The sequence below is a fragment of the Bidens hawaiensis genome, unplaced genomic scaffold (assembly GCF_021521415.1).
Source record: "Bidens hawaiensis isolate Kalapana, Puna unplaced genomic scaffold, B.hawaiensis_p1.1 tig00017853_1, whole genome shotgun sequence".
Taxonomy (NCBI): Eukaryota; Viridiplantae; Streptophyta; class Magnoliopsida; order Asterales; family Asteraceae; genus Bidens; species Bidens hawaiensis.
Window position 1 is genome coordinate 120366 of NW_027492690.1, and position 58660 is coordinate 179025.

Below are 58660 nucleotides of genomic sequence, written 5' to 3' on the forward strand. Positions count from 1 at the left end.
AAACCTAATTAGACTATAATACAAACTCTTTATCATACTCAAACACTAATTAGTAAAAACATATTTAAACAATAATTAATAAATAAATTCTTTGTTGTCCAAGTCATTGACTCGACCTGTTCACCAAGTAATTATTCTGTGTAAACCAAGTTATGTTCTCAACTTGATCAACAAAACACCAATCCATCATAGGCACTCGGCCCAACCGCCTCATTGACTCGAGGACAGAAATTAAGTCCAACAATCACCCCCTTGATTTCCGACTCGAAAACAGGTGGATCATCAACTCCGAGCATGTCTCTTTTGTCTCGATTCTCCCATTCTTTTACTCCTGATGTCTCGACATAACTCGCCGGTTCATCATCTTGAGTTAAAAGTAATTTCGGGTAGAGGTGCACAAAATAACCGGTTTCGGACCCGACCCGGAACCGGTTCCTAACCGCGGGTAGGACCAGGTATAGGATTTCTCCTCGGACGGAACCGGAACCGACCCGGAACCGGTGGAAAAAACCTGAAGGAACCGGTCAAAAACCCGGAAAAAACCTGACCCGGAACCGGTCAAAACCCGGTAAAATACCCGACTATACCCGGAACCGGTTCCGGATTTTTTAAATACCCGATTTGCACGTCTAATTTCTGGTCATCGAAATCGTTTTTTGTTCCTCGCTCGAAACTCTTGATCTAACCGACATAAAACTTGAAATATTTTAAGTTTCGTCAAATTGTATAAACTCAACTTCCTCTAGGCATTACATTAAAAGGTGTAATATTATATAAATAAAATAAACCAAACCACACTCGTGGTGGCACACGCGTACAAATGCAGTAAAAATCTAGGAATGTTACATTAAACTTTCAAATAAATTGATAAATGAGTCCCATTGTTATAACCAAAACTCTTAACTGTTTCCAGAAACCCTAAAACTGAATTTTCAGTGTTTGGTCCGAGCCCAAAACCAACCAGTGCATTTAACGCATAAAACCCCTTACTTTCCTCAAGGATTAAAGATTATTATAGTAATAATATTGCTTCTTAATCATAAATACAACATTATTATTTATAAATCAATAAAGATGGACAAGAAGTATTTTGTGGTCCAACCAAACACAAGTACACAACCCAATCAAATACGAACCCTTTAACCAGAACTCGTTTTGGCAAGTTAGTCAACCCACCCAAACCGTTAACATTTAATGTGAAAAAGTCTTCTAGAAAGCCAACCTCTGGCCTCTGCAGAAAGTTTGCCAAACTATAGCAGATTTCCTCAAAGCAAGAAAATGTTTTCTAGCAATGTGAGCTCTTGTCTTTTGTTGAATATGTTTGGTTGCACGCAAAGTTGTTGTGCTTCCGTGCATCCAATTCAGCCGTCTGACCCGCTCTAAGATAAACTTTGGTTTTTCCAATTGTCAAACTAAATAAATACTTTATTTAGTGCATTGACATGTAAGCAGCAGAAAGAATAAAGATATAAGATATATGTATATCTATACATATACATTACACAAAGTATATATATAAAACGAAAATTTTAATACCTGAGACCTTGCCTTGTCCAGGATCTTTTTACATGGATCCGGTTAATAAAACCAGCAAAACTCTTGCGAGTAGGATAGCTAGCACAGCTGACCGAAGTGCTTCGAGGAAAAGCATAATCTTTGTTTTTGTCTAGAAATTGCTCAGATTGGTATTGAAGTTGGAAGATAAATAAACACACAAATTTGTAACATCTGTAGACATAAGAGGCTTTCTAATATAAAATAAGCTGAATGTTAATACTAATTATTAAAATAACCTCTCCTGCATAATGAGCAAAATAAACATGCCATTTCTATGATCCATCACTACCCAAAACGAAAAATAAAGTCTACAGGTTAAATGAAGCTTCATAACTTACTATTGCAAATTGATTTCCGCCATCAAGTTGAGGAACAGAAAGTGCAAAAATAGGATCAGTGGAGGTACCAACTGGACTCCATTGCCAAGAAAAACCTGTCACGAAAGATTCAAAACATTCGAGTCAAAACAAATTGAAGCCAATATGGAAGACATCAACTTGAAGAGATTACCTCTAGGACTTGTTAGAAGTCATCACTCAAGACATCTGTTTCTGAGCATGAATAATGGTTAAATTTCTAAAATATAACTATATTATGTTGAAAAGGAAAAAGGGAGTATTTTAGCACACCTCAAAGCTTCCATGATTACATTAAAGCAAGTGTTGTCTTGCATGACGCCCCGTGCCCATAAATTTTAACAAGTGTTCCCTACAACACAAACTTAAGAGTGTAACTTACAAAACAAAGAGATTAAATAATACAATTTTTTCATTATACCTTTGGTAGTCCTCTAATTTCAAGGCAAGATGAAGCTTTAACGAACCAGTGGATATTACCGGTTTGACTTCGTGCACTGAGAAACCGAGTGATGTCTATTTTTCCGTTCCTCACGTTCAGTTCACATGGTTAAGCGCTCCCTTAGACCCGGGTGGTAAAAGTCAAGAGTCAAAGCGAAACGACTCATGAAGTTGAATTGTTTGAGCGGGTTATGATGGTAGCAAATATGGACCGGGTTGATGTCCCTTTCGATATAGGTGGCTTTGTGTGACACTCGTCAATTTCAGGTTAACTCCGTTAACCCGAACTTCGTTAATTCAAACTAAAGATCACACGAACTATGGCATTCCAGTTAACGCATTCCTCATTGCATTTAATTAGAGTTTAAATGATACGTGACAATCATTACACAAGTAGTCTTTCGGAATTTCACCGAACCACACACGAGTCGACTCAAACCGTTGGTGAACAAACACAAATATATAAACAAGTACTTGGTATAAATACGTGATATGTGACTATGTGCTTGCATGTATAACATCATATTATGGATGAAATGGACTAGTTGTGCTAGAATTAAACTAACTAGAAGTTTAGGGTGCAATGTGTAACATGTAATATAATTAATTAATATATTAACAAACTATAAACCAAACCCTAATCCCCTTCTCTCCCACTCCCCTTGCGACGGCAACCCCCCCCCCTCTTGTTCGGCCGAAACCACACACACACACATACATACAAGATTAATTACAAGTTGTTTGAAGATCCAAGGTGCTAGCTAGGTAAATTAAACACCCTATCTAATATATTCTATCAATTATTTGCATCATTAAGCATATTAATCATAAACACTATATATTAAAGTTATTGATTGTTGATGAGTTATGGTTTATTGTTGTATTTGTTGATGAACACTAGTGAATTGATGACTAGTTGTATTATTATTGATTGTTAATCACATGTTTCTTTGAAATTGAATCTTTGAGTAAACCCTAAATGTGCATGAACAGTGTAATTGAGATGCATGGTTGATAGATTATGAGTCTAGAGGGTTGCATGCATGGTTAATTGTTCATAGATTAGTAGTTTGTTGAAGTTTGGTGAAAACTGATGCTGGACAGAATCATAAATGCATGTTAAAACAGCTATAACTTGATGTTAATGATATGTTTTGAAGTTATTATCGATTCTATGATGTAGTGGGTATAGTCTAGTTTCTAAAGAATCCAAGTTTGTAATTTTTGGACGTGTGGAAGTTAGTTTTTATTAATTTACAAATTAGTTGTGCAGTTCTGATTCGGGAAGCCTTCTTATAGGCTGTTTTGCTAATAGTATATCTCACAAACGACAAGACCAATTGATTTAATTCCACTTCTGGAAGTTAAGAAATTGAGTTTGAAATTTAACCCAATTGTTCTTGCGTTAATTGGATTAACCATGTAACGGGACTAGTCAAGAACTTTTTGTTGCGCATGATAATGAATGCTATGTACATACTGTGTTGTTTTGACTCTTGTGATATAACCGTGTATGCTAAAAATATAATAAAAATATTTTTAGAAACCTAACTCACGTGTGTTTCTGTGGTAAATTTTGGTGATTTTATCAAATGTTATGGATAGTGAAATAGAGTAATCTTGATGTGTTAAATTATGACTTGGTAACTTAGCTGCTGAATGCTTGATTTAAATGTGAAAAATGATTGTTTGATCGATGTTTGACCTAATTGCCCTTGTGTTAGATGTTTTACTGATAATGTATCGTAGTAACATTTAAATACCATACTTAATCACACCCGTAATTTATCAGCAACGTGTTGTCAAGTCGCACTTGTTTCACAAACGTAACATCTCATGCATAAAAATTATGTGTCGAGTCTAGAGACACACTCGTGGTTCAAAACACTTAGAAATCTCGTTTTTGTTTTAGAGCACTAGTGAGGATTTCTTTAACGCACGCTTTTGTCGGATTTCGATAACTTCGCAAACAGTGAGTTTCACGGCCCCTTTTACTCTTTAACGCTTTTATTATGGGGAGATAACATACTCTAACGCTTTAGATTTTGTTTATTCTATATATATTAGTTGTAAGGCTAAGTAGCAACAAACCAACTAAGTCCTTTTGAACAATCAACCGGTTAATATTGGATAATAGCGAGTCAGTGTTGAGTAGTACTACTGGGTTTGACAAACCCCACCCAACTCTAAACTCGACTATAGGTCGAGTGGGAGTAATTTTGGCTAACACATTACCATGGTCGTGGTTGACATGGTGGCAAGGCAACGTATAAACAGTCAGCTTCAGTTTCGAACACTTAGTAATACATGCTTGATAGGTTAGCTTCCTATTGATATATATTGACATAACTCTATCTATTTATTTCTAATATATATCTAATCTATTCAACTATTCATTTCCTCATACACGCGTAAACCATATACGACCTATTCTGTGGGGATGTCAACACCATCATCATCATCCGACCCGGTACCCACGCCCCAGAAAAGGAATCGCAGCTTCCCAACCCATCACCACCTCGAACAGGCCAGCACTAGTAGCCCCCGCACCGAAGAGGCACTGTCCATCTGGAGCCGCGTACGATGCTCATGGGTTGCTAGGGGTTGCTAGGTGTCCAACTAGTCCATTTCATCCATAATATGATGTTATACATGTAAACACATAGTCACATATCACGTATTTATACCAATTACTTGTTTATATTAATTTGATTTTGTTCACCAACGGTTTGAGTCGACTCGTGTGTGGTTCAATGAAATTCCGAAAGACTACTTGTGTAATGATTGTCACGTATCATTTAAACTCTAATTAAATGCAATGAGGAATGCGTTAACCGGAATGACATAGTTCGTGTGATCTTGAGTTTGAATTAACGAAGTTCGAGTTAACGAAGTTAACCTGAAATTGACGAGTGTCACATCATTCCCTTGTTGAAAGAATTTTCATCCCGAAAATTGGGTTATGTCGTGATGGCTATCTGAAAAAGGCAAAAAAAATTTCAATTTGTTACACTTTGGGTAGAAGGCAAAACTCGAGGACGGGTTTCTCTTGAAGACAGGGAAGAACGAGATAGTTGAAGGACCGTCTAAGATATTGCTAAAGTGCCCCATAAAATATCCTTGTTAAAGGGCATACATGTAAACTTCTTCCGTGTTTTGATCTCAACAATTACGTGGGAATAAACTCAAGAACACTACTGTGACGTTGTCCCCATTATAGTCAATCAGTCTGCGTCGCTGACATTAGGATTGATCAAAGCATGGTCAAGATCTTGAAAGAGGTTGGAGAAGACGTTTCTTTTGTGGAAATATCAGGCGATAGTTCGTGGGAAGCCGTCACTAAAAACGTTAACAATGAGCATACAAAAAAATCAAATGATGCATTGCCTTAGGGATATTTTTAGTGACGGCTTGCCATGAATCATCGTCTAATATTTCCACAAAAGAAACGCCTTCTCCAACCTCTTTTAAGATCTTGACCATGCTTTGATCAATCCTAATGTCAGCGAAGCAGACTGATCAGCTACAATGGAGAAAACGCCTCAGTGGTGTTCTTGAGTTCATTCCCAAGTAATTGTTGAAATCAAAGCACAAAAAAAGTTTACATATGTACCCCTTAACAAGGATATTTTATGGGGCACTTTAGCAATATCTTAGATGGTCCTTCAACTATCTCATTATTCCTTGTCTTCAAGAGAAACTCGTCATCGAGTTTTGCCTTCTACCCAAAGCCACCTATATTGAAAGGGACATCAACCCGTTACATATTTGCTACCATTATAACCCGCTCAAACAGTTCAACTTCATGGGTCATTTCGCTTGACTATTGAATTGTACCACCCGGGTCAAAAGGAAGCAAAAGTAAACAACTTGGCTTGTCTTCAACAATTATGGGAACCTGCGGTCTATTTAAGGATAGAATAAATTTTATGAACTTAACTTTATTTATGTGATCCGCAAAGTTGTTACATATTCCGGCGACAAAGGCTTTAGGATTCGAAGCTGGTGACTTACATTACATATAGTTATTAGAGATGAATTTGAACTTTCATGTAAACAATTTAATAATGTTAAAATAAAAGTAAAAAACTAGTTGGTATAAATGAATTGATTACAGTTTAAAGCTCTTGGTCGCCGGAAACGAATCAGACTCAAGAAGCATCCATATTAAACCAGATAGATATATATTTAAACAACAAAGACGGCTGGGTGTTACCTCACTATCCGAACAAGACTGAACGTATCAGAAAATAATGGCGACGTGGTGTGCGGCTGTCGAGGTCTGGAAACAGGGATTTTGAGACTGATTTTTTATAAGGGTTTAAATAGTGTGGTAAGTTAATGTGGGCCCAAGTGTAGAAGACCGGGCAATGATGTTTCTGAAGGCCCAAGATCGTGTTTCAGAAGTGATGCACGAAAATGGGTATAACTTGGGCTACGCGCCTCCGTTTCAAGCGTGCTACCAGTCAAAACGACCGCTGGAACGTGGGCCACTTTGTGTTATCCGTATTATTTTTCCGAAATAAGCCTTCCGGATACAATTTTGGGTCACTTTTGAGTTTTTTGTCTAATTTTTTGGTTTTTTTTGGGCTGTTGTTGGGCCTGTGGTTATTTGTGTTGGCCAAACCTATTTTTGATTCCTATTAATATGTTAAGTTGTGACTAATTATTGATCAGAATATAATAAAAAACGACTTGCCTTTTCGAATTCTAGCATTTTGGGTCGAATTTGAGGGTTTGGGGAATGATCATCACGAATATTCATAGAATCAACGTGATTAGCCTTCATTCTCTATTAGTACGCTGCATCAGTTAACCATCAGAGATATAGTTCGTTAAGGGATTTCAAAGCGTGAGAATGAATTGTAATGTGCTTCGATTTCCAAACAAAATATTATTTTTTTCAATTTACAAATTCTTGTTAAATCCATAACTAATATACTTATCATTATTCTTATACTTATTATTATTGTTATTATTATTATAATTTTTTCTTAAAATTCAATTATTATAATTATTATCTGAATAATTCGGGTTATTACAGGTTTGGTTAGACCACGTTGCCAATCAGTTTAGAGTCGAGTGAAACGACACGTGAAATTGAACTATTTGGACGGGTTATAGTGGTATCACATATAGATCGAGTTGATGTTCCTTTTAATCCAGATAAGGTTGTTCTAAACGCAAAACTTGAGTCGAGTTTTGCTAAAACGGGGAGTATGGTGTAAGAGGATCCAACATTATCTACAACATAAACTTCAATCTTTTATCTTTATTTGGCATATTAGTTTTTGAACTCTTTATATACTCGGTTTTTAAGGGCTGGATTTGGCTTTCACATTTATGAATCTCATCAATCATCAGTATAATATAAAATTGAATAATCAAAATGTTGATATTTAATATATCTCCGTATATACAAAGACAGACCTGGATTTGCCTTAAATTAAAATAAACACAAGTTAACTTGCCTCTAGCCTCACTATGTAAAACATACCACAAGAGAGACAACGCCAACTTTGGAATCTACAACAGTCTAACCAGCATCGCAACATGCTCAGATGGGTTTCTGTTGACGGTTTTAACATTCGCAAACAAGACCAGATCACTCTACCGATTCATATAAAAAAACAAATTCATAAAGCATAAACTCAAACTTAGAATAAACAAGACAGTGGGGATCAAATATAATTAATAAGAATCATTCAACATTCTGAATTTAAACCATAAACAGACTTAAAAATTCAACAATTACAACCTACCTTATCAAACCATCACATCGTCTTCATCCCCAGTCGCAGCCTCATTAAACATGTACTGGCTCTGATACTCGATCAAATACTGAGTCGATCTCTTCACATCCCAAAACAACTCATAAACCCGACTCACATCCTCCATCTCAACTACCTTTCCTTTCCTCTTTTGACAAGCCAATGCAGCCGATGTAATAAGATTTATAGCATACCTTAACGACGTGTCAACTCCAATTTTGGTCAACAAAACCTTTGCATCTTCTGATACATCCACATCTTCCTCTTGACACCTAATATCTAGAATCTTGCGGATGTCATCTTCCGTGTAGGGTTGGGTGGAAATAATGAGCAAACGGTCCAAGAAATCGATTGGAATCCCGTGTGGCGATTTGTAATTTGTGCCTCGGATGGTTGTGATTCCTCGGTTAGTGGCAACTACTAGTATGGGTGCCATGTCATTTTCTAAGGCGCGATTTAGAAATGAAAAGCACTCGATGTCAAGCATGTGGACTTCGTCTATGAAGAGAACACCTGGCACGATCTCGGCCTTTCCTTCCTCCCGCCACTCTGCTACCTTTGTGTCTATTTGTTCTCGCACCTCAGCTCGTATTTCACCAGTGTCACCAGTGAAAAGTGCAAGGAAACCCTGTGTTCTGCAATTTTAGCCAAAAACAAAATTTAAAACTTATCATCTGTGAAGAATTCTATTCAAATACAAAAGCAATCTTAATACAATGACTAAATCAGTTGCATCAAAATCAGTGATAATTAGGGCAGTTTCAAACTAAGATTGTGTTCACAGCTGGTTTTACTTTCTGACAATCGATGAAACTGCAGTCCTGTCCCTCTGGCTGAGAACAATTTAAAGTTAGAACTTATATCAGTTTCATGGAACTATTTACTAAGATTCAACAATTCTGTAATAATGTTAACCTTTATGAAAAATGAAATGCATGCCTCTCGTTGATTTGTAAGTTAGTTTTGTATCTTAAAACCTGCTCACCTTATTGTTATACTTAGTCTCATACATATAGATTTTGATTCCAACTTCATTACCAAACTTAAAGAACAGCTTGCATCAAGCTCCTGAAGGTGATGTCAGGGTTTACTGACTCCAGAAGACAACTACAAGTCTACAACTCCAGGTTTGTTAATATAACTACATACGAGTTTAATTCTTTTTTTCAACATTTGTTAAGCATTTAAGTGTGGTCTTTTTCATGATCTCTATTTTACTTTTCATGAATATGAATTTAGTCCATAATGATAAAATATAGGCGAGGGAGTGGAACAAAAGGCGGTGTTATGATCAACTTGGACAGGGCAGATGTAGGTAGAAGTATACATTTAGCCACAATACACTGACTTTTTTTTCAACAAAAAGGAAGCTATCCTTCTCAATTATACTTGGGTATATGACAAAATCCATCACGAGATCAGTCACTTCTGTCAGTTCATATCGACATGCTTGATCAGGTATCAAATAAAACCATATTTTGTATCTTGTGTTTTAAAAAAATGTAAATGCATTAAAATAATTAGTTTAATAGGCTTCCTCATTGTTGCAAACTTTTTCATTTATTTATTGGTTATTGGATTTTATTAATCTCAACTTTAACCCATTTACCGGGATTAACCCCAACTGAAGAAATGTCTTCTGACTCTCCCAACTTTCAACCTATTTTCCCACAGCTATCTCATACTAACTGAAAAGTAGCCCGGTTAGCTTTTTGATGACATAAAGAGGTGTTATATCATTGTTCTTCACATAAAGAGGTGTTAAAAATACACTTTCAGAGTCGGTTGACCCTAACATTACCTAGATGGAACCTAAATGGAAGCATAGCTTGCGAACTTGTTACTAGTTCTAAATGCTAAATTATATTCTGAAAACAAGAATGCCTAAAACGAACACCGACTGACCTGCTATTGATAACATCAATTTCATGAAGTGTAACACAATGCACCACCTCCTTCCTCTTCTGCAACTCCCCATCCGGACACTGCACAAACTTAGTCTGCGGCCCCATGGCATCATAATCCCTAGACCTCGAAAACGACCTCCCAAGCTTCGTAATCTTCCCAGACGCCTTATCAATCGCAATCACATCCCCACTCTGCACCTTCTCCTTCCCCAACGCCTCAATCATCTTCGCCCCCAAATCATACATCGTCTCCATCTCCGTCGTCTTCAGCGTCAACTTCCCCGTCTTCGACGCCGCTCCACTCACCGCAGGCCGGTCAATCTGAATCTCCACAACTTCACCTTCAATCACTTCAGTCTCTTCCTTAATTCGCACACCAATCGCCTTCCGAAACGCTTGCATCAACGCTTCGGTTTTCGACATCTCGAGAGAGAACAGTTCGCTACCGGCGACCATGGCGAAGGGAGTTTCGAGTCCGATTGACTTGGCCATGCCCATGGCGATGGCGGTCTTGCCGGTGCCGGGTTGGCCGGCGAGGAGGACGGCGCGGCCGGCGATTTTGCCGTCCTTGACCATCTGGACGATGACGCCGGCGGCTTTACGGGCGGCGGTTTGACCGACCATGCCTTCGGATACGGAGCGTGGTTCTAGGGCTGAGTCGAGGCCTAGGCCGCGGATGTGAGAGTGAGCGCCGATACGCTCGATTCTGGTAAGGTCTCTGCTCTCGGAGACTTTTAGTTCCACCATTGTTTCCGGTGACTGGTAGCGGCGGGTGTGATGTGATGAAGAAGAAGAAGTAGGGTTTTGCTGGTTTACGAATAAATGGGTTAAAACTTAAACCCCCAACCCGACTTTAGTAGAGTGTTCCGGAAATAAATCGTTTTTTTATTTAACTTTTTTTTATATATATTTTAAAGTACGGTGTATAAAGAGCTTCAAATGTAAAACAAACGGATAATAATCTGCATCGTTAGCTTAGCTCTGTTTTATTACAAAACTAAGTAAAGAAATTTATATATTTTATATTCATGTATATTAGGGTGATGAAATTATTAGAGTTTTATTTTAAAAATGTTTATTATAAACAAATTGAATTAGTAATTTTAAAAGAGAATACACATTTAAAGAAAGTACATAACATCCATAACCTATCTCCAATACTATTAAAGTCTACAATTGTCATATCCTTGCACGGTTGCACCTAATCATCGCTCGAACCGGAAATCACCATCAAGTTTGTTCGATCATATATTTTCTCTCTTTTTTTTCATTCGTTCCAGAAAATGCTCGATGTTAATTTCTTTTTAATGTGTTTAGAAAAAAAAATCCTAAAACACCCAGGTAAACAAAATTGACTTTACTAGCACGGAGAACTTAAAAGTTTCATAAATTTATGATTCGGACCAAATTGTTATAGGAAAAGATGAGTGGAATACTGTTAAACTAATCGATTGAAATTTTTTTTAAAATATTCATTTTTACTGCCTTGTCAAACTTTTGTCCAGTAGAATCAAATATTCTCGAAGTGTTCATCTAAAGCTATGGAGATGAGCACGATATTTGTACAGTTGTGCCAAAAATGCTCGAGTGCTGGTGCGGTATCGGTTTTTCTAATGGAAATCACCCAAATATCCGATGTCATATCAAACCGGAACCAAAGATACCAATCCTAAAAAAACTCAAATAAATATGTATTGAGTTGGTACCCAAAATACTGTTACTATACAGGCACTATTTAATCATCCCTAGCTTTGAATTTGCACCAATGTATTTGAATGAGAACAAGGGAGTCTGGAACTTGATTTGGGCAAAATATATGTTATAAGAAATGAGGGTGAAAAAAAGTCAGTAATCCTATCTGTTTAAAGTGAATGTGATTGTTCTTTGATTTCTCTAATATAATTTTATGCTTTCTTCAAAGGTCAAACCTCTTTCAATAAGAAACTAAAATAATGTCATACTTAATTAGGTGCTGTTTTATGCCAAGTTCAATTGCTTAATCTTCGTTACAATTTTTTGGATAGTTGTTTATAATAGAAGATAACATGGTAAATAACACATATTGGGACTAAGACCGTTATGCCAATGATGTAAATAAAGTATCTTAAAATCGAACACCAAAAATCCAAAATCAAATGTCTTCAAAGAACAAAACAAAACTTGAAATCCAACAATAACATTTAAAAGACATCCATTCTCAAGCCTTAACACGGTTGTAGAACTTGAGCTTCTCCTCTGCGGTCTGGAAACGACCGTGACCAAATTTGGATGATGTGTCAATGAACTTGAGCTTAATCTCCTCAAGAGCCAAACGAGAGGTCTGTGCAAGCAATGATTGACGAAGAGTAACCACCCTCTTCTTCGGTCCAACACAGCAACCCTTGATCAACAAGTAGTCATCCTTCACCACACCATAATGTGGAAACCCACCCATTGGAGTAATGTCCTTCTCGGTCCTACAATCATTCATTCATTTCAAATCATATATTAACGTTGATAACTAAAAACAACACGCTCAATAACAATAATAATAACAATATCTACCTGTCAAACTCAGTGAGAGCAGTATGAGACTCCTGACCAGTCTTTCCAAGCTTGTAAATCTTCTTGTTCATTTCAGTACGGTGATGGTAACCGTTCTGACCAGCTCGGGCAACAGTGAAGGAAACCCTAGCAGGATGCCAGGCTCCAATACAGGCCACCTTACGCAGACCCCTGTGAGTCTTACGTGGCAGTCTGGTCACACCCCAACGAGTAACCACACCTTCGTAACCTTTACCCTTAGTCACACCAATGATATCAATCATTTCATCTTTCTGGAACACAGCATCAATGGGGATTTGCTTCTCAAAAAAGCCATAAGCAAAGTCAACTTTTTGAGCAACAGTTCCACCGTTCACTTGGATCTCCATAAGGTGTGCCTTCTTCTGCTTCAATCCCTTCATTTTCCTTATCTGTGTGTGAGCAAGGACTCGGATAACAGTTGCATACTTCTTCATTTTCTCCAACTGTGATTGGATGTCCTTCTTGCCCTCATCAGAATCAAACTTCTTGGAGTACTTGGTGAAAGCTTTCTTCTTCGACTTGCACCAGTTCTTGTAGAACCTTCTTTTCACATCTTCACTCAAATGCTGAGCCCAGACAGTGTTCAATGAACGTAAACCACGTGGGGTCTTGACGTAACCAACAACTCCAACAACCACCATTGGAGGTGTCTCAATGATGGTCACCGCCTCACATGTCTCTTTCTTGTGCAGCTCTGTTTTAAACAACAAAACAGTTAGTAAAAACGGGCTTAAAAAACACTTCAAACATCACATTTTTTATAAATTCTGAAACAATTTGCTTACTTGACCCAGGTTTCTCGACCTCTCTGACAATATGGGTCATTCCAGCTTTGTAGCCCAAGAAAGCTGTGAGCTTGCAGGCTTTGGTTGGGTCATCCTTGGGGAAAGCCTTCACTGCATACATCAACACAATTTTAAATATCTTGTAGCAAAAATACACGCTCTTCATAGTTCATGCTAATGTATAATTAAATAAGTACAAATAAACAAACAAACTCAATAAAACAAAAATCAGTTGTAGCCAAAACTCAAAAAAACAATGAATAAAAAATCAAAACAAATAGAAAAAATTAGTACAAGAGTTAAGAAGTGAAATACTGAAAACTATGTGTATAGATATAAGATACATATAAATGAACAAAGCTTAAAATTGAGGTGCAAAAATAAAAAATAGCTAACAAATAAACAGAATCAAAACAAACACAACCTAATGCTATAATTGTTATTAATACTACAGACATTCAAACATAAAACTACAATAAAAACTGCAAATAGATAAGTAATAAACGAAGAAGTTATACCTTTTCCTCTGTGGCGAGCGGCGCGCTTCCTGGGAAGAAAGCCAAGAGAACCGTGTCTGGGATGCTCAAACTTCCTGTGCGACATTCTTGTTATCCTCCACCTTCAATCAGAAACAAATGAATTACATTACAAAACACTCAAAAACCCAATCGATCATCGCTATAAAATAATTATAAATATAAATAAATGCATTTACAAATGAACTGTGTAAATCTAACAAAGCTCACAAACTCAAATGTTCATCACTATAAATGCTTCTACAAGTGATCAAATTGAATATCAAAGCATGAACACGTATAATACAACACTAGAAAACTCATTTTAGGTACTGGAAACTGGATAGATTCGAACAATTTCGTTAAAATACGCTCAATTGAATCTGTTAGAATATTAAATAACAGATTCACTAATTTTGAAGCTTAAATGAGCTTAAAACAAACCACACACTAAACGAAAATATGATAATCGCAAGCTATGAAATCTACAGAACCAATTAACGATAGCAAATAATCAGAGCTATCGATTGTAAACATACAGAGTGATAATGCAATTAGAAGAAGAAGAAGAAAAGATAGAGATGAACCTGAGGTTTCAAAGATGAGTGTGTGCGGCGAGGGTAGCTCCAGTGAAACCCTAGTTATATATATAGCTGATGTCTCTGCCCTACTTACTTTCTATGAGTATTGTGTTATAACATAAATGGCCCCTTTACTATTCTTAACCTGCTTTTTTTTATTTTATTTTTTGTAAGTTAGTTAAAAAGATGTGTGTTTTTCTATATCTATATTTAAAACATAACGTCCTTTTTAGAGATTACTTGGGGTGTTGTTTGTTACTATTATAACTGAAAAATAAGAAACTAAGCTAGTAATAAACTAGTTAACAACTAAGAAACACATGGACCCGTATCAGATTTGATTCGAAATAACCACTTCGAGCAAGAAAAGCCCAAATCATTGGAAGGAAAATGATAAAAGAACAAACTTACAGGCGTCCACCCTCAAAAGACCAACCTAGAGAAGTCATCTAAATAGAAGGTACACGTAGGGACCACCGCAACAGTACTAGGCAATTAGGCAGGGGGGATAACCAAACGGGGAGATGCAATTTGTACAAAAGGTATGTGCGGGGACCATGCAACGGGTCCAGACAATTGTACAAAGGAGACAACACATCTGCACAATGGGACCCGCCAAATTAGCCTCCACGTTCTCCACTACGTCGGTCACAAAGGGTCCAACAAAATATTCTTGTGACACACGCCCAGTAATATTTCATCCCTTCGGCTATAAATATTAAATAGACGAGCACCTCCAACATGTAAAGGATTATGATAACTTAGCTCTCACTCCTTATTACTCATAACTTATCATATTGATCCTCACTTCAAATAGCAGTTGCATTCCCCCCCCCCCCCTCTTTCCCATAACGATGCTAACAACGTTGTTAGTTTTGCAAATTCATATCACTAATTTAGATTCTTGGCTTTCAGATTCACCTCACCCTATGAAAACACCCATCTAAACTCCGATTTAGATCCCAACTACAATTTAACATCCCTCAAGGCCAATGATCATGAGGATGTGAAGTTTAAACCAATGACTAGCACACTTCATTACATATAACTTGTGGTTAGGACTTAAGATATTAGCAATTTAAGAGCTACGTTAAACACAAGTAAATTATTCCTTAAAAAAAGTTTTCACGAATAAATTGTTCGATTTCAAGGTATTTATTTTGTTGACAAACATATAAATGACTACCTTGCTTATTTATTAATAAATAAAGAATTCAAAATAAAATAATAATTATAATAATATAATAAGAATAATAATAATAAATGACTGATTATTGTGTAGCTCTAATGCTATCATACCATAAAGTATGAGAAAAATGACGACATAAACATAATTCATGAAGCAGATACCTGGCATGTTATGAGCTAGATACCTAGCCTGTTATAAGCTAAGGCATTAAACTCGACCTCAACTCTAGCACAATGTTATTTTTTAGAACTTTAGTTGATATTTGGTCCAACAAACACACATTGTCCATTGGTGGATAGTCGATTACATAGATAAGCTGTCTATTCAGCATTATCATAAGCATAAAGCAAGATTATGGGAATAACAAGTAGTCAAGACATGTGTATAGTCTCTTTAAGATGCTAGGTGAATATCACCATCATGATTACATCTACTTAAGACACCATGTCCGGATAATTCCATCATAAGGAGTGCAACATGTGTTGTGTGATCTATTGGATGATAAGATGGATTGTTGTAGATTGCTCAAGCATGCTAATTCCACCATAGCTAGCTTTTGTGTTGTTTTGCACAAATCTTTTCCAAAGTTTAGATCAACTAATCAATATAGGGATTAGGGAATGTCTATGCAACTGATTGAATATTGTATAATGCATAGTTTTGACAATTACAAAAACCGAAAGTGATTGCTTGTTCTCTAGTATTACAAACTCAGTTAACAAGACATGTTGCACTCCTTATATATTTGATACCTTAGTCATCTAAGTTGATAGGTTCTTATATGACTTAACAGTTAACAATGAACATCAAACTTCTTACTAACAAAACAGAGCACATATTTTAATAACCAACACAAACTTCTATTATTATATTTACTTACGAATGCTATTACAAAAAATACAATAGTATTTGTGAAGATACTTTGAAAAGAAAAAACATTAAAAACATGAACATATGATTTGAGACACATACATTAATGATTGTTGATTGATTGTATAAATGTTTGAATCGTGTCATGGTTGCATCTACAAATGCTTAAATCGTGCTCCACAAATACTTGAACCGTGTTACACAAATGATGACCCAAATTTCTTGGAAATGCTAACACTTAAATAAGAGCTTAAGAATAGAATTTAATCAGAAAGTAAATTACCCATCCTTTCACTGAAACAGAGGATGATAATTTAATAATAAATTATATATATGAAAAAGAACAAGTAAAGTTTCCACGGCATGAGACTCCATTACACAGACTCCACAAAAAATCTAAATGAATCAAATACAAAAAAAACCACTTCAAAAAAAATACAAATATCACAAGTCCTTCCTTGTATCTACACATTCGTTTTTCACATCTCCTTGCTATATATTTTATATACTACTACATCTATAATTGATATATCAGTCACAGTCCAACCCGCACACCTCCAACACGATCCCACCCTGGTCCAGAAACGGGTTAATCCGCACCCACACCAACGACAAGATGGACGCTAGAAGAATCGCCCACACGATAAGAATAGTAGGCACATTGCTCTGTTTCCCCATCATACCTTTCAAGAAAGGATACAAAATGAAGAATCACCCATATTGCAAAGAACAGCCTCCCGAACAGTGGGCCCCATGACTCGTACCCGTTGCTAATTGCATCCGATATCCCAACCACCACACCGATTATGTTAAAGATCAACAGGGTTAATGGCGGGAGCAACAGGGTCGTCCATTTGAACAGATACAGCTCTGCATATTCACCATCGTCTCCACCCTTTGATGTCACGGTGAAGTTAGTGTTCACACCAGCCAACACTTTTAAAAGACCTTGAAATAATGCAAATAGATGAGCCGACACACCACCGATCACCCAGAATTGCTCGTTTCTCCAGAAGTCGTCGATTGCAACGCGTCCCCATTGGATCTCGAGGACGCTAGTAACCGCAATCGATAAAAACATCAGCATGAAAAGAATGCTAGCATAATTGCTTATCTGCATGCACAAACATCATGTATTGTTATGTATGAATGTATGATCATTTTTTATTTTTATAGTGAGCTTCATAATATTAATAATTTACCTCAGGGACGATAAATTTTCCAGTGAGAAGACAGACTGCGGGGAGGGTACAATAAGCGACTAGAGGAATGGAAGTTAAAGGATAGACGACTGAATTTATGTAAGAGAACCGCTCCAATGGCTTCAAACCGCACCCGTACCCGTACCAAATTGGGCAATGTTTGCTGAATAAGATCTCAACCGAACCCAGGGCCCACCGGAGAACTTGGTGAAGACGGTCAGAAAGATTGATAGGAGCCGAACCCTTGAATGCCGCTAGCTTTGGCATGCAATACACCGATCGCCAACCATGACAGTGCATTTTGAACCCCGTTAAGATATCTTCAGTAACCGAACCATAAATCCATCCGACCTATTTGTTTAAATATAAGCTTTCAGCAAATGTAATGTGCAGAAATTATAAGTTATCTCTAACAAAATAAATAACCGTTTTCGAAGCTTTATATATAAAAAATAATAAAACCTTTAACACAAATCCATGTGTTGCAGCAAAATAGTTAGTAAACACTTGAAAAATCATATAAAAACAAAATCAAAGCAAACCTGTTAAGAAAAGGTAAACTGTTTAAAAATAAAATCAGAAAACAAAGGCACATCAAAACCATAAAAAAAGTCAAGTGTTAAAAAAATGACGCTAAAAAGACATAAACCGTTGAAAAGATTGATGTTAAAAAACCACATTTTTTTATATTCAAAACCTTATGTTAAAAAGGTAAACAGAAAACCCGAATTAGTTGCAAGAAGCCAAGAAACAAACTCAAATTCTTCCAATACTTCTAAGTTCTATAAGAATGTAATATCATTTAGATAATTACATGTATAAGATATAGTCATGTGAATAAAAAAATGATAAGAAAATGATTGTATGTGTGAGTGGGGACCAGCTTGCATCATTAATCATAAGTCAAATATGACTTTAAGCAGCAAAAGAAACTTGTAGTATGCTTTAAAACTTGCAGCATAAATGAATAGTAATTTTAAGTTTTTTAGTTTATATTTTAGTGTTATTTACCTCTTTTCCCCATTCGGTTTTATCTTCATAACCACAACTTATGACATGAATGGCTTCCTTTAGTAGTGATGCTGAGGTTGCTCCAGGTGGAACACCACCTTCTTCAACGAGTGTCGATGCAATAAACACAGGAGATTGACCGAATTTCTTCTCAAACTTTATCTGAGGCATTAATGATGTTTTCTCACTATCAATTCCTGTCACAAAAATAATAAAATATTCACATTAGAACCAGAATAACAGCAATAACGATAGCAACCACTGAAAGTTATAATTACCTTCGATTCCTTCTTCAATATTCTCGAGTGCATATATCTGAGTTGAAGCCTCCTTCATCTTCTTACTCTTTTTGGTCTTCTCCTTTGTTTTCCCTTTGCTCTTCTTCTTCCTTGATCCAAAACAACAGCAACACCATTTTGGAAAGCAGTTGCAGGTTCTGCCAGGTGCCTTCTTCTTGGTTGGTGCATCGTATCCATATAATGCTTGTCTCCTGAAGACACACCCGGTTCCTACATAAATAGGTCCTTGGATTCCATCCAGCCCTTTCATGTTTATCTTAACGAAAACAAAAACAAAAAGCATGTTAATAAATATTCATAAAAAGATAAAAATTTGAATTATATGTACATACATCAAAGAAGACGACATTGCGATTGGAATATCGATCGTGACGATCGATACCATCAAACCGTTGAGGGAATTGCACGTAGCAGATTTTCTTCCCGGATGTGGGTTCCATCATGAAACACATGGATTCGCGCAATGCTTTGCTGTTGTTTATGTAGTGATCACAGTCAACATTCAGCAGGTAAGGTGCGTTTGAAACCACAGCCGACACTCGAATCTTGAAAAACAAAGAAAATACAAGTTATAACCAACTATGAAAATAGAAATACTTTTAAGTTATAAATTACATTACATCAATGAAAATGAAGTAATACCAGAGCATTCATAGCACCAGCTTTCTTGTGGTGATCAAATCCCGGCCTCTTTTCACGAGAAACATAAACGAGACGTGGTAACTCGTTTCCTTCCAAGTCACGTACACCATTTTGCCCAAGGAAAACCTACATTAAATACATAAAAAGGTCTTAAAAATGGTCATGGAAACCGAGAAGAGAAATTGTATGCATGCACACACACCTGGATCATTCCAGGATGATCCCTGACATTGTTTCCGGGCCACGGGGTACCATCTTGCATTGTCCATCCTTCTTCCGGAACCTTCTGGGCCATTGAAACGAGCCCGTTTATCCGTATCTTAAACTCTTCATAATCCCTCTGTGTAGCAAACCATACCAATTTCAGGTTTCATAAAACTAAAAGATTCAACAATTGACCATAAACGTCAACTCAATTACCTTCATAGCACGGCGTTCACGGACAAACGCAGGGTGAACTTTGTCTTTAAGATAATCAACCTTCTGAGCAAAATACCACTCGGGAGCACGTGGCTCAATGCTGAACTTCTTGCAAAACGGTACCCACTTTCTAGCAAACTCAGACGTCTCAGACAGAGCTTCAAATGTAAGCATGGCAGCACCATCATCAGAGACATAACACGCAACTTTATCCACTGGATAATCAACCGCTAAGATCGATAACACCGTGTTTGCAGTGATTAACGGTGGTTCTTTCAACGGATCGACCGTACTCACAAAAACATCCACAGGAGCTAACTCAGATGGCTTCCCGTCTTTTTCATACCTCAGTGACAAACGGTCAAGATATGTTTCACGTTCAATTGGGAACCATTTTGGGAATTGATCAAAGATCCATGATACCGCGAACCATATCTCACAAATAATTGAAGTCAACCATAAAGCATACGCATCATTGACTGGATGAAGGATTCTATAATGGAAGAAGAGTCCGAGAATCACGAGACGAAATATTATCACCATCCGATATGGACTTATCTTGCTTGAAGGTATCGGTAACTTTCTTGACAACGGTTGTCTCCCCTCATCCATCCTACACACGAAAATATTTCACACAAAGAAAGCAAGTCACATCATTTGTTTCTAATAATTAGTATTCATCATAACAATGATAACAAGAATTTCTTACGTTGGCAAATCGGGATCATCAACATCACCACCATTCCCACCACCATCACCTTGGTGTTTCACCATTTGAAGTCTATCATTCTGTCTTCTCCGCCATTCCTCCATTCGATCCTTCCATGCAACCGTTCCATAACCATAAACCGCCAGGTCTTTCTTAGGATCCATTGGCCTTGGCGGCACTGCACCACACCATCACCAACAGTCATTTTTTATCCAATAATCATGCATTATTAACATAAAGACTCCAAAGTAAAAACACAACAAAAACTTACAAGAAACCGATGAAGCAGTGTCGGAAAACGGCATAGGATGGACGCGTTTTGCGCGGTTCATAAACGGTGGGACAATTAGAGCATGCTTATCGGCCGAAATCCCTTCATCCTGTCAATTAAAATTAAATTTAACAGCTTGATAATAATAATAATAATAATAATAATAATAATAATATTACCTCTTGACCATAAGTAAGCAGAGGAATCTCCGGGTTCAAACCAGCTCCATCAACCTCAGAAGGAGTGGCGAAACCCGAAGCATTTGACCCAGCATTAAGACGCGAAGAAAGCATAGCCTCAGCAACACTATGAGGATCATTATTCCTAAACTCAAACTCATTATCCAAATCATCAAATTCATCTTCCTCCTCATCACCGTCAACTCGCGGACTCCCTGCAACACATTTTATCGGTCAAAATCGGTCAAAATTAACGACAAAAAGAGAGCTAGCTTCCACTACCTTTAATCCGCTTAAACCTAGTCTTGCATTGAGGACAAGCCTGATTCCCCTCTCGTCTTTCGTATTCATAGCAAGGCCTGCAAATAGGAAACGCACACTCGTTGCACGCGACGAACGGTTCGCCATCGACCGTAATTTCGATCTCGTCTCCACAAATCTGACAAATCTGGCCACTCAATTCTTTCACAGATGTAACCTAATCAATAAGACTCACATTAAATCCTAAATTGGGTGTTGAAATAGTCAAAACCTAAATCGAATATGAAATAGTAACGGCACCGACAGAAATTAAATTAATAATAATAAAATTAGGGTTTAGTTTAGTTGACTTACTCGTCCGACTTCATCAGCATTGATTAAAACAAACTCGTTACGGTTATGAGAGCCTGCAATAAGTCGTCCTTTGGTATCCATTGAATCATCAAAAAGAAGAAGAAGATAGAGTGAGGTGTAAGAGGTGTAATTATAATTACTGTGTGTGTGTGTGTGTGTGTGGTGTTAGAAGAAGATGTAGAAGAGAAGAAGACAACGATAGACAGCTAGTGGGTGTTAAATTCTAGAGAGAGAGTGTGAATAATAATAATAATAAAAGTAGAGAGAGAGAGTTGAACGCGTATGTAATGTTATACTAATGTTTTAATGTTGAAGGTTAATGTTTTACAGAAGGGACACGGTCTGTCTTCGATGAGCTGTAAATTGGAAAGTGGGTGGGGCCTACCGGAGGGAAGACCTGTACCGTGGATGACGGTGGTCCTTGGACTGGAGGACACGAGGGTGTTATGGTAATTTGATAATCGTCGGCAACTTTTTATATATTTTTTCATATATTTATGTTATGGAAATTAGTGTGCCAGTTATTGAAGCGGTGGGATTTTGTGTCATTTTGTTACTTTCAACGTCATCTACTCTTCCTTCTTTAACGAAAACAATAGTAAAATGAGTAATAATTCTAATTTTGACTTTTTGGTAGTATTAATTAATTATAATTCCAATTTGCAAAGTATTTTTCTCTACCGAGCCTTTTTAAGCATGATCTAACCCAGTTAGTTTTTGGTTATATGGACGCTGAGTTGACACAAACATTTGTAATTTGATAAGGTAGTTTACCTACATCGCACTCTCATCACAAGCTCACCTCACCATTACCACCCTCCACCTGCCATTGCTGCCATCAGCCACCGCCACCTATCGAGATTTTTTATTACGTGACCCCACCCAATCCAAATCGAACCAACTTTTTTTTTATGTTTAGCAATAGATAATGACTTCCAATAAATTTGACTACATGAAAAGGTTTCTGGGTTCTCCACTAGTGGCCTTTTAGGCATATTTCATCCAACATTTCTTTGAACACACATTAAACAACTTAAACAGTGGTTTTTTAACATCATGTTTTATTTAACTATCTTTTAACTAAAATTCTCTTCTATTTCAGTTATTATAAATACAATACCAATTTCCCTTGCTGATATATAAACTATTTTGTTGATCGTTTAAACGATAACAATAAATTTGATATATTATTTAAACAAAAATAGCTTTTGTTACGTATGTGTTTTATGTATGTGATTGTCAAAGCCATTAAGCCACCACAAAAAAAAATTAGCCGTTAATGTTGTATTTCATTTTTTTAATGAAAAATTGCCTAAAAAGTTTTCTTCACTTTAAGTGTGTGAATTATTTATTCGATCAATTGTATTAAGATATTGAAAAGTTCGTATATGATAACATCACGACACTCAAACGCAAATGGAATTAGGTGGGGGTGGATTTGACTTTAAATCATTATTCTTTGTAATTATTTAGTTATAATTAACCACCGACACCGTATATAATTATTTAGCTCACTTGATATAAGAATGTGCTTTTTAAATTTGAGGTCGAAAGTTCAAATCCGAGAAAAATAGAAATTTATATTTATCGGTATAAAGAATAGCCGTAACATTTGTCATTAAAAAGAATAAATAAATATACTTACATACTTTTTAAAAAAATACAAAAATATATATATTATTATATAGAATGTTGGTACTTGGTAGATCTCACTTTTATAAGGGGACAACATTCTCCTTTGCTTACCGCGACATCGAAAAAGTACTCGTATATTTGTCCTCTTGTCTTAGAGCATTCACATCTTATTCTTTATAATCTTCTATGTATTTTTATTAGAAAAATCACTTCATCCCATTCTTATCTTGATGATGAAGATGAACGAGTTTTCGTTTAGGGTACCATTAAGATGGTTTTTAGGTGAGAAAGATAAAAATCGATTTCTTCATGGTGATAGATGCAGTTAGATTAGAGTACGCTGTAAAAGATTTACTTAAGTCAACGATCTATTTTATAATTAGATGAAGGAAAATTGGATTTTAATAATCCCAACTTAATGCAGCTGGCCAATAATAATCTCAACTTTAAAAATAGCTGTCACTGGTCCCAACTTTCACACTATTTGTTTTCATTGAACCTTCGTTAAAAAAAACTTAACGGCGTTAAGTTTTTTTCAAATTTCAAACTGATATTTTAGGGCTTTTCATCGGAATGAGGATACGAGTCGATTGATGTAAAACTTACCTCCAAACATTGGTCCAAACAACTAAAGGACGCATCAATTCCGGTGTTTAAACTATTAATTAACAAAAATCAAGCTGTTTGAAACGTCGTTTCAAGTTAACTTTTACATCAATCGACTCGTATCCTCATTCTGATCAAAAGCCCTAAAATATTAGTTTGAAATTTGAAAAAAACTTAACGCCGTTAAGTTTTTTTTAACGAATGTTTAATGAAAACAAATAGTGTGAAAGTTGGGACTGGTGACAACTATTTTCAAAGTTAGAATTATTATTGGCCAACTGCATTAAGTTGGGATTATTAAAATCCAATTTTCCTTAGATGAATAATCATAATGACCATATAATTGATCAATAAAAATATTAATATTACTCTTAATTGCCAAAAACAATGACCTAAACTTTGCAAAATTCTACTCGATTAGCCTTCTTGAATGTATTTACAAGTTGTTAGCAAAGGCATTCGCTAATCATATTAAAAAGACTATTTCCAAGGTAATTAGTAGTGACACACCATCAGTACTTACAGCCGGAAGAGATATATTGGTTAGTTGGTTAATCACAAATAAGATTTATGCCTGTTTGAAAGGAGCTAAGATAAAAACCATGTTTATTAACGTGGATTTTAAAAGGTTTTTGACGCTTCGAATTGGGAATTCTGCAACTCAATAACAAGTCAAACGTTTTTACCTCATACCTAGAGATCGAAGATGGATTAGACATTGTTTAGCTTCTGAAGTCCCCCGGTTTTTAATTAGTAGAGGATGAAAAAGGAAGTTTATATTCAAAGAGGTGTTACACAAAGTTACCCGCAATAAAAGTAACATTTAGTAACATATTAAAAAAAAATTCTTACGAATGTAATTAGAAAAACAAAGAAGCACCGAATATAATATTGATTGTGACCTATAAGTTGGAGGTTACGAAAGTGGATCTGTTTGTTCTGTTTCTGTGCAATAGAAAGTATATTTGCTGCAAAATTAAACCAAAATTCTACCGTACTCGCTAGCTTTTGATATTTTTGGAATTTATTTTTATTCTTAATTAAATATCTTGACTCCACATAAAAACACACACGCATGTTAATGGACAAAAGTAACATGTTTCCCTTCTTTATGTGAAGCAGCTAAACAAGGTTTATCTTAAGTGGCGCAGTCAAAACCTTTTTACTTTGAGTTTAGAAAATTTTTAGGTACACCAGTAACCTTTGGGTTTTTTTTTTCTGTCATGTCAGGTTAAACAGTCCAGGTCGAGTCACACAGTGAAAATGAAAAAAATTAAATTAAAATGCAAAAAGTTAGAAAACAGTCATGAATCATGTTAAATGGTTGTTGGTCTTATGTTAAATGGTTATGCGCTATGTTAATATAATAAATGTCACGGGCTTAACAAGGTATTATTCTTAGTTGAAGTGTGGGACAATGGGTTATAGTTCGTAGTGAAGGTTTTATAAGGGTTCGGTACAAAGAGTTCTACGGGTTCGATGTCAAAATTTATACGAATGCAATGTCAAAATACGCGAATATATAAAATTTCTGTACGGGTTCCAAACCCATTCCCCGTTCCCCTTTACATGCCTACTCCCCTGTTTGTCATCATACATATCATCAAGACTATTCATACGTAACTTATTGGTCCAGTTAATATTTTTTCCCTCACATTAATGGTATGTTATAAAACATTAAACTCAAAATATGATAAAAATTCATTTGAAAATCCTATTCATGATTTGTGGGATGATAAATATTACTTTTTTCTGTTGGCATTGATTATTTGCATTTTGTGCCGAATGCTAGTAGTTTATGTTGTAGGTTATTAATATATACTCTATAGGGGAGTAATACGGTACAAATAAAATTAACATACTAAACATACAAATAACCAGTGTAATAATAATTATTTTACTTTAAAAGTTAGCTATAGTGTAATAATATTTACTTTAGTATTAACATAATTACTATAGTTATTTGTATACATTTCACGATAAAAATTATTTGTTATTTATCCAAACTCATTATATATAATATAATATATATGATATAATAAGTTGATATACTAATTGTATATTTGTATTCTTGAGCGTTAGGGTAAAATTGTAAAACAAGTACAAGTACAGGAGGGAGGATTCAACAAATGGCGATTGTGACATATGATACACGTGGAAATGAAAGTGCCACACAAGGTATTGTCTGAACTAGCTGTCGGTTGTGCCTGTCAATTCCTTTTTTCTGTCACTCAAATATCTAAACCTTTCTCTATAAAATATCTTCATATAATTATTCATGAGTTTTATGTAAACTATTTTTTAAGCATTAACCACGAGGCATATAATCTTTTCCGTCGGTGGTCGATAGAGAAACTCATAAAATCCTTTTTTTTTTCTTTTTCCCATATTTTACACATATAATTATTAGTCAATAGTAAAATTACCCCTTTAACCATGTGTCCATATTTTATGTGACCGCAATCTCACGTATACACTTTTAGAAATGTATTACACCTTTTACTGTCTATTACTACATATATGCGGCCAACAATCTTGTGTCACACTATCACTCACGTAACCTTAAGTCGTGCTTTCGGTGGTAGTTAACTAATATATATCATATATCTCGACATTTTAAATTTAGCAAATGGCAAGATGAATTCCAACCTAACTTATACGGATGTTATATCATTCATCAACATTTTTATTTTCTTGTATGCTAGTCAGTTAATGCATCTACATATTTACATCTCCTTAAAAGTTCTCGACGGACTTAATACTTAACGTATGAGCACGTGGTGATAATTCATATTTGCCCAAATGACGAATACAATAGGTTGGAAAGGAAATGAGCTATTGGGAGGAACATAGCAACTTTACTACTTACTGAGTTGGGAGGAAGGTCTTATGGACATCTAACAAGTCACTAAAAGAAAAGGCATAAATATACAGCCTATGAGTCGCCGGCTCATTCTCAGTAAAAGGAACTTACATCATTGACCAGTTAATTGCCAAATGTTTTATCACTTTATGACACTAGGTGAATGAGATAAACTATAAAAGATCATTAAAAGAGTACTACAAAATAACTTCAGAAATATTCATACAGGCTATATTCCAAATGTTTGTTGCAAGTAACAGTTGTAAAATTTTAAACAAGCTTTTACTATCCCCAACCACCCTTTAAAATTAATAATTAGAAATTATGAAAGTGTCGGCTATCCCGGTGCCATTTTTTCCATCAAGCTAATTGACTTGCGACAACTATTTTTGTTGATTAATGTAGGTGGTACCGGCCCGCCCCATGTCAAAGACCAAGTATAATAAGGCTGCGTGTTGTGATTTAACTAGTAGGAGCTAGTTATTATGTCACATCGCTACCACGTACGTAGTGAGACATGAGCTAATCACCCTTTTAATTTAAGAGTTGTGGGGTAACTAGATTTATTTAGATATTAAAAGAAAAGAAAAACAAAACAATAATAACAATAACAATTATAACAATTTGTTATTGGTCGTCAGTGGACTAATAATTTGCGTTTCACACCGTTATGCGCATAGCGCCTGGCGGTATGGTGTTCATGGCGCCATCATACCCATGTGGTATGGATGGCGTCTTCACGAAACACAGCCTAAGAGTTGTCATACATTTAGACCGAACGTAATAGATGGAGCGGGAATCACCCCTCTTTTAATTCCATCGGTTCTCATGAATAATGGCTCCATAATTAGATTTTTGAGGCGTTTTGAATAAAGCGCTGGGAGAGAATTTGAAGCCAAAAACGCGAGGGAAAGTGTTCCCGGCGTTATAGGGCCTTTTTACATCTCCATGGCGCCCCCCTACTAAGATGACCATATAAATTCACTTTTAGAGTTTTAGTAGAGTCCGGTGATTTTTACATACATTTTTATTTTTGATACTAGAACTGATATTAGTAAAAAAAAAATTGTTTGTTTGTTTCTTTTTTAAACCAACATTCTAGGTGATTTATCAAGTAGAAAATCCCAAATTTTATTTTTTAAGTTGACAATTTTGTTTTGTTGTCTACACGAGACTTTTCAATAACTCATCATGTGGTCCCATCTACAGGACAAAAGTGCTCATAAGTTTGTTTGTCAAAATCCGCCTCTTAATATTAACTGTAATTTTCATTAATTTGTACTTTCTTTACTTTTGGCTAAGCGTGACTACTTTTGGCTAACCATATTGATTACATTATCCTAGCATATGAGGTGCAAGAAATTATATGTACTTTTAAGTTTATGTGTTGCTAGAATTCCTCTTTCATAATATAATAAATTAATAATCATCTTTTCTGACATCAATAAAAGAAATACAAACAAAACCGCATTTTACATGCTTTAAATTACATGGCTGATGGCACACAATTCAATCCGCAATGAATGTGCCTCTCCCCTCCTAACATATAACATAACATAAGGATGAGCAAATGATACCAAGTATCGATATAATACCGTTTAAAACTGAATACATAAAACTTTTGTACGAGAGGTACGGTATGGATCAACGACGGGCGGCAGCAGTGTGTGGACATGATGAGACAAAATCCGAGAAGCCGGAACGGTATCTAGGAGGCATAATTAGATTCTTTATGGCATAGTGCATTCAAAAATCAAAATTAACCAATTAGAACAAAATTTTAATTGGGTTGGGTTTTAAGCTTGAAGTTTTTGAGGATGGGCACTTACACTAAAACATGAAATTTTGGTCATTAACTACATCACAAATTAGGACTGGACGCTACAAATTAGGGTTGGACGGTGGGCCTTAGCCTCACCCTTCAATCCCTGTGAATCTGCCTCAGCTTTACTAAAGCTGAGTATTTCGGTACCCACTTTTGAGGTTTTTGGGATCGATATGGTACTGATATTTTACCCATTTTTGGCATTCCACATCAGTACCATACCATAGCGAGCATTTTCAGTACCGGTACTCATCTTAGCGAATTTCGGGATCAGTACTTTTGATACTATTCTATTACCGAGCTCATCCTAACACACATCATTTTATTTTCACATTAGAAAACCAAGCAAAGTGCCTGCAAAGAATAAGAAATATATAAAACAGAAACAAAATACGATAAAATTAAAACCGAGTCACTTCTTCCAATCCAAAGTGGGAAAATTACCTCTACTAGTGAGACCGATTTGTTGTTGGAAAATAAGCTCGTTTAATACTCTTCAAATAAGCCAGCATGTAGTTGCAACAATTGTTTGGAACACCTGTTTTTTTATCCAAGGTAAAAACTAAAATGTGCCTTTTCAGGGAGCTCCATCAACTCTTTGGTCGTCCCATAGTGGGTATTAAGTATTAACTTTGACACTAACCTAAGGTTGCTTGAGACAGCTTGACCAAATCAATCGAGCCGAGACGCAAGCTGCTAGCAGATGATCCACGGTTTCAGAGAAACATCCGCACATTGCATACATGTCGATAGTAATGCATATACCACTAGCTGCCAAAGCAGATTTTGTGGTAAGCAGTTCAATGGTGCTCTCCAAATAAAACAGTGTATTTAGACCCCTAAATAAGACAAATTCACAAAAGAATTTCAGAAAATTCGAACTTCAAACAGCTAAAATATGACCACATGTACGAAAATGTCAAAAATTACACAAGGGTTTGCGTCTATGCTTAAGGCACGAGGGGTTTGAGTTTGCAATTCTAAAGTACTAGACGACAAGGTTGTAAAAAAGATCATATAATGGATAACAGTAGATTGGTCATAGTAAAACTTAACGTAAACTCGCTATATTTCTGAAACTTACCCATTAAGAGGATCCATGAACCGTTGAGATGTGTCTTTTTAATGAACCAAACACACTCTACCTCTGACTGATTCAGAGATGGTCTCTTAACATAGTCACCAATAAGAGCTACCAAACAGCCCCTAACTTCTCCCATCATACTTCATAATCGATAATTCACACAAAAGCTGTCGAACATAACAACTCAAATGTGAATTGTGTCCACCACCAATGTTGGACAGAATCCCTCCATATAACAAACAATGAGCACCTAACCCAAAAACATCTTGGTAGTCACAAACATTTGAAACTGATGAAGCATTTTCAGCCACTGTCTTTGTTGACTCAAACCATCTCAAATCCATGAGATCTTTAACAACTTCTAAATAATCGTTTCCAACTACCAAAAACTTCCACACATTCACCCCTCTTGTTACGTCAATCATACACTTGAAAACCTTCTCCTTCAATACCTCAAAATTAGCTTCTTCAAATACATCAGCAATCCCACATTCACACTTTAAAACCAATTTACTCGAACCAGAAGACACTAAACATTTAGAGAGATTTATTAATGATTTGCCAGCACCGACCCAAAAATTTGACACCAAAACAACTAAACTAGATTCCTTGAGATAGAGATCATGAGTTAGTAGTGCGAGTAAGAGAGAGTATGCAGCGCTGAATCGCTTAATTTTTAAACCATCTTCATCCTCCATTGCGGTTGCACTTGCACTCGAATATGCGGAAGCAAGAGTCGTGTACACGTTTAAACACAAATGGTTTTGTGGATGTAACCTAAGTTCATGATTTAAAAGAGTGTCCTCAAGCTTCTTGCAACAAGAGTTAGCATCATCATACAATAGATAATCATCAACTGCATCATCTATGTATTCTGTAAGAAACTCATTGCTCCCACAAGTTTCCTAGAAAACATAGAGAATATATTCATCATCAGAATCTATTCTTGTATGGTTGAATGTCATCACAAAACTTGTTACCTGTAGACGCTGATCAACATATGTTAAAGGATTTGCAACACACCGATGACAGCAGCATGTGAATCGGTACTTGGACCACAGCTCCGATTGCCTCAACTCCTAGAACAGAACAGAAAGACTTCATATTATGTGATGGTTTTTTAGGGTAAGTATGAACTTATATCATCATAAAATGTACATTTTCTAGATATTTCAAACATTTTTATGATGATGCTAATTTGAATGTAATTTATCATATATAATATGTTTTAGTTGCTATAAATATAAGAAGTAGAATAATAAGAAAAACCTTGTATTTCTTAACAAACTATATCTTATTCACTGATTGTATTAGGCCTGGCACGGGACACAGTTTACCATCAAGTATAATACTGGGATTAGTAATACTCGTTCTTAACCCGTCCCATTGCCATCCTTTAAGCTCTACCAAAAGCTTTGCTATGAGCCTATGAGTACTATTTTACTAAGTTCGATTGCGTGCTTGTTTAATAATCATTTTATGTCACGTCTGTTCACCTTCGGCTGCAGCAAGTCTGTGTACGAAATGGTAACCAGCTCCCCTTTCCTTATCTGTTTTATACTCCTAACAACTAGTCTCGGACCACCACCCGATCCTGTGTCATTTCACACAAACAACAAATTCAGCATCCACACAACAGTACCAATTCAATCAAGACACCTTACCAGTTAACAACTCAGAATCGTCAATCGGTTCGGAACAAGCTGGAGCGATGAGACACCGTTGGCCACCACTCGGAGCCTCGGGCGGTAGGAACCGGTAGCAGGCATTTGGAGAACAGCTATGGTTAATCCAGGAGAAAGTAGTATCGTACACCGCAATCCCAGGTGCTATCCTGCACCTCCACGGCGTTCGTTAGCACCACGCACAATACCGCCTCCGCGTCTTGTAATGTTATAACCTCTGTTTTTGCAATGGCCATAGCGTCGTTTTTGATTGAGGTAGAGAGGTCGTCGTGAAGGGTGGATGTAAGGAGACTGTGACGGTTGGTCATGAGGCCGTGAATACGGTGGTGAGATTTGAATGGGCGTTTGGTTTGGTGGAGTAAGAGTTGGGCGGTCGGAGGATTGAAGGAAAGAGTCGTGGAGGGAGTAGGAGATTGGTGAGAGTGGTGGTGTTAGGTCTACTCCGGCTTCGATGCTTTCTGCTGCAACCATCTCCATGTCTCTCCTTGCCCAACCGACGCATTCAACAAAGGGGTCAAGCAGAAATACCACCATGGACGGAGATAAAGCTCAAACAAGCCGGTGACAAAGGTTGGACAAAAATGTTACGGTGGCCACTGGCCAGACTCAATACGTATAAAAACTTCAAAAACCAGGGTTGTTATGCTCAAATTTTCAAGCGAAAACGAGTAAATTTACACTACGTATAAAAGATTTTGAACGAAAACGCATAAATTTACACTACTGAGAAAAAAACGGGGGTGGCTGGAGCTAGCTGAGCACAATACAAGCTTCGCCATTGCTCTAACTTTGTATGAGTAATTTTATTTAAGCTTGTTGAGTCTTAATGAGCTTTACGTTATTAAGTTCGAACTTTAATTTCACAATTTACATCTACGCTCGAGCCTTCACTCGTTTAAGGCACCACACACAAGCTCAAGCTTATAAAAACAACTCAGAAGCTCAAGGGCTTTAGGTATCTAATTAGACTTCTTGTTGTGGGATGGAAAAAGGAGCTTTAAAAGCTAATGTAGCATGGCTTTAAATATTAGCATACCGGCAGTCAGGGAGGGGCTTCAACATGTTACCGGACGACAAGGTATATTTTCAACATAAAGTGAGGGCTTTAAAGTGATAAAGGACTTTGAATCACAACACAATATTAAAAAAGTAGAGCTTAAACATGACATAACACTTGATTTTTAAGTCCCCCACAACAACCACCCTCTTCCTAATTATTAGACCATCTGCTATTTTGTAAAGACTTTTACGTTGAGTTGCTTTTAAAGGGCTTGACTACGACTCCTAGATGTGACTAGGGCTGTTCACGAGCCGAGCCGAACCGAGCGAAGCCTTGCTCGTTTATAATCGAACCGAAACGAATGGCTGAAATTCGAACCTAGCGAAAACCGAAACGAGCCAAAATCGAATCGAGCATTTTTCGATCGAACATCGAGCGATTTCGAGCATTATTTGTTTCACTTTCACTTTAAAATTTTCAATAAGAAACAAATTTGAAGGTTGTAAATAATATATTTTATAAATAAATTAGTAGTTTTTAGACAAACGTGTAATAGATTGTAAATTTTTATTAAAAATAAGTTTGAAGTGAGATATAATAATCATGTTAACAAACTTCTAGTAATCTAAAAACTTGAAGCGAACAAATAAAACTATAAAAGACAGAATATGAAAAATTTTAAGGGGTGAATATAATTGTAAGCTTATATTTACGTGTTTTGCCTATATATTTATATATTTGTTCATATATAGTTATATATAAAATAAATTAAAAATATTCGAGCCGAACCGAACCGAGCGGACCTTTGCTTGTTTCTTGGCTCGTTTACAAACCGAACCGGGCAGAGCGGCTCATTTTCAATCAAGCGAAAAAACGAGCGAGCATTTTTCGAGCAATTTCTGAGCGAGCGGGGAGCGAGTTCAAGTGACGAGCGGTTTGGACAGCCCTAGATGTGACTAACCTCTTAGCCTGGGGTCATGGGCCTCGAACCTACAACTACTTTTGCATTAATATACAAATGAGCCATACATACTTGACAATCCAGATTCCAGGCTCCAAATCCTCCGTTTTTAAACAGCTACATCCACCAAACCTGTCTACTGTAGGATTTAAACTCTTGACGGAGCCCCTGCTAGTTGCCTGCTACACCATCAAAGCCCACTATATTACCTACCCTACTATTTGAACCAGTTACGAACTTTTTTCACTTGTCCGATATGAGATACCCCCGTATCAGTTAAACATAAAAGACCCACAAGTACAAATTTGTTTTCAAAAACCTATATAAAAAAAAGATCTTTCAAGAGTCAACTGTTTTTAAAGTTGTTTGAATGAAACATACATGATTATGATTATAAATGTAAAAACAAACTTTCTATTAACCAGAAATGGAGTTGAAAAACCACTAATAAAAATATTCAATCCAAGTAGCAATTTTGAAATGTAAAGCTCCTTCCATTAACTCTTAGCCAGGGTAGCCTCAATTCTCTCGATGAGCTGCTTTGCTGCCATTGCTCCTTCCTGAAACCAACCAATATAACATTTGATGTGTTACTATTATTTTGGCCGGGTTTGTTTTATAAAAAAGAAAAACAAAACTTACAAAACGGTCACATGGTTTTCCATCCTTGAACAAGATGAAAGTTGGTAAGGCCTCAATGCTATACTTGTTTGCAATATCAGGATACTTTTCAGTATCAATCTTCACCACTTGGAGACTGTCTCCCATGCTAATACTCACTTCGTTCAGTATAGGACCCATAAACTGGCACGGCCCGCACCTGCAGGTAACATGTAGAATTATAATTTCATTTTCACATAACTTAAAAAAGAATGCATACAGAGGGAGATAAGAGTTTTACCAAGTTGCATAAAAGTCGACCAACACGGACTTCTCAGACTTTTCAAGTAGGTCATCCAGAGACGAAAATGTTTGCTTCTTTGCTGCAACCTGATTCGTCAGCAGTTAGTTTTTCCTTTTTTCAAAATATCAAATTAGACAACCACCAGTCACAGCAAATCATCAATGCATTCGTTGCCACTGACTCTCAAAAATTCAATTTTCTCCTTTATGCTAAATAGTGATCAAATTTGGTTCAAACTACCACTAGGAAATGCTTATTGCATAGAGCAGTTGTAAACATTTACAAGAAAATTAATAAAGTAGGGTATCTCCCTGAGATTTTAAAACTTACAAGATGTGAAATATGTAACTGTTGAACACTTGGAAAATAATATCTAAAAAATAAAAAGCAACACTACAGTGCATGATGTTGTGCGTTCTTCAGTTTAAAATAACACAAAAAACATTTTTTGTATGTCCAGAAAACTGAATCTAGCATATAAAATGATTTCCACTTGCAGTTGAGTTAAGACAAAGTAAACGCCTCTAAAAGATGGTCCTTTTCATCGTGGGGCAAAAAAGTATATGTGAAAAGCATAATCATCTTGTAAGCTCGATTATAAGCACAAAAAATGATGCTGACTATGGAGCAAGCCTATAGCATAATCACATGCTTTCATACTCATTACTATGAGCTCATCATATCTTCAAACACACTAGCATATATTCTAACAACATTCATCTTCTCAAAAAAGCTTATCACTATCATATTTCTTTTCTAACATAATGTATATATCATTATAATTATCTCTTGTCATATATTCAAGAAATAACCTCGGTTGTCAATCCCATTTATGACATAAAAGCTGATTGATTTCCCAAAACCATGTCTAAAATCTCAACTAATGCTCGAAAAACCTCCACCCATAGTTTAGTTGTAATGCTCATGGGCTTACTTCCCTGATTATACTTGTTAATGTATCATTTATTATTGTATATGTGTATCATTCAGATCATGATACTTCACCTCTGTTCATAAGAATGTTTTTTTGTCTCAAGGATGGTATTATTAATCAAGCAAGGATTCCCGATCTCTTTAAACAAATAACATCGCACCTTTGAGTTTTAGCTATTTTAAAATAACATCCTAATTTGTATTTACAAACCATGTATGAGAATCATCAAGTTCCTCAATATTCCATCTGATACCTTATCAAACTATCATTCCAACATTCTCGCACGACAGAGAAGTTACATTTTACATTTGACTTTTTCTGGTTTATTTGAATTCGATGGTATCAAAGTGCCAAACAGAAGAAATTACTGAATACACATATAACCTATTATAACTGATACTCACACTGCACATATTGAGCTTCTATTAATTCCAAATTCTATTAAACGAAATGTTAAATTAATTCTTATTATCAAATATATTATCCTCATTTACATAACAATTTTCTGAAAGCAAAAACCTAATCACACAGAGATACCTAATTTACAGTTGACTTGCTAAATAAGAGCAATAAGAAGACAAATAATATTATTATATAGACGATAGAAAAAGATAAGAATCGGAGATTACTATGTGAAGCGTCCGAGGCTTAGATGTGACGCGATGATAAGTGAGCGTGTGACGAGGAAGGTGTGAGTGACATTGCAGAGATGATAAACTGGAAAGCTTGGACGATGAGGTAGAGGATGAAGTTAAGAGCGTGATATGATTGGTGGATGTTGGTAGAGAAACGGCCATTGGAGGGAGATATCTTTGAAAGAGAAAAGAGAGATATGATATGATATGGAATCAGTTGCTGCCGGTGTGTGTGTGTGTCAGAGACTTCAGCCCTCGGGTTTTCAGGAATATTTATTTTGCTGCAAGTCCTCCACCTGCTCAAATATGTCATTTTGCACCTCCAACTATCACACCAAAACGTCCTCACTATGGGTGAGCAAAAAACGGTTCGGAATCATCAGAACCGAGGAACCGGAACTGAACCGGTGCCTCAGAACCGCTAATGTGTGTACCGGTTCGGTTCTCGATTCTCAGAATTTGCACTAAACAGTTTCCGGTTTGGTTCCGGTTAAAACTGGCGGTTCTAGACTTGGAACCGAAGAACCGGAATATTCAAAACGTTTTAAATAAATTTACCAATCCCCATTTTGTATAGAGTAACTTATTAATCGGCATCCATTTAATCATTTTTTAATTCAAATCTTCTTTCTTTACGTTCAAGAACTAGCAACCATAATCAATTTGAAATAAGCTATCAACGTAATTTAATATAAAATGATATGGTCTTCCATTAATTTATCGTTGCTCATGATTTATTTAACTTCAATACTTAGGTTTTAATAAAAAATATAATGGATGTTCATGTTGTAATCTAAATTAGTTTTACCGTGAAAGAAGACATACATGTTGGGTTTTAACAAGATTATCAAAGTGATTAAATCCCTATTTTACCAAAAACACAGCGGATATAAAAGTTTTAAATCTTGTTAATATGATATGTATAAAACCAATTTTAAACATGCAAAACCCAAACCCGGATCCAAATGCGAATTACACACTATCAAATACATGCATGTCACTGTAAGTCCATGCATGTTACTACTACCTTTCAATATGACAAAACCGGGTGAAAGAGATGATGATTGAAAGGTAAGAACTTGAATATGGAAGCTCCTCAAGCTAGCATACCCCAAGCTTCAACAACACACCACTTCTAGCTAGGAATTGCACTTGAAATTTTCTTCTTCTTTTCTTATGTTGGATGAAAGTACCCAAGAGAGGAAGAGAGAAAAGTTTACTTGGAAATTATGTGGTTATGAAAGAATGAAAGAGAAAGACTTGGTTTTATCTAAAGACATCTTTCTCTCCACCAATAATAACCATTGCATGTCTCCACTCACCTTGCATGTCTCCACTCAAACATATAATAATATTACATTTGAAAGAGTTATTATCTTTTTCTTTTATAAAACTTTAAACATATATATATATATATATATATATATATCCATACATATATACTTTTATAAGTTTATAACTTATAATTTATAAAACCTATTATATGTTAAGAGACATGCTTGGTTATTATTACTCACATATTGTTATTTAACCAACTTAAATAACACTATGTAATGTTCTTTCATAAAACATAAATCATCCATATGATTTGTTTATTACACAAGTACATTTTATTTAGAAACCCCTTTCCAAATAACTCAAGTGTTAATATTCATTTGTTATGATCACATCATATATGAACGAATATTATCGGTGTTTGTCTAGCTTGTTATTGGGTATGATCCGACTTGGATCATAACGTACTAGCCACATCAATTTAACATGTCTCTTGGGCAGACCGAGTCCAACAATACAATTGTATAAACTTTTACAATTTGCAAAGTTTGCATAACTCATTTAATAAATAAATTATCGAACCGGTTCTAGCCAGAACCGTTTAGCGAGAACCGGTTTTAGCGATTCTGGAACCGAACTAGTTTACTATAATAGGTTCCGGTTCCGGTTCTATTTTTCACTCATTTTCGTTCCGGATCGGTTCCGGTTCCGGTTCGGTTCTCGCGGTTCTGAACCGTTGCACAGCCCTAGTCCTCACATGTTACTCAACTTCATTAACTTAATGAAGAATTGGATGACATTTAACTTAAAAACGAAAATCAAATAAACATAACATGTAAATGACATCATCTGAAAGTAAACAGTTTAAACATAGCTTAAAGGACGAAAATCAAATCAACATTGCATGAAAGTAAACATTTTAAACATGATTCATGTATGTTTAAATGACAAAATTTGTATTTCTGTCTAAATTTAGACACTTAGCGAAAAATCGAGAGGGGAGGGGGTCTCCATTAAGATGAGTCACTGACTGTGGTATACTTGTATACTATGGTATAGCCCGTGTTACACAAGGGTAGAAAAACATGTCAACAAACATAATAAATATAAACAACAAATTCAAGCAACACAATACTTCTTCAAACTTTTAGACCAAAACGTTAGCCATTTACATTGTCTAGTTATTAAAGTTAAAAGTTACAATAAGATAATGTACATCAAACAACAAAAAAACATCAACAAAAGACATAAACATGTTCTTTCATATTAAACCACCAACAATTTCTTCAAATATTCTACCAAAAGAAACTCAGTATCCTTCACCACCTGAAAATATAATAAAACAATAGCATCCAAATTAAATATACCATGATAACATATTTAATAATGAGTAACATTTGAACATTAATAAAGTTGTTTTTATTAAAAAAAAATAACATATAACAACAAAAAAGTAAAATGACAACATGAAACATCTTTCTAACAACCATTAAATCGAAAATATATATCAATAAAAACCTTTTTTGGCCGTCATTTTATATCTAACAAATTTGATACTCTTTTAAAACAACCCGTTTTGAAATATTTTCAAAATAGTTACAAAATATAAAAAAGTTGGAATTAGTCAACTTTAAAAAACTATGAATTTTTTTTTGATTTTTGATCAATCTTGCAACAAACTTTTAAATCACTGACATTAATATTTTGTTAAACTTTGAAAACTTAAAAACGTTTTACAATAAATGAATTTTCAAATAACTTTGGAAAGGTTAAAAAATTTTATGTTTACTTTGAAAATAATTAGTGAAAAATATGATGCAAAATCAATGAAAACAAAATATAAACGTACAAAAAATAAATTATCAAATATTTTTAATATTCTTTGAAAACATTATGAAAACTTAGACTATCAAATTATTTAGATGTTATAATTAGAAGATTTATATTATGTTTAAAAAACTTATTAGTTAAAATGGGTAAAAATATAATACGTGTTTATTATACATTATTGAGAAATTTAGTGACATTAATATTTTGTGAACAAAAATTCAAAAAAAAAAATTGAACATGCATAACCAAATTTAAAACGGTGAATATAAAAAGAAAATTATGTTTCGGGTGTAGAATCTCATAATCAATTAAATCTACTATAAATAATAACAATAAGAAATTAATATGTGATTAATTTAATTTTTGAAAAAAAAGTGAAATATATATTAATAATTCGTTGAAAAAATTACATGGTTGTAGCGAAAATATTGAAATTTGGATGTAGTTATGATGGAAATCAATGAAGAATACGATATCGAATGGTAAACTTATAAGTGACCGAAATTTTAAGTTTAAATTTGGTCTTCCGTGTAAAGATATAAATAATTTAAAATATCTTGATTCATGGAAATAATAATATTAATAAATTATGAAAAGTTGTCATGTTTAATATTATTCACTAAATCATATGTGCCGAATAATATTTAAGAATGATGCTAAAATGGTTATTTAATTTATGATATATATTAATTATTGATTAAAAATTATGTCAATTTGAATATTGTGTACTAAAATAACGCGGTTATTATTTTAGTATTAAATAATAATTAATATTCACGTAAATTAAAGTAAGATTACATTACAATTATTGTAAGTATTTTTAGTTTGACAATAGTTTTTTGAATATTAAAATGATAACTTATTTTAGTTAATGCCAAATCACAAAAATTAAAATCGAATCGGTTTTTATTTTACTAATATGAATAATTAATTTAGAAATATTTAAAAATATGAAAATCAAATCGGTTAATTTAAAAACTTCAAAAAATTATGGAAAGATTTTGAAATGTGTAAGGCCCCGTTACCGGTAGCCCTACTTTCGTGTTGGATTTACTCATAAACGCAGTTCTAAATATCAGAGTTAATTAAAACATTCGCGGAATATAAAAGCTTTCATAAAACATTTCATAACAAAACACCTCTTGTCTTAAAACAACATCTTGTCTTTCAAAATAAATAAAACATTAAACTTAAACGTCTTGAGTCTTCCGATGCCAGCCCTTTATTCAGTGCCACGTGTCTCCTCAAGCGAGCTGCCTCATCCTACTCACCTTCGTGCATACTAAAAGTCAGCTACGCTGAGTGAGTTCTAGTTAATCACATAATCATACAATACCTTCTTACATTTCATACTTAACCTCTTAACTTTCTTACATACACACGTAAGTGCATATACTTTCATTCTTACCTTCATACTTCCTTTACATACATAATCATACGTTTTAAATAGCCTTTCGCCCTATAACCTCACAGATATTATAAGGGTCTGGTCCCTAACATCACAAATATTATAAGGGTCAGGTCCCTAACATCACAGATATTATAAGGGTCTGGTCCCTAACATCACAGATATTATTAGGGTCTGGTCCCTAACATCACAGATATTATTAGGGTCTGGTCCCTAACATCACAGATATTATTAGGGTATGGTCCCTTTGTTTCGTGTAACTGTACCATACCTGTTCATACATACTTTCCTTGACAATACGTGCAATCCTCGAAGAGCGTTCACGTACCATCATCATAACATACATACATTATGCATACATCATATATTCATACATACATCATATCTTTCATCATACTTATCAATCATATCTTAACTACCACCTGACGGTACATGCAATATCCGAAGATCGTTCACGCACCGTCAAACAATCATCATACATAAATCATACAAGGCATACACTTACCACTTAAGATAAGTGTATTAACTATCACATCGAGTATGCACACAGCCCCGAAAATATAACAAGGAAGTGGGGCTAGAAACTCGCCTCAATGCGGTTGCGTTCACCGTTTACGGTTATTCCCTTTTTGAGCTGTGCACGACTAACTGTATAATAATTATACGTTTCAGTAAACTATCACTACACATATCGCCTTTCTAGTTTAATCATTACCCTCAACGAACGGGGGTCCTGGGGTAGCGCCCCTGGCATCGGGGTTCTAGGGGCGGCAGCCTCTAGCGGGGTCCAAGGAGCAGAGCCCCTAGCTGGGGTTAAGCTGCCAGGTCAGCTTGGAAAAATTTTATTTTCATTAACTGTCCTATCACATTTTCCATTAGCATTTTGAATCATTGAATAATATGCTACTTAAAAGTTCAGGGTTTATTTGTAATTAAATCATTCTTTTCTAAGTCCAGGGACTGTTCTGACATTCTTTCAAAGTTCTAATTCGTCACTCAGTTCTTAACGAATGGGAATTCATAACGAATTAGCCATTATAGCGAATCTGCCTTTGTAACGAATCAGGCATCTTAACGAACTGGTCCTTATAGCGAATTGGACCTTAACGAACTGATCTGGTCAATGAATGAACCCTATAACGAAGGGGGTTCATTCGTCTCTCTCTTAGCGAATGGCCTAGTTCGCCCTTATTTCCATAACGAATGACATGCTAGTTCGCTAATCTTTCCTTAACGAATTAGTACACGAATCAAAGCTAGTTCGTTATATTCCCTTAGACGAATCAGCTAGCGAATCGCTTCTAATTCGTCAATTACTCCCTAGAGAACTAGGGTTAGGTAAGGGGATGTCAGAACATTCCCTGACATTCCTTATCCTCGTACCACTATTCCGGCGGCGCCTTTGCCGGAAAGCCGCCGGAAAAACGCGATTTCGCCGGAAAAACGGGTTTTAGCTCGTTTTTCACCGTTTTTCTTCCCGTTCAATCCAGATCTAAGCTAGGGTGACTCCTAAGCTCATCATAGGTTCGGTTTATACCCGAATCCACCCGGATCTCGTGACTTAAACGGTTTAACGGTGTCGGCTCGTTGTTTAGTGACCATAACTAACGGATTTAAGCTCATACAACAAAATACTATCATACCTTAGGCCGGGATCGGATTTTTCTTCTATATTTCGGCTAGAGAGGCTAGAGAGAGAGAGAGAGCTTAAGTGTGTGTGTTTGAGAGGTGTAAGGGATATGTGTAAATGAATTAAATGGAGGATTAAGGGTATATATATATTTTGATCATGGGCTTAAGCCCATGGTCTTTCCTTCATTCCTCCATAACCCAAGTCCATAACCCATATCCATTTACCCAACACAAGTCCATCTCATATTCTATTCAACTAAACCGATAACGACCCGCTATAAAATAAACGAACTTTATTTTATTAATATAACCGAAAGTAGGATGTTACAAAATGAGTTTAAAATTATGGAGAGTATTAAAACCTTTAAAACTTGGTTGAAAGATTCGTCAATTTCCGAATTTAAAAGAAGTTTAAATATGTTGATTTACAACCTATTAAAATCAGTTAACAATGAAAATAAAGATAAAAAGGTTAGAGGAAACAATAACTAGAAGAAAATATAGTGTTGCCGGAAATACATATATCAACAATCAGAAGTTCATTATAAAATATAAACTTACCGGAAAACGATTAATACAAATCTAGATTTAGATTAGCCGGAATATTTGAGAGGAAAGAAAAATATAAAACTTCAAATAAATATAAAATAACAATTGTTATAGGTATAACACATAACCGGAAAAATTTACCGGAAAACGTAAATACGTCTACATATTAGCTTCATCGCCGTTTTTGATTTACAACCTAAAATGATTTTAATAAAATCAGTTAACAATGAAAATAAAGATAAAAAGGTTAGAGGAAACAATAACCGTAAGAAAATATAATGTTGCCGGAAATACATATATCAACAATCGAAAGTTTATTATAAGATATAAACTTACCGGAAAACGATTAATACAAATCTAGATCTAGAGTAGCCGGAATACATGAGAGGGTGAAAGGAGATCGGCTAATAGAGAAAGAGAGAAAAATATGTTTAGGGTGAAAAATTATGAATTGTTAATGTTTAAATATAGGGTGATTGGCTGAACATGACACGTGACAACATATTAAAGAATATGAGAATAGAAAGTTGCTGACTGAATTGCACATGTGGACAGCCTAGAAGAAGGCTATGTGCACAAATTGTATTGCTTTAATAGTATTTAAAGATAATAACTTTACTTATAATTTCCGTTATTAAACAACTTAATGCATGTCTATCGACACTAAGACCATGTGTAGTCATAAAGCTCCACATCCAGGGGTTATGCGCCACGTGGCGCCCAGTCAGAGTTATGGTTTTGTACAAAAACAGGCTGTAGTCATAACTCTCCACATCCAGGGGTTATGCGCCACGTGGCGCCCAGTCATTATAATTTTATTTGTTTTTTTTAAATAATAATTCATTTAAATAAATTAACATAAAATTAAAAATTACATTAAACTTCCAAATAAAAAATACATTAAACTAAATTAAAAAAAATACATCAAATTAAAATAAAAAAACATAAATAATACTAATAAAACTAAAACTCATTTATATTTTTCTAAAATTTTCGCTCGTCGATTGGCTTTTAGAGATTGGACTATCGGGTCGTCTTCGGATAGCTCGTTTGATAAAATCTCGATGTCTTTGTCCATCTCATTCCTTCGAAGTAGGTCGACGGCGTCCAAATTTACTTGAAGTCGTTGGGTTCCAAGTTGGTGTAAATCTTGGAGTCGAGAGTTCATTAATTGGAATTGGCTTTCCAATTCGGGATTCGAACCCGTTGCCGACGACGAACCGGCCCCTTTCCCCTTTCCTTTGCCTTTGGTTCTTCTACCCCCCGGCCGAGGCATGTCAGTAGTATTCACGGGGTCATTATCGCTTAAGTTGAAGTTTCGAGCGTCGGAACGGGGCGTGTCTGGATCAACCGAAGATGATGTTTTAGACTTTTTTTTACGCGGACCACCCTCGCCTTCGGCTTCGGCATCGACATCCAACACCAAGCCCCATTTTGGGTGAAACCTCAAGAGGTCTTTCCAAATGCCAAAGTAGTTGAAGGTCCCGCCGACCTTATGTTGAAACTCAACCAACGCGTTATCCATGACTTCCGCGTCCGAGACACCGCTACTCCTAGTTCGATTCATCCGAGAGAAAACCGTATGGAAAGCCATGCATTTGGTGTTTATGTCGCCCCATTCGACAGTAACGAATCTTTTTCTCGACGCGAGTCCCCGCCAAGGTTGTGAAACCTCTCTATAATTTTGTGCCAAAATACCCCCATTTTTTGATAGTTCGCTAAAAAAATAAAAACATTACAAGTTTAATGTTTGTTATAAGAAATTTAAAAAATATATATATGCATTTTAAAAACCTACCGCATTTGGCATCTTCTGATATTTGGCACCAAGCACGAGCACATAGTACGCACTCGTCGATACTCCACGATATCACCGCCTTTTTAACCCGAGGTTCGCCGGCGGGCTTCTTTGCGTGTTTTTTCGAACGTCCGCGTTGGCTCGAACCGCCCTCGAGTTGTGTCTCCGGCACGAACTCGACCTCGGGTTGGGTCTCCGGGGCGGGTTGGGAACCCGAACCCGCAAAAATGTTTGTCATTGGGTTTTGGAAACCGGGCACCGCATTTGGCATAGAATTTTGTAGAAGTTCAAAGTACGCGGCCATTTGCGGGTCATACATTTGCGAGACGGGTACGGTTGGCGTCGGTGCGGTAGATTGGTTCGGTTGTGGATTTTGGTTGGCTTGACGGGCATATTGACCGAAACCGAGAATATTTTGGTTGTTGTTTGGAAACATGATGGTAGAAATATTAGTGTAAAAGATATAAATATTTGTGTAAATTGGTAGATTGAAAGGAATGTGTTAAAAAATATGAGTTTGGTTTGTTTATATAGTATAAATATAATTAATTTTTTTTAAAAAAAACCCCAACGGCTCCAAACCAACGGTAACTTTTTTTGATCTGCGTGCCATTCTCGCGTTTTAGATACAACGCGCAAAAATTTTTTTTAACATAACGCAAGGGGGGGCGGTGTACCCCCGCGTTATAGCCCATAACGTCTGGCACAACGTGCCACTACGGACGGTCTAAGGGATTATTGGTTTTACATTTTAACAAACTAGTGGAGTAGGAGTGTAATTCTTTAAAAGCGGAAACCAAAACCCGAATTAATACATACCAGGTGACTATCAGTGTAATTAATTCGAAGTACTTTTATTAGGAAAAACAACGTGTATTTAATATTTTATTATTTTAGTTTATTTTTACTTTTTTGTTACTGTACTTTAACTTGTATGAATTATTTGGCTAACCAAAACTTACACTCCAAAGGTTGTTTCTTAAACCAAACGCCATTATGTGTAATAAATTAGCTTCGATTACAAGTATAAAATAGTTATATCTTTGTCTAAAGTCAAAAGAGAGCCAGAGACTAAACCACGAGTTTAGGTGAAAGACCAAATATATGGGAATTTTAAACAACCTATCTAGGCACGTGGACGTTTGTGTAGATGTGGTTTTGATTATTTTATTTTTAGCATAATCAAAGGATATAGTAAGACATTATGAAGCGTGTCATGTGCAACATATTGTATGAAAATAATTGTGTTACCTATTAAGTACAAAGAAAGGTTTGCTTGCACACATGAACTTGCTCAAATGTCTTTTTTAAGTTAATGATGCGTCAAATTATATATTTATTTATTTATAGACATATGAAGGTACCATTCCTTTTAGTTTATTGGGATTTTTTATGATTTGAAATACTGTCACCTAACAGTCCAACACGAACTCAAAGAAATTATACGAATCCAAACACGACACAACTGAAAATTCGTAACTTGTATATTCATGTGATGACATAAATATCGGTTTGCTTAATCTGTTTTTTTTTTCATGTTATTACTTTAAATTTATAAATTAAAAAAACAAAAATCTAATAAAGAATGGAACTTGACCTAATATGACTTGTTTAACTAAGAAAGATATAAACAATGGGATGGAGTAAGTTTTTATCATGTTTTCCATATATTTAAAGATATGGAAACTTGTTTCCTAAGTATGCAAGTAATTTTGGAAAAATCATAGTAAAACCATGTCTAAAATGAGGAAACCCCAAAATAGTCCAAAAAGACCCCCAATGGCAACCAAGGTTTCCACTGATCCTAAGTCAAAGAAGCAGAAACAAAATATAAACAACAAACAGTTAGATTCCTAATTCACATGTTTGTAATATATTTTCATATCTCACTCAAAAACCATAATGCACCAGTGAACATTGAACAACAAAGTATGTCTACTGAATAACATGTTCTGTCTAACTAACATTATACCAAGTCATATGGTATGTCCATTGAATAATGTATTAGGTCAAGCAAATGCACGTGCTTCAAACGAGTTTGTATCAACACATGCTTCTATATAAAGCATTTCTATAACTTCATTGTTTCTTAGTGATTATCATGATGACAGATTGCATTTTTTAGGAAAATAGAAAACATTATCACGAAAGTTGTCAGCATCCACTTATACTCCACTGATCGTTAAGACCTTTCTTGATTAGTTCAATTTTATAATTTGTTATATTATTCTTCTGAAATATATATTTGATAAAAATCATAGATTCAATAATAGTATGTGTTATTAAGTTTACGACTGATGAATGAGTGTAGGCTTATAGGATAAAGTGATGAGAGATAAATAATGTCTTCGTATATTTTGTGAGAGATGTCAAGCGGAATTGATGTGTCACACTCTAGTTTTAATATGGTTTGTTGGTTTTAGTAATAAAATAATAAGTATAAATTGAACTTTAAACAATAAAATTCTATTAACAAATTACAACTTTATAATCACAAGATTTGAAACTATACAAAATTGTCTTTGAATGCCTAGCATAATTATCTAATAATCCTTTTATATTTCATAGAAACATCCAAACGATTTACAATGAAGTGGCAGGTAAGCGGACAACAAGCTGCGCCGCAACCCCCTTTTGGATAGCAAACCCAATCCGACTAAAAACAAAGTTTTGATTCTTATGGGCTGATACGTTACTATACACAACTTTCTGAACCATATTCAAAAGGTCCACGACATCCGGAGCTAAGAAACCAAAAGTGTCAAAGGCGAAGGGGATAAACACGTGTTGATTCTCCAAACAAGCTCTCTCGTGTTTAGCAACCTTGCCCGATGCCGCCTTCAATGCTGCCTGGCCTGCTACAAATCCAGTGTTCCTAATCCAAACAAGAAGGGACACTCCTGTGAGGTCGACACAAGCGTGTTTCCCCCTACCCACCCAAAAACAAGTATATCGGCCGGTCGTAATTTTGATAGCTAGATAGTGTCCGTAATCGTTTTACATCGTCCGTATTTTCAAGATATTCGCCATTTCACTATGCATAAATATATAATCATGCCAAAAAAAAAAAAGGTTTTATCAAACCACTTGCTATAAATCATCTTTTCCTTTTAATTTTATTGAAAACAAACACTCAAACCTTATAACTTAAGAAAATTTTAATGAAAATGTTGATTTTACTAACTTAACACAATGAATCATGTATAAATAATTAATATAATTATTAAAATTAATGAGTCCATGTTCTCTTCTATGAGTGCTCTAGAACAAACTAGAAAGTGCCTCCTAATAGTAATAGCTAATATGAATGAGATCTCATTATCTCAATACCTAAAGTGTTGTGTTCTGTGATAAATTAGGCAAGAACTTGTGTTAAGTAGAAAATCTTATATATAGATATGTAGATATGTAATATTTGTAAATTAGATTCCAAATTCACCAATCAGATGTTTTGTAGGTCAGATGTTAGTTGAATGAGTCACTAATGACAGTATAATCACTTGTACCCTTTAATCAATATCTAAGAAGTGGTAACCAAATTTCATTTCTTATACAACATATTACAAACGAAGAACAAAAAACTATCAACTTGTTCCCTTAACACAGATACAACCAAACAATTGAATTTCAGTTATCACCTATATCCGTGGTCTAAAATCGCACACCAACAACTAAGCCTACCCGTCACTGGTTAAAACAAAAGCCAAAACAACGACCGTGAGTGTGAAAACGATGGTCCCGCCAGCGAAAAACCGCATAGCCCTCTCTTTACCAACTTGATCCTTGGCGGTGGAGCCTACTTGTTCTAGTAGGTCCCGTACTTGTTCCAAATCCGAATCTTTTGCAGCTTGATAAAGCTTACCCTCAATCTTTTCTAACTTCTTTAGTCTTGATCTTTTGCTGTTAAGTGGCCACAAAAACCCGGTCATCTTCCACAACATGATGCCCACATAGATTGCTACAATGCAGTCTACTGTGTAGTGATGTCTTTCCCTTATTTCTCTTTGGGCACTATGGGCTACAAGCATCCATATGAAAACCGAACTCAAACCTCCATATGCTTCCTACATTACACCCGTTTCAACTCATTAAGTACACCTTGTTATGCGTCATTGTAATCGGTTCGGTTTGTTAAGGTACCAAGAGTATTGGCGCTCGGTGTAGCAACCGAAAGAGAAAACCCAAAACATAAAGTCTTGATATACCCAGAAAGATATCGGCACGTTTTTACATTGATCGAAAACCTTAAAAATGATCACCGGTGCCGTTTTTGATAATACTGATACCCATACAAATGTTGGTAATATTTTTTTTTTAAAAGCTAACAAATGCAGGTTATTAGAGAAAAAATAAATCAAATGATAAAAGGAAAGCATAAAAGAAAATCAAATGACAAATGCTGGTATAATTTGAGAAACCAGCAATATTCTTTTTTAATGCAACTATGTTTTCGATATAATTTACATTGGAATGTTGACAAAAAAAAGTGTAATTAGATATCTAAAAAATGTTATGAACACAGGTTATTGGAGAAAAATCAGGTTAAATGATCAAAGTGTATGTTATTTATTGTATAAGGGGTGAAATTGAAACTTAAAATAAAAATGAACGCTAAAGATGAAGGTCTCTATTGTAGATTTATTAAAACTTGAGAGAGGTATATGCTAAAAACATTGGTGGTCAAATTGTAAAGGGGTAAAAGTGGCGTTCAAATTATGATATACCGTCCAGGCCATGGCTGTTAGGACTGCAACAAGCATGTGCCCACTGTATAGAAGATCATTGCACCCGCCTCCGGCTTTCTTCAGCAAATTGATCCATGCTGACTCACCCGAATGTATGGGTCGGAGGAAATCAGCAAGGAAGCTCATCAACCCCCAATTTGGTCTATATTCATCCTCTTGCACAACACCATTATCTGATAAAATATATCAACATGCTGTTAATGTGTGCAAAAAATAATGTTTACAATAGTATCAACCTAATCCAATAAAAATTAGAAACATAAAGTTGCAAGTTATCACTTCGAGAGTCAGACTGGTAGTGAACATTTTAATTTCCCGACGTGTTTTACAAAATTAAGTAGTTTATTCATGATGGTTTCATTACACAAAAGTTGTCAGCGAACGAAAATTATCAGAGAAAGATCAAATTAGTGTCAAACACTAAATGGGTTAAAGCCGTATTACATATAGTATATGGGGTGAAAATGAAACTTAAAAAAAACAAAAGAATACATACAAACTCAAACCTATAGATACATAGTTAAAAATTGTGAGAGCCAATTGCTCATCAGTTGGTTTCTGTTATATAATATCAAAGAGTGGCATACATGTTTTCAGAAAATTATATTTCTAAACTATTTTTAAAGATCTTATTTCTTGGTGGAGAATGTTTATGCATGAAACTATTGGATACATGACTAACAAAGAAGCCTCATGAGAACATACCATACACCATATCATAATGAATGACATTTCTTATAGCATGGGAGTCAGAAGCATACGGGACATAAAACTTCTGTGCCCAACGGTGCGGATGTTGAGGGACATCAAACCGAGTTGCAGCACACCAAGGTCGAGGTGATGGCAAAATTGTGGATGCAAAACTTATGGCCCGCAAAAGGCGACCTACCGCCATAGTGAACATGTAGCGGGCACCAATCCCAAGACCAGGAGCTTCTATAGAACCGAATAGCACAGAGAAAGCAAGCATTACAAATAGCATCAGGTAATGATGCAATCCAACAATTCGAGCCCTCAATATATTTACAATCACTTGAGGAAGCTTCTCGTTCAGTCCTAGCAAGATCCATTGTCCAGTGTCAGGAAGAGGAGGAGTATTCCTGAAAGAATAGTGAAATCAGAGCTATATTTCTATTTGTTTGTTTTCGGTAAGAAATGCAACAATAAAAAGAAATTTTTCATTGACATTCTTAAATATATAATCTAGACTTAATTATTATTATTATTATTGTAGTCAGCTATTATCAATAGTACGTTATGATAGTTAATCCGTTAATAGATTAAAAAAACAGTTATTTAAGTTAGTTAACCAACTACCGCTTATTTTAAGAGGTGCAATGGTCCAAATTACCAATTCAGGCATTCACTATGTATATACATGTCTGTAATATGATCAATATAATTGTTCTGTTCGGATATATAATCTATTCTGCCCATTACTTGTGTTAATTCCTATCAGATCATTCCAAATATTCCCTGAAAGACTTGGATACGAAGTGTATACATACTCATTCGGTCAATTGCTCCAGCATACCAAGTTCAATATCCAACATATTCATATTGCTGAAGAGGAGGAAACTATATATCGATATATATAAAGAATTATCTCCAGCAGACATAACATCTTTCATTTACAATCTATTAGAGAATACATATCATTAGGGTTTATTATTGTTATATTATTACCATAATTAGTAGATATTGTTTGATTAGGTACTCCTATATTTAGTTGATCACTAATACAGAATACCTTACAAGTTCTCATTATTCTTTATAATGCATCTCTTCTTCTAGCATTTGCTCATCTTGTCATATTCTTCAGGCAGTAAATCAAATTCACATATGCTTTGAAAAGCCAAATAGAAGTTCTTAGCTTCATGTGCTTTACATAGAGTAATAGTACTCGATTTTTTATCACGCAGTTACAAAACACTCTTGATATATTCAGTGACTAAGAGTCATGTTTGGCTAGTTTTAGTAGTTAGTTCTCTTTATTATAGTGGCTAGTAGCATCCATATACCATGTGTTCTGTCATTTTGACTAATGCACATGTCTTGTTTTGTTGATTATGTGCTTTATCAGGGAAACAAAAATTTCCACTGTACTAGAATTACATTGTAGTATGTGTTACCGCTGTTGTAAAATTACAGATAGTTCAGAATGACACATGTGTTAGTAAATACAACACTAAATTTGGAAAACTGCTAAATTAAAAGCAGATAACAACAGTCACACACATAGATCTAGAAGCCACTTCACACTCAAATTCACTTCCACATCCAAAACACTTACCAGATCTAAAGTACACAACTTGCTAATTCAGGCAAATAATAATCAGCACATTAGTTGTTTGAAACAATAACAAATCAAGTAATAAAACAGTTATTTAATTAACTAATTACCCGTGCCAATTGAGACCGAGAACAGCGGTAACAGAACGAACGGATATCATTTCGTATAGCAACGCGCAGAGCATGAAAACCAAGGCGGCGATGAATACGAGAGCTGACCGGAGCTCAGCTGACCAGTGTTTGTAGAACGGGACACGTGTGATGGCGATTAGTGCGAGTATGATCCACAGCAGCGGCTGGAGTAGCTCGTGCCATGACGGTGACAGGTGGCGGAGGTAGTCGACGGCGATGTACGCCACGGCGGCGAGTCCTAAACCGCCACCGTGGAGTATCGGTGACCGAGACATTGGAGTGTGAGTTAGTTAAGTGGAGTCATAAATGAGATCTTGTTTGTTGCTAGTTTAACTGAGACCATGTTGCATTATTTACAACATGGGTTTTTATATAAAAGGTAAAAAACACACTTGTGGATTTTATTACTACTTTTAACTTTTAAAAATTTTGATGTATTCATATCGATTAATATAACATAGTCTGGTTAACAAATTAATATGAGTCTGGTTAAGACAACACAGTCTGGTTAGAGTAGAATAGCGGACACCCTAAATTGGAGAGCGCGATGACATAACACATAAGAAAGTCGACGTTATAAAAAATGTATTGATATCGATTATCGGAATATCTTTGTTGCCTAAACTATGTGTTCAAAAACAAATTCATGTGTGCTCTTATAAAGATTAAATGCATATTGCGCAAGTACGTATACACTATAAGTTAACTTCTTTGGTATAAGTACAATACGAGTGAGAGAAATCCATGGACCAAACATATGGTTGTGTGTTACGGATTACGTGAAGTACATTACGTGTTCAACTTGTACACAACTATGTAATTGGAGTTTGCATACTCGTGTACTTATGATGCATAATTTTCTAAATTGGAGAGGATTGCGTAGTTGTGTAATTGTGTTTACATCATAACCCAATTTCTTCGGTCTCTAGGACTTAAAATCCTACAAATTAATGAATGTCAAACATTTTGTGCAAAAGATGTTACACGTCTATGTGATTTAAAATCACATAACCATGTGATCTGTTCCCTTTTTTCAGTGTCTACTTTTTTTAACATTATATGATATTGATACTCCAAAGCAGATACAAATTATCTAATTGTACACTTTTTTTCTTAACAAAGTGCCACAATTATAGGGTTATTTATTAAAAAAAATGCATACTTATATCGCTAGGTCCTTTTTTGAGCATAATATAGAGCAATGGGTATTTCTTATTCTTTTTGAATTTGGAAACTTTTAGGTAATTTGAGAGTTGATAGTTCATTACTTGTTACAGCTAATTTTGTTTTATGCTCCTAGACTAAGATTTAACAAGAATAACTAGTTGAGTATCAAACCTGTTTTTCATCAATGTAAGGCTTAGTATTTTCATATTTATTTATTTATTTATTGATATCAACTTTCTCATCGGTAGAAAGTTCTTTAGCATATATATTTTATTACCATCACCTAATATCAAACTTTTATCAAATCAGTTCACATCCATTAGAAAGTATCATGCACATCTACATGACTTCGTATCAACATCAAGTTCTTTGTCTTTTTAAGCTTATCAACCACAAGCAACAATCTACATCAGTAGCAACACCCTTAGTTTTATTTAGTTCAAAAGATTATAACCTCAAACTAGGGATGACAATTGTTAACACGACCCGAACCCAACACGAATAAAAGAACAAGTTTTGGGTTGACTAATACAACCTGTTTAAAAAATCGGGTCGGGTTCATGTCAACTAATAGACCCGTTTAAAATGGGTCGGTTCGTGTTGACATGTTAACCTAGTTTAACTACTTAAAAAAATACCTTTATAACTATATTTGCATTTCTATTTTTTTTTCGCTTTTCATTTTTTTATGAAACATTTGTAATTTCAATTCATTTTCAAGATTTTTATTTAAAAAAATAAAAAAAAATCAAATTACTCATTTACTCTACCGACTCTAAATTATATATAGTTTGTTTATCTTTTTTCTTTTGATAAGTGGGTTAAACATGTCGTGTTCGGGTCGACCTAAATTTATGTGTGTGCGGGTTATGTTTGAAATATTTGACATGAAATAGTAATATGGGTCATGTTCGGGTTACACATTTCAACCCGTCAATCCATAACCCGTTAACCCACCAACCCGACACAATTAACACTCCTGCTTAAAACAGTACTAGTCTATCTTCTATCTAAAGTAGAGAAAGTTGAGTGTACGACTGTATTAACAAGAACACGTTACTCTAAAACAAAAAGCACAATCCTTGTCTCGATCAGATTTGTTGGTGTCATGTTGGAAGGAATATTCTCCTTTACGCCATCTATTACTTGGTACGTGTCTTTCATTTATTCCAACAATATCTATCTATAATTGGTCATTAATTAAAAGGCAATTTACCTTTACCCTATTTCTTTCGTTAACTTGTGATACAAATGCTCTTTTAAATATGTGTTGATAAAAAACAATTATACCGAAATAAAAATATAACATGCTATATGCAGGGCGTCCCCGACCCCGATAATAATAAAATAAATAAAAATCCGGGGCATGAGGCATGTGAAAAAATCCATATGCCATCAAGAGTAACAAAATTAGAGTTTAAATTAGCCCACCTTACTTTTTTCCTCTTTTTATGTTTTTTCCTACCGGATAGGTATTTAGGAGAGATAATTTCTAAAAATTAACATAGAAATTTACGAAGTTATAATATACAAATTGAAACATTAAAAACAAACAAATGCCATAGTTCTCAAAATAGAACAATACATGAAATTTATGAAATTAAAACATTAGTGATCAGTTCACCATATTATGATTAAAACATCACAAACTTGCTTCTCAAATTGATAAACTGAAACATGAAAATTTCAAAATTGTGATCACCGCCCCCACGTACACATTAAATTAATTTGGAGTTCTCATTAGTCCACCCATTAAATCGTTAATTGATGAATCTGATATGATCGCTCGAGAATTCTCTAAACAACCTATTCCTAAATTGTTAGTGAGAACGAATGCGAGAGCCTTGGGTCGTCGCCCTCCCCACCAGGGCCGGCCTTTAGGGAGGGTTGGGTGGTCGACGGCCCCCGGCCCGACACCCGTTAGGCTCGATTTTTTTTTTAAAAAATTATATGCAATTTTATGAAAAACATTATGTATATTTAAGGAAAATTGGTTTTAAATACTCCCAATTATGCCCTATTGGCAAATAACAGGCCCAACTTTACACTTGGCTGGTGACGGTCTCTACTAAAGGTGTATTTGTTTTCAACGGTCCGCAACTAACGGATGACTAACTCCGTTAGTATGATGCTTATGTGGCACGTCTGGTTCTCAAAATTTGTTTATGTGGCAACTTACATGGCAACAAGGCATAATAATAATAATAAATATCATAATCTAAATATTTTCTCTCTCTTGCATCAACAATACTTCCGGCAGCCACCCACCTCAGCCTACCATCGTTGCCGGCCACTACCCACCTCCACCACAGTCAGCATCATTGTTGGCCACCACCCCTCCACCACAACCCACCATCTCTTGCAGCACAACAACTCCCTCCCATCTCCCCTTTCTTCTCTGTCCAATACCGTCGCCGCCATCACTTCCTTTTCCGACAAGACTCCACCACCTTCTCCGACAAGCCCTAATCTCTAACCCAGTGGTGATGGTTGGAACCTTTCAAACCCTAATGCTAACTTTTACTTAGCCACTCCATTGAACCCACATATAGCTCAACAAAAGATGTGCGTCATGTATCAATGGCTGACCAAATTTATATTTAATTTCAATTCAACTCATCACCATCGTGTCACCGTTCTTCCTGTGGTTTCAATTTCAAGTTCGAGAGACAATCACCGATAGAATTAGTTTATGAGATGAATCATATATCAGGTATGGGTTTGGATCTGAAACTTGATTACCGGCGTGTTTAGGGTTGATCGGAAGCAGATGGCTCGTTTTAGGGGCGATTCTAGGGTGCTTGATTTTGGGGATGACTTATAGTGCGGATAATTACAAGGTCATAGAAGATGATTTAGATAAAGAAGTTACAGGTTTGAGAACAAATGGTGGTGGTAAATGTGCTTTATGGGAGGGGATGAGAGAGAGAGAGAGAGAGAGAGAGAGAGTAATAAAAAATGATATTTTGCCACATAAGCCGCCACATAAGAAAATTTTGACAACCAGACGTGCCACATAAGCATCATACTAACGGAGTTAGTCATCCGTTACTCGCGGACCGTTGTAAACAAATACACCTTTAGTAGAGACCGTGTAACATCCTAAAATATTATAACGTTAAATAAAGAAAGTTACGTTTAGTGATTTCGCGTTATTAATTAATTAATATCGAGTAAAGAACGGATCATGGACTTAGATTAATTAAGGTAGATTAAGTGGTAATAGGCTTTAGGTCCATGGGCTTCAAGAGGTATAAATACCCTCTTAAACCAACCTAAAACCCTAAACTCTCATTTCTTTCCATCCTAATCTCTACACACTCAAAAACACACACATCCTTCACCATATTACGGCCGAGAGAGAGACGAGAGGGATTTGAGACCAAACGGACGCTAGCTTGTAGTAGATCTTTACCACACGAGCTATATACAAGATCTAGAGTTCATAACCAAGCTTAACGAAATCCAAACGGGCACTAAAGGTACGTCTTTTACCTTAAAGATTGCGTTTTTATTAACATTTAACCTTGAAACTTAGAACGAGAATGGATCGGGTGTAAATGAAACGTAAAGTTGTAAACTTGAGGCTAAAACGAACTTACAAGACCTGCGATAGGTGCGGCTCGTTTAAAGATAAACCTTAGACCTAATATTAAACGTTTTAATCATAAAGGTCCGAACTTTATATGTTTTCGAGTCAAGTTTTATCCGAGAATGAACACGAGAACGTTTATGGGTTTGATCCGTGTCATATTCAAGGATTTCACGACAAAACGATTATGATTAAGGGGTTTTAGAGCAAACAGTAACTATTGCTGAGCAACTTCGCCTGCAAAGCTAAGTTCGCTCAAGGTTTAAGTTCGCTAAAGACTAAGTTCGTCGAATATTAATTTCGCTCAAATTAACTTCGCGTCTATACAAGTTCGCCTACTATGAACTTCGCCTAATACAAGTTCGCTGATGATAAGTTCGCATGACGTTAAGTTCGCTTACAGTAAGTTCGCTTAATGTTAAGTTCGCTTATTATTAAGTTCGCTTAATGATAAGTTCGCTGGAGTTAGCAAATTAGAAAATAAATTAAAAACCTAATAAAAAATGTGTTAAAACAGTTAATGGAAATAAAATTTTTCCAAGCTGACCTGGCAGCTGGACCTCAGCCAGGGGCTTGCCCCTTTGACCCTGCTAGGGGCTGCCGCCCCTAGAACCCCGCTGCCAGGGGCGCTGCCCCCGGACCCCCGTTCGTTGTAGGTTATAATTGACCTAGAAACACAATATAGATAGCGATAGATGATTGATACGTGTATTGTTATACAGTTAGCCGTGCACAGCTCAAGAGGGGAATAACAATTAACGGTGAATGTAACCGTGCTCAGGTGAGTTTCTAGCCCCATTTATGTGTTATGTTTTCGGAGCTGTGTGCATACTCAATATGTTTGTTAATACGCTTATCCTAAGAGATAAGTGTATGCCTTATGTGAATAATGTGAAATGTATGAATGATTGCTTGATGGTACGTGAACAATCTTCGGATATTGCACGTACTGTCAGGTTGTAACGCTATGTATAAGGTAAGTATGATATGTATGCTTATGTGTATGAACGTGATAAAGTTAATAAAAGAAGGAAATGATGGTTGTATGGTTACGAAAAGGGTACCGAGCCCTAATAATACTTGAGGTATGATGTATGGTTGTATGGTAAATAAGAGGGGATCGAACCCTACTAATATTCGAGAACTAGGGAACCGAACCCTACTAATATTCGAGGAAAGAGGGTAGCGTGCCCTAATAATACTCGAGGAAGGAGGGTACCGAGCCCTAATAATACTCGAGGAATGTAGGGCGTAATGCTCTTTATAATGTAAGATATGAATGCAAGTTAGTACAAAAGAAAGTATGAAAGTATGAATGAAAGAATATAAGTTTGTGTGTACTGTATAATGTATGATTAACTAGAACTCATTCAGCGTAGCTGACTTTTAGTATGCACGCAGATGAGTAGGATGAGGCAGCTCGCTTGAGGGGACACGTGGCGTTGAATAAGAGACTGGCATCGGAAGGCTCAGGGCGTGTTATGTTTTAATTACTTAGTTTTCGAAAGACAAGTTGGTTGTTTAAGACAAGTTTTGAATTTCTATGAAATGTTTTATTAAAGTTTTTATATTCCGCGAATGTTTTTAATTAACTTTGATATTAGAATTGCGTTTATGAGTAAATCCAACACGAAAGTAGGGCTACCGGTAACGGGGTCTTACAGACCGCCACCAGCCAAGTGTAAAGTTGGGCTTGTTATTTGCCAATGAGGTATAGTTGGGAGTATTTGAAACCAATTTTCCTATATTTAATGTTTAAACTTAATTATATAACAAATAGTTTGGCTTAGTGGCAAAGAGGTATGACTCTCAACCCAAATCATAAGTCATAACCAAGTATGCATATTTAAAAATTAAATTGTTTAAAGCTAACAATATACTCATTTTACTTGAGGCCCAAAATGTTTTTCGCATTCGATCCAATTTTTTTTCTTTTTAGCTTCTTGGAGCCGGGCCTGCTCCCCGCCTATCCATGTGTTGGCCCTGGTTACATGAAGCGTCAACATTTTGGATGGTATTATTTATCAAATAACGTGACCCAAGCCCAAGGAAAAAAAATGCCATGTAACTCGAGCTTGTTTAGTATTGATATGGAGTTGATAAAAAAAAACTGAGAGACTCATATTTTAAACCAATTAGAAGGTGCCAATATATTGTTTTTTTCATCCAACGCTCTGATTTTGACTATGTCAAAAATCTTCAAATTAGTGGTCGAGTTCGTTT

General features: G+C 35.5%; 5 protein-coding genes and 1 pseudogene across 6 annotated transcripts; all 6 read right to left on the minus strand.

Annotated features, from left to right (window-relative positions):
• Window positions 1-8015: 8015 nt before the first annotated feature.
• LOC143554765 (uncharacterized) lies at window positions 8016-10909 on the minus strand. Its single transcript, XM_077044453.1, has 2 exons — window positions 10031-10909; window positions 8016-8760 (listed from the first exon to the last, which is right to left on the minus strand). The coding sequence occupies exons 1-2, from the start codon at window positions 10777-10779 to the stop codon at window positions 8121-8123; spliced, it is 1389 nt and encodes a 462-aa protein (XP_076900568.1). The 5' UTR covers window positions 10780-10909; the 3' UTR covers window positions 8016-8120.
• Window positions 10910-12116: 1207 nt separating this feature from the next.
• LOC143554766 (large ribosomal subunit protein uL3z-like) lies at window positions 12117-14544 on the minus strand. The gene is made up of 5 exons (XM_077044454.1): window positions 14485-14544; window positions 13901-14001; window positions 13383-13493; window positions 12577-13291; window positions 12117-12488 (listed from the first exon to the last, which is right to left on the minus strand). The coding sequence occupies exons 2-5, from the start codon at window positions 13983-13985 to the stop codon at window positions 12230-12232; spliced, it is 1170 nt and encodes a 389-aa protein (XP_076900569.1). The 5' UTR covers window positions 13986-14001; window positions 14485-14544; the 3' UTR covers window positions 12117-12229.
• A 2509-nt stretch (window positions 14545-17053) lies between these two features.
• On the minus strand, window positions 17054-22159 carry LOC143554767 (cellulose synthase A catalytic subunit 6 [UDP-forming]-like). Its single transcript, XM_077044455.1, is given in 14 exon segments — window positions 17054-17239; window positions 17241-17651; window positions 17740-18090; window positions 18751-18947; window positions 19029-19305; window positions 19382-19594; window positions 19692-19817; window positions 19894-20031; window positions 20112-20724; window positions 20821-20998; window positions 21092-21200; window positions 21271-21485; window positions 21553-21748; window positions 21886-22159. Coding segments are annotated over 14 exon segments (3276 nt in total). The 5' UTR covers window positions 21967-22159; the 3' UTR covers window positions 17054-17068.
• Window positions 22160-29174: 7015 nt separating this feature from the next.
• On the minus strand, window positions 29175-32073 carry LOC143554743 (protein SET DOMAIN GROUP 41-like; annotated as a pseudogene). The gene is made up of 4 exons (XR_013139073.1): window positions 31563-32073; window positions 31395-31492; window positions 30879-30977; window positions 29175-30803 (listed from the first exon to the last, which is right to left on the minus strand). The product of XR_013139073.1 is annotated as a protein SET DOMAIN GROUP 41-like (transcript).
• A 1807-nt stretch (window positions 32074-33880) lies between these two features.
• Window positions 33881-36184, minus strand: LOC143554745 (uncharacterized). Its single transcript, XM_077044440.1, has 4 exons — window positions 36012-36184; window positions 34446-34534; window positions 34187-34364; window positions 33881-34104 (listed from the first exon to the last, which is right to left on the minus strand). The coding sequence occupies exons 1-4, from the start codon at window positions 36177-36179 to the stop codon at window positions 34042-34044; spliced, it is 498 nt and encodes a 165-aa protein (XP_076900555.1). The 5' UTR covers window positions 36180-36184; the 3' UTR covers window positions 33881-34041.
• Window positions 36185-48030: 11846 nt separating this feature from the next.
• LOC143554768 (protein PHLOEM UNLOADING MODULATOR-like) lies at window positions 48031-51988 on the minus strand. The gene is made up of 4 exons (XM_077044456.1): window positions 51658-51988; window positions 49960-50354; window positions 49234-49427; window positions 48031-48573 (listed from the first exon to the last, which is right to left on the minus strand). The coding sequence occupies exons 1-4, from the start codon at window positions 51951-51953 to the stop codon at window positions 48187-48189; spliced, it is 1272 nt and encodes a 423-aa protein (XP_076900571.1). The 5' UTR covers window positions 51954-51988; the 3' UTR covers window positions 48031-48186.
• Between the last annotated feature and the right edge of the window lie 6672 nt (window positions 51989-58660).

Excerpts from the sequence above, each read along its gene's own strand:
- LOC143554768 (XM_077044456.1), bottom strand. The coding sequence starts at position 51,953 with ATGTCTCGGTCACCGATACTCCACGGTGGCGGTTTAGGACTCGCCGCC. Across the intron at positions 50,355-51,657 it reads CTCGGTCTCAATTGGCACGG|GAATACTCCTCCTCTTCCTG; the intron begins GTAATTAGTTAA and ends CTATTCTTTCAG. Across the intron at positions 49,428-49,959 it reads TCATTATGATATGGTGTATG|ATAATGGTGTTGTGCAAGAG; the intron begins GTATGTTCTCAT and ends ATATTTTATCAG.
- LOC143554766 (XM_077044454.1), bottom strand. The coding sequence starts at position 13,985 with ATGTCGCACAGGAAGTTTGAGCATCCCAGACACGGTTCTCTTGGCTTT. Across the intron at positions 13,494-13,900 it reads CGCTCGCCACAGAGGAAAAG|TGAAGGCTTTCCCCAAGGAT; the intron begins GTATAACTTCTT and ends TGATGTATGCAG. Across the intron at positions 13,292-13,382 it reads GGTCGAGAAACCTGGGTCAA|AGCTGCACAAGAAAGAGACA; the intron begins GTAAGCAAATTG and ends TGTTTAAAACAG.
- LOC143554765 (XM_077044453.1), bottom strand. The coding sequence starts at position 10,779 with ATGGTGGAACTAAAAGTCTCCGAGAGCAGAGACCTTACCAGAATCGAG. Across the intron at positions 8,761-10,030 it reads ATTGATGTTATCAATAGCAG|AACACAGGGTTTCCTTGCAC; the intron begins GTCAGTCGGTGT and ends CTAAAATTGCAG.
- LOC143554745 (XM_077044440.1), bottom strand. The coding sequence starts at position 36,179 with ATGGCCGTTTCTCTACCAACATCCACCAATCATATCACGCTCTTAACT. Across the intron at positions 34,535-36,011 it reads AGCCTCGGACGCTTCACATA|GTTGCAGCAAAGAAGCAAAC; the intron begins GTAATCTCCGAT and ends CTGACGAATCAG. Across the intron at positions 34,365-34,445 it reads GTCGACTTTTATGCAACTTG|GTGCGGGCCGTGCCAGTTTA; the intron begins GTAAAACTCTTA and ends TGTTACCTGCAG.